At 39.6% G+C, this 71,111-nt stretch overlaps 4 protein-coding genes across 12 annotated transcripts in view; 2 read left to right on the forward strand and 2 right to left on the reverse strand.

Moving 5' to 3' along the window:
* Positions 1 to 14,268, forward strand: part of ATXN7L1 (ataxin 7 like 1) — a 116,204-nt gene extending 101,936 nt beyond the window's left edge. For 4 of the 6 annotated variants that reach the window (XM_027890083.1, XM_027890088.1, XM_027890087.1 and 1 more), the window contains 4 exons: positions 646 to 767; positions 3,391 to 4,345; positions 8,335 to 8,409; positions 11,603 to 14,268. In XM_027890083.1, the coding sequence (XP_027745884.1) occupies positions 646 to 767; positions 3,391 to 4,345; positions 8,335 to 8,409; positions 11,603 to 11,644 (1,194 nt within the window). In that variant the 3' untranslated portion in view covers positions 11,645 to 14,268. Of the gene's footprint in view, positions 1 to 645; positions 768 to 3,390; positions 4,346 to 8,334; positions 8,410 to 11,149 lie in introns of all 6 variants that reach the window. The other 2 variants (XM_027890084.1, XM_027890085.1) reach the window with 2 other exon arrangements.
* Positions 14,269 to 21,184: 6,916 nt separating this feature from the next.
* EFCAB10 (EF-hand calcium binding domain 10) lies at positions 21,185 to 22,787 on the forward strand. The gene is made up of 4 exons (XM_027890105.1): positions 21,185 to 21,438; positions 21,530 to 21,694; positions 21,931 to 22,015; positions 22,379 to 22,787. Exons 1-4 carry the CDS (start codon positions 21,339 to 21,341, stop codon positions 22,413 to 22,415), a joined length of 387 nt encoding a protein of 128 aa, XP_027745906.1. The 5' UTR covers positions 21,185 to 21,338; the 3' UTR covers positions 22,416 to 22,787.
* A 403-nt stretch (positions 22,788 to 23,190) lies between these two features.
* RINT1 (RAD50 interactor 1) lies at positions 23,191 to 32,474 on the reverse strand. The gene is made up of 14 exons (XM_027890104.1): positions 32,347 to 32,474; positions 31,090 to 31,285; positions 30,683 to 30,924; positions 30,339 to 30,512; positions 30,112 to 30,261; positions 28,945 to 29,101; positions 28,255 to 28,365; positions 27,846 to 28,071; positions 27,119 to 27,256; positions 26,251 to 26,450; positions 25,081 to 25,295; positions 24,250 to 24,430; positions 24,049 to 24,167; positions 23,191 to 23,426 (listed from the first exon to the last, which is right to left on the reverse strand). Exons 2-14 carry the CDS (start codon positions 31,264 to 31,266, stop codon positions 23,213 to 23,215), a joined length of 2,304 nt encoding a protein of 767 aa, XP_027745905.1. The 5' UTR covers positions 31,267 to 31,285; positions 32,347 to 32,474; the 3' UTR covers positions 23,191 to 23,212.
* A 269-nt stretch (positions 32,475 to 32,743) lies between these two features.
* On the reverse strand, positions 32,744 to 52,184 carry PUS7 (pseudouridine synthase 7). Of its 4 annotated transcripts, none has more exons than XM_027890107.1 (17): positions 52,102 to 52,184; positions 51,069 to 51,447; positions 49,134 to 49,218; positions 48,901 to 49,002; positions 47,884 to 48,028; positions 45,889 to 45,906; positions 43,476 to 43,587; positions 42,120 to 42,197; positions 40,331 to 40,459; positions 39,984 to 40,109; positions 39,622 to 39,683; positions 39,042 to 39,202; positions 38,065 to 38,191; positions 37,259 to 37,360; positions 35,298 to 35,427; positions 34,153 to 34,244; positions 32,744 to 33,484 (listed from the first exon to the last, which is right to left on the reverse strand). In XM_027890107.1, exons 2-17 carry the CDS (start codon positions 51,416 to 51,418, stop codon positions 33,348 to 33,350), a joined length of 1,956 nt encoding a protein of 651 aa, XP_027745908.1. In that variant the 5' UTR covers positions 51,419 to 51,447; positions 52,102 to 52,184; the 3' UTR covers positions 32,744 to 33,347. The 4 variants fall into 4 exon arrangements, with proteins under 4 accessions (XP_027745908.1, XP_027745907.1, XP_027745910.1 ...); XM_027890106.1 differs by having other exon boundaries at positions 49,122 to 49,218; XM_027890109.1 differs by lacking the exon at positions 45,889 to 45,906.
* Positions 52,185 to 71,111: the final 18,927 nt, after the last annotated feature.

The following is a 71,111-nucleotide window of genomic DNA, read 5'->3' on the forward strand; positions in this document are numbered from 1 at the left end:
AACTGAAGCAAGGGTAGATTCCTGATCATACCATTTCAGTGTGGTAGGACTTCACAGGAAGTTCTCCAAAGGGAGTTACTCCTGAGCTCTGCAGAATTCTCAAAATATTTACTACTCCTCTAGATGATTTTCATGCACTGTGAAGAGTGTATCCTGTGTTCTCTTGTGGCACAGATGCCATAGATGATAATTTACTGTTTTACTGAAATGTCTGTGGTTTGTTTATTAAATACACACTAAAGATGTTCCTGTTGCACCTTTTCCCTCTTCAGTTATATTCTTATTGCTGTTATGCAGTTATGAGATTTAGTATGCACAGAATAGCAATAACTTGTCTTTCTGGGGTAGTAAGAGTATTACTAACCAACATTGCCACCTTTAAAGTACTTCAGCAGTTACATTTTCTCTGACATTGACTCATTAGCAAAGTTTGAAATACACTTTACACTGAAACATTATGCACATATTTCATAATTTTTATTTATTTATACACATAGCATAAATACTATCTGTAGTATAACACCTTTATACAGATGTTTTAGATGCATGATACAAATTACAACGGCTTTCCTTGATCTATCAATAAATATTTTATAATGTAGAAATACATTTTTGTAAGCAACATTGAAATACCTTTTCTTTCAGTTCTGTTCCTATGGCAGTCGCTTAATGGGAAGAGGGTACTATGTCTTTGACAGAAGATGGGACCATTTTCGATTCGCACTGAACTCCATGGTAGAAAAACACTTGAACTCACAGATGTGGAAGTAAGTGGGATTTTTACACTTGGTGGGTACTTTAACATTTTTTAAACCTGTAGAACTTCTAAATTAAACGCTCCATAGGCAGCTTTTGTAAAATTACCTCTGTATTAAGGCATAGTGGTAATATATGTACAAATCTTTTCTTTTAAGGAATACACAGCCCAGCAGAACAATCTCCTATTCTAGTGTAAGTTTCTGATAGATTTAGGACTCTTTTTTGTCCATCTAAACCTGGATTTTGCCTAGATTTTTGTACCTTTATCATGCCCCCATATCATCCATTCATCATTTGCTCTGTTAGATTCATGTGTTGTAAGATAAGGAACTCTATACACATTTGTCTGTAAGATGGACTATAATAGTCTTTTAGTCCATAGTGTCCTTATTGCCTTTGGGATCTTAAAATTCTGATTATTCCTCACTGTTGAAGTATCTCTGTATCACACATGCAGGTTCCAAGCACTATGGGCTTTGACTACACAATACATTAAAACAGACTAGTCTTCTAACATAGGTGTTAATTCTTCTTTTAAAAAAAATTAAAACTCATGGCATCTGCAGATAGGATTGATTTTGGGTGGTATTCTGCTGCAGATATGCATTCTTCTTCCAATGTAATAACTCTAAAGTGCAGTGTTTCATGTCACTGTTTATTATCAGGACTGTGTTATATTTATTGGATGCCAGCCATTAGATAAACAAGGTTTGATTTTTATTTAAATGTATTTTTTAAACACTAAAGCTTGGTTTGTCTGACTGACCTGGTAACTTGATGGTAACAGTGCCACTGTGCTAGAAGACATAGTTTGGAAATGGTTGGATTTGCCATAAAAGGGCCGGTTTCTTGTCTGTTTAGATACTGATCACACTCAATCTGCAAGAGGTTCCTCTTTTCTACTTTGTCAGTTTGGCTGTTAGCTAGTGTCTGTTGCCTTCTGCAAATGAAAATATTTTTGTTTCCTTTAATAGGAAGATTAAAACTTATTATCTATTGGCTTTTTTTGTCAGGAGAAAAGATAGTCAGGCATCTGAGCAAACATGTTATTAGTACCACTCCGATCACAGAAAACAAAAATAACCTCTGCAGTAGTTGTTCGATACAAGAAATAAATAGGCCTTATCCTGCTTCCACTAAATCCAGTTGTAAATGTTTTCCCAAATTCTAGCTGTTTACATAATCTCTAATATTTTAATGAATTCCAGCAGTACTGACTTGTCTGTATAACACAGGAAGTTGACGGTGCTTTACCCCTGTTGTATTCCTCTCTTGTCCTCATCCCTCTGGACTGACCTTTTCCTGTGCTCCCCGAGCAGGTGTGTGTGTGACTCCGGTATTTTACAGCTGGTGCTAGTGCAGCTCTGCAGCTGTGGCTGGAGGTACAGGGAGGCCAAGGCTGTGTTTTGAGAACATTAACAAAGTACTTTTATCCCTAGTTCTCAAAGTACTTCACAAAGATGGGTAGGAATTGTTGGCCCTTCTCTAAAACTAACCTGAGGAACGGTCCTGATAAGCAGCTTTGTTTGCATTGTGGCGGGCAGTAGGACTTCCTCGTTTCTGGCAGCATGGACTGGATGTAATCCCTTATGTAACTGCACCATAAACGGTGTTCTGTCCAACAGTGTCCATAGGAGGAATACCAGGAGAGAACACTGGCAATTAGGATTTGATTTATGATGAAACAGCACACACAGCGCTGCTCTTTTATCCTACTTCTGTGAGGGCAAGAGTAAGCCTTTACAAACTGGAAAGGTTTCAGTAGCGAGGATAACAAGGGCAGAGTTATGGTGATGTATGGTTTCTTAGCAAAGGAAATAGGATTAAACTGTGAATTAAATTTTAGTCTAAATAATGGGAAAAGCTCACATGATAATTTTCCAAGAGACGTTATGAAGGTTTGGTTCTTTGATAACACCACACTAGATAAAATAATAGAAGATGATGGCTGAATGGAAAGGAATTTGAATACATTCTACTAATTTCACAGGTAATATTATTAGATTTTATTCTCAGAAGAGTGTTCAATTATTTATAAAGCTTATCAGGCATTGTTTAATATTTTGTCAATTTTTCAATATCAGTGAAAATTAATCAATAAATTCACTATTTAATCCTGTCCAACCAGCTCTCAAATGAGCTGTTGGAAATAGCACTGCATTTGGAAAGGGATGAGCTTTCCTCCTTAAGCTCAGTGATTAAGTGCTTCACAACCCCCCAGAATGGCTCATTTGCTACTTTGACCAAATCTAACCTGTGAGCTTAGATTGGTATTGAAACTGTTCCACAACTTGACCTTTCAAGCAAAACATATGCAATGAATGAAATGTAGTGACTAAGATGTTTACAGGTGCCACCATCAGGCATTTTATTCGCATTTTTTAATTGTTTGGTAAAATAGGAGAGGAAAAAAGGAAATTAAATTTGTAATAAAGTGAATAAATTGTAATAATGTGCACTTAATTGCTATACCTGATTAGTAAAATAGAAATAAAAATTTGAATTAACTCGGTTTACCTTTTTGAGTAAGTTAGTCCTTCACAGAAATTGTTTCCTTTCTGCATTGTTTGGATGGAATTTTTTTATGTATCTAAATATCTTTTTGTTGCTGTTGTTTCCTTTTCTGTTTAGGAAAATTCCTCCTGCAGCAGATAGTCCCATGCCTTCTCCAGCAGCACATGTCTCCACTCCTTTTCCAGCCTCAGTCTTACAGCCTTTCAGCAACCCCAGTGCGGTGTATATTCCTTCAACACCTATCAGTTCAAGAATCACTTCTTCTTACATAATGACATCAGCCATGTTATCAAATGCAGCCTTTGTGACAACGGCAGAGACGAATTCCATTATGTCACACACTACAGCTTTTCCTCATGTGGCTGCAAGCCTAAGTATCATGGACTCAACTTTCAAGGCGCCATCAGCTGTGTCACCAGTGCCAGCAGTCATCCCTTCCCCATCCCACAAGCCACCCAAAACAAAAACCAGCAAATCCTCAAAAGTGAAAGACCTGTCATCTCGGAGTGATGAGTCTTCAAGTAACAAAAAGAAAAAGCCGCAGTCGTCGTCATCGTCGTCGTCATCATCATCCTCGTTATCTTTGCAAACATCTTCCTCATCTTCATTTTCAGGGTCCCACAAAAAGAACTGTGTCCTGAACCCCAGTTCAACGTTGAACTCCTATCAGGCTGCATCCTCCTATAACAGTGTGTCTGTGCACAATACCAATAACGGAACAAGCCCACTCAGTGCCAAATCGGAGCCCTCAGGACGGACTTCATTATCAAGTAGTTCAACAGACTCAGTGAAACACATGAGCATGGTAGTGAGCAGTATTGACTCTTCTAATCTGTCTGTATCTTCTCTCGTGCACCACTCAGGGGACCACTCCCTGGGAGCACATAATGCAGTGTCTTCTCTACCCCTTTCTTTTGACAAATCAGAAGGAAAAAAACGTAAAAACTCTAGTTCTAGTAGCAAAGCCTGTAAAATCACTAAAATGCCTGGTATGAATAGTGTTCATAGAAAGAGCACTGCCAACCTTATTTCTGCGGTGCCAGATCCTACAAGCAGCTCCATCTCTCGGCAGGTAAGGGACTCTTCCAGTTATTTTTTCGCAGATCATGTCTGACTTCCTTGAAATGTTTCATGCCTTCTGAAATGAGAATCCTATGTTTGCTTCAGATTGGTTTTCATCACACAACTTACTTTCTAGGTTAATACAAAAACGTATTTGTATTTGTTTTGTACCAGTCGTAAATGTTCTGAAAGCTAAAAAAATTATATATATATACTTTCTCAAAATATTTTTATGAGATTTTTTATTCAATTAATAAAGTAGCCATTTGTATCTCTGAAAGTCAAATTGAGTGTCCAGAATGAATACTTTTTAGAAAATATTTCTTTTCTTAATTCTCATCTCTCTGAAATGAATTGTCATCATTAAAACAGGAAGATGAGAGTCAGAATTTCTGTTTGTTTCTTTTCCCAAACTTGTTGCTGATTCATTTCTTAATGTGATGCAAGTCTGCTCATTTCTCTTCTGTAAAACACTTACATCTACCTTTCTCCTGGGGAGAGTCTGAGGCACCTGACCTCAGATGCCATTTCCTGTTCAAAACTGGAAAAATGAAGAAACTAAGGTCTTAACCAGATGAGCTTAGTGGACACTTGATTATACCTTGTAGTGTACATATGTTCAGAATATTGAAGTCAGCACTATAGATGACGTTACACACGCGTGCTTCATTATGAATAGCAACAGGTCTTTGGCCTTTCTTTCAGTGGTGCTATAAAAGGACAAAAGTATGTGTAAAGTAAAATTTGATGGGAAAACTGCCAATACAATCTTTGTAATAATGTACTGCTAACCTGCCAGTGCTGTGCAGTGCACAGAAAACAACACTTGGCCCTGATGTCTGGAAGACAAAGCCATAGAAAATAGAATACCTCAGAGAGTCCAGAGAAGGCAGCTTAGGAATACTTTTTTTTTGGTTGTGAAACTCTCATTTTCTAAGGATATTGTGCATTAAATGGAATTTTGAAAAGGAGATGGTAAGAGCAAGGCAATCCCTAAGTACCAGCAGGCAGAAATGGGAGTGGAAAAAAGGAATAAATGAATCCTAAAGCTGGTATAGCAGACAGAATGAGTGTCTCAAAAAATGGCCTAGCAGGTATATTTTCTTTTTCCTGCTTCCAGCAGAGCTGCAACAGAGATGACTTGTTTGGCTTTTTAAAATGGGTAGTGGTGTTGTCTTTCTATTGAAAGCCTCTTAAATGTGTCCTTCATTCAGAACTGATCTTTAAGTAACTGAAGTCAGCAGAGGATGCTTTAAATTCTTCATTCTGTCACACATCTGATTTTTGAAATATGTGTGTGCCCAAAAAGATCAAATTGCCCGGAGGTATATGGTGTCAAATGAGAAGAAAAAGTAAGTAGAAATTGTTACTTCGATGCAAACATAGGTAGTAGGAAATGAATTGTATCATCCTTTCACAGGACATAGACTGTTATCTGTAGCTCCTGCAGACTGAGGAAGTCTTACAGCTACTTGTAGGAGGTTCTGAGTTCAAATTCTGACTCTCCTAGGGTTTAAATCTATTCCTGTGGGTCATTCCTGTTCCAATTTGTGATGTATTTCATCATGTTGCACAGTAATAGAAGTAAATAAACTGCAAAGAATCAATCGGAATGGATTTACTGAACTTTTGTAAAAATGTAATTCTGACTAATATTTTTTCTTTACATAAAAGCTTAAATATTTGTAATAAGTGTAGCAATATACAGATATTTAAACATAATGTTTTATATATATGTACAGGTGCCTACATACATATATATGTATGCATGCATATATGTGTATGTATATAAGTAATAGCTGGTCACACTTTCCTCTTATACTGCTGTTTTTTGGAGCTACAGTAGGAATCAAAAATAGGAGGAAAAATGGAGTTCATTGTATTGCAGAAGTCTAACTGGCTAATTGTCTTTGTGACAAGCATACTGTATGCAATACAAAATAAATGGACTTTGTACCCCCTTGTGCATATGGGTCAAATAGTATTACGTACTCTGCATGTGAATATTAAAGCTCTGGAGAATACAATATTTAAATTCCCTTTTAAGCTGTACTGTTTGACTTGCTGTATTCTAGAAATGCAATCACAGTAAAAGTCCCACCCAAAAAAAATGATATTGCGTAAAATATTGCTCCTGCTCCTTGATGTAATAGGGCAGATTAAAGACTAGAAACACATTTAAAAAGGGTGATAGGCTATGGTATAGTTTTTTTTCATTTAATTCAACTCTGAACTGGAAGATAGTAACTGGAAGTGTTGCCCATTTATTTTTAAATACTTTTATTTTTAAAAGAGAGAGAAAAAAAAAAAAAGGATTTGAGTTTTGGCCTCACACTAATCTTGAAATGATGTTCCCATCATTCAAGACCCAAGACATCTTGGAATCTGTGTTTATTTTCATGGAGTGCTGTAACTGTTCAGACTCTGTGAATGGCCCCTCTGTCCTGGAGCGCAGGCGAGATGGTGCCTGAGGCCAAACATGGTCCTGCAGAGCTGTGCTCCTTTGTCTGACCTAGAGAGTCAGTCTGTTGGTGGAAGGAGCACTGATTGCATGAAAGCCTAAAGAGGTACTAGAATATTCCCTCTCATGATTCTAGGATCTCAGCACGTCAGTGTCCTAGTGACTATTTGTCCATTTGAGAGGAGGACATTATGAAGGGTTTTATGAATGTTGTAAACGGTGTATTTAGAGATTTGCACGTGTGCCATGATGTTCTGAATGGCTGGGAAGGGTACAAGGTTGTGTATCTTTAGTCAAGATCTGCATATTGAATATTATTCCCTAGAGAACAGCTGTGGCAGGCAGTACAACAAGCTAAAGGCAACAGGATGGGCAGAGGCACACCCTGTTAATCTTTGTGCATCACGGGAGCGCCTTCAGAACTGGTTGTAAATAAAATCTTTAAACATTTCTTCTGGATAGAATGTGAACAGAGAAGACTGTTTTAAACAGTCACTGTTGAGAAAGGGCAGATGTGGGGAGGGAGACAGAGGCTACCTTTCATTCAGTATGTGAAGTGGCAAAGTAACAAACCATGCTGAGGAGGGGAAGGAGAAGGCTGGTCTTGTGAAGGCCCTGCCTCAGCCCCACCGAGTCAGTAAGAAACCAGCTACTGCATTTCTCACTATTAAGGAGACAGGTCCTTGCTGCCTCTCCATCAAATGATTTAAGCTGACATTACTTGAACTGCAGTGACCTTGTGAATAACTCTTCACACTCCAGTTATCTGCCATTTGCAGACAGGTGTCCATGGTTAATTTTTATCAGCCTTGTAACCCCCGAGGAACTGCTCCTCTGACTCAACAGCTGTCTCCCTTTTTGTATTGCAACAGAAATATCTACACCACGTTTATGGGTCACTGTAGAAAAACCTATTATAACTAAGTATTTTTAAAATGTATGTACGTGTACTACAATTAGCACACATTCCCAGGGAAATTCTCTGCCGCAGTAAATCGATACAACTGCAAAGGTGAATCTCTGGAGTTTGGTTCTTCAGTTAATGTTTGCTTTATTGAGCAATGATAAATGAAGATACAGTACAGAAGAAAGTGGAATAACTTAGGGCATGCTCTGGTGGTTGGCCACTTGCTTTAAACTGCCCAGGACTGGGGAAGGTCCCCTGGGGAGGAACCCGTGACCTCATGCACTCTGTGCTCTCTGACCAGTTGCTCCAAGTGACTCCAGGCACTAGAGAAACAAGTTTCATTCTAGAGAGGTGGGGGTTTACAGTCTATATTCCCTCAGCAACTGTCTTATATGTTGTTTTCTGAACTGTAATAGTATTTATGTTCTTTTTAAGACTTTATTCAAAGTATACAAGCTCTGAGAGATAATGATGATTCTATCTGAAGTGTATCTTTTGCAATAACAAAATACCAGTGTTCAAAATGCAAAGCAATTAGTGCCACATTACAGAGGAAAGGGAAGGCCATCACCAGCATCTGCATTCAGCTGACAAATATGCCTCTCAATACTGCTCAATTAATGTCTTTCAGATTGGAAAAAATAGCAGTGTAGCTTTGTCACAATCCAGTCCTTCGAGTACATCAAACCCAGTACACAACAGACAAGTAAGTTGCTTTATAAACAGTGTACTTAAGTAGTCCGTAAGAGGTTTTGAAATATGTTATACTGTAAAACCTTAAAATACAGTTTCTTTATGAATAGAGTTCTTTACAGAAGCTGTCTTTTGGTGAACTAATATTAGATTTCTCCTGTCATGTAATTTTTCTCTAGCTATTTTTCCCTCCAAGATTTATGAATTACAAATTTCTGCTTGTTTTTCACCACCTGCACTACACCTCAGGTTGGCTCATGTGCTGCTCCCTGGCTGTAGCTTTGCTGACACAAGCTCAGCAGCAGCAGCAGCAACAGCTCTCTGTGCAGGGTTCAGCTGAGCTGATGGGGTTTTCCTGTCCAACTTCTCCTGCTGAGCGAGGTGGCTCAGCAGAGTCCCCAGACTGGCATAGGAGAGACAACGTTTGAAAACAGGCCAGAAATGAAGCAGCAAAAGGAGGACAGAAACAGGACAGAGAAGACAGGGCACTTGACAATTCAGAGAAACTAATCTGAAAGCATAACCAACCCATGTGTAATCTTAGTCCTTCTTAGACTGTGAGAAATCCTAAGCACTCCCACCATACCTGTTTATCACACGGGCTGTGAGTTGGGTAATGATAATAAATGCTCTAATAGCTTTTTTGTGAGAACAGGTGCTTGACCCATGCTCCAACCCTCATCTGTCTGGGGAACTGATAACACTAGTTTATTTGTTTTAATAAAACTTGACGCTCCAAGTTGAGTACTTTATCAAGAATTCAGTATCAAGTTCCTTAATAGGAAAAGGTTTCCCACCTCAAAAAGGGGTAGTCACAAGTAATCCAGAAGATTTTTGTGTACAACCAGTCTGTTTTAGAATTCTGTTTCATATTTTGGCTAAATTATACAGGAGTAGTTATCCCAAATGGTTCTGCTGTTTAGTTTCTGCTGTGTAGACACGGCAGAAGAACGGCAATGATTGTAGTAATGATAACCCATCACTGTATCCCAATTAAAAATATTCTGAATCACTCTTCAGATGAACTGCCAAACAGTATTTTTTTTTCTCTCAGTCCTGAATGCAAAGCAGTATATGTATGGAAGAAATACTCTGAAGGGAGAAAAGTGGAAAGTTTCTTCGTATTTGTAGGGCCTGGCATTTTCCTGTGTGAGACACTGTCGTCCAACTGCCACTGACAAACTTGGGATAAAACTGTTTTTGCTTTAACCTCCTGCTGCTGTGTTAGTGTAACATACACACTGCCCGGGAGCAGAACTTGTTGGGATCTGTTGCCTAGATCCCATGGGGAAAACCTAAGAGTACAAAACATTAATTTTGTGGCAGCCTTATGTAAACTGAGGCTATTGCAGAGCTTTTCAGCTGCCAGTTTTCATAACTTTGTCAAAAATAGAAATGTTTTCTTGTTTTATGCCTCACAAACTCTTTATTTTTAAAAGCATGTTTCTGTCAGTTTGGTAGTTGAATGTGGAGCTTAGAGCACAAATACAAAAGAAAATCAAGTTTTTAAACTTTTATTTTTAACTAACACAGGATACTAATTTGGAACCATGAATAATGATTCCATATTTAATAAATGCTGGTCACTTTCAAATCTGAGCTGCTTTGTTGACAGCTTTTATCTTCAGTCTAGCAATGAAATAGTCTCTGTATAAAATTTCAGTCTTAAACTGTGCTATAATATTCCATTATAAGGGTGTTAATAATTAGGTAATAAGTGGATCTACAGTATATGCTGTACCAGTAAAGATATAACTGGGGAACATCAGCTGTCTTGTTTTTAATGTTACTGTTGTTATGACCGTGATAATCAGGGAGTCCAAGTGAAGCAAGGTCTGTAGGGAGAGACAATCTCTGCTATACACCAGAGGTTTACAGTTGGAAAAATCAGGCAAGTTTTCATGAATACGTCACAACAACAGACTTCTAACCATGCAGTTGGAAGCAGTTGCAGCTGACAAGCTAAAGGTGCATATGGAGCAGTTCCCTGGCCAGGCAACCTGCCGGGGCTGTCTGCTGGTGCCGAGGGGGAGCCAAAGGGAGGAGGAGGTGGTTGTTTCTCAAGAGAAGGGAGGGGGGTCCATAACTCATCACGAGGCTGAGTGGCCTGGTGAGAATGTGGCATTTGGGAAGTTGTGTTAGGCTGTAAACCCAATCATGTTTGCAGCTGTGACCGCCTGTGTGCAGTCCCACTGGGAAAGCTTCCCATCGCCTTCCAAAGATGGCCAGTCAGAGCCGAGAGGACACGAGGCAGTGCTGAGGGTCACCTGCCACCCATAACTGGCTGTGTCTCAATATTGAGTTGTGAGTCCAAGGTGGCTTGTCATTGTTTTGATGTCAAAGGAGTAGTTTCTCTCGGTCGTTTGCTCCACGTGTTGCAGTGCACTCAGGTGTTCCCGTGATAACTGTTGTGGGCTGGTCAGTTCTCTCCCATCTCATTAAACTCAGCCAGGTTAAACTAAGACGGATTGTTCTCAATTAATGTTTCATTTGAATGTTGCTGCATCTCTTTGAGACTTTAACAAGGGACTGTATTCATAAAAGCATGCCTGTTTTTCCAACTGTTGTTTCTTCAGTAGAAAAAATACTACTTTTCTCTACAAAAACTACTTGGTTTTTAAAAAGCATTAATGGAACGGTAGTTTTACAGTCTTTTATTTGTGCTAATATAAACTATGTATTGAAAGTTTGTTTTCTCCAGATTTTATCCTTGTTCCAGGTTTTTAACTAATCAAGTGTTTTTGTCTTCATAGTGCTTTTAGGTGCCTGAAAGTGTTAACACTTCAAGACCTCAGTATGCGGTGGTTTTTAAATACTGAGTAACTAGATCATTTTATTAAGGGAAGGTGACAACGTGTGTGCTGTGTGAGGATTCCTTGTGCATGAAAACATGCTGTGTAGAGGAAAAGATTCTTCAGAGTTGTCGTCTAATTGCTGCTCTTTATTTGTAATGATACACCAAGTTAATGAACGTGAGATTCACCAAAGCTTATAAAAATCAGACAGTCCCAAAAGGAAATATGCTGTTTATTCAAAGCAGTTCCTTTTCTTAAAGGTCTAATGTAGTCAGTAAACAGGGAGAAAACTGAGTTCAGGGACTTGAAAAAAGTTCCTGCTTTGCGTACTGTCAGACACAGACGTTATTGAAGTGTTTTATACCAAAAGACATTGTGTGATTTTGAACCTGGCTCTGGTTTCTCTTTTAGAAGACATCAAACCGGACTGGTAGAATAAGGACTCTTCCATAACAAGGAAAAGGAACCAGCCTATAATCTCTAGCTCTCAGCAGCCCTACTCCACAGGGTTTTTCTTTTCTATGTCCTGCAGATGGATTTAACCTTTTATGAATTTGTGGTTTTAAAGAGAATTAAATTTACAGAAAACTGTAATAGTGATTTGTTTAGTTTTTCCACTTGTATTTGCCACTGATCTGTGCGTTCTGCTTGGTTATGTTTCATGCCTTTTAAAGCTGTTAGCGTTGCAATGCTCCCTTTGTTTCCTTACCAGAACACAGTGGACATTCCAAAAAAAAAAAAAAAATCCAGATCATGATATGAATTTATTTAAAGGATCTCCAAATTTTTTCATTAAATAAAAATTACAGTAATTCTGTATTTAAGCTTGTCCTATGGATAAAAATTGAGTGCATTTCTTACTAATTTGCAAACAGCTGGGGCACTGCAACTTTAGGGACTAATCCTGATTGGTGCTCTGTACCTACAGCATTTAATAATTTCAGTGGGAATTCTGAGTGTTCAGCCTCTTCCAGGAACAGGCTCTTAAGGAACCTAAACTTCGATCAATGCATAGCAGAGTTTTGCACCAAACTGCAGTTACTGTTATCAGGGGCTCAACGTGTAAAATCCCCCATATCCCGTGGGATTTCCAGACCCTTAAGAACACAGCACTTGATAGCTCCAGTGAACAGTTTGGGTTTGCAAGGACAGGAGTTGAGCAGATTGGCTTGCATTAATAGAATTGCACTGACAGTGTTTCTTATAGGATTACTGAATAATTTTTTAATAAAATATAGATTTTATAATCAGGAAGCCAATACTAGGTACTGGAACAATAGTACAGAGGAGTTAATTTTTATTTCTACAGTGTTAAAAGTGCACTTATATGCTGGTTTATTTACATCTTGGGGAAAGGCGAGAGACTGCAAATAGGGAGATTATTACTACTTTCTTTTTTAAAAAAAGAAGGCTTAAGGCAAATTTTAAGACTAAAAATGTTTAAGCAATTATAAACAAGGCTAGACCCTTTGAAAAAAAGTTTAGAAATATTCTTAAAATAAATTTTTATAGTGTTAATTTTGTAATAATTTATGTTTTGCTATACTTCAGAGCTAACTGACCGGTATAGTTTCAGAAACAGTATGAAACTTAGGAAAGTTTAAGCAATGTTTATATTTTTAAAATGTTCTTTGAATTATGTTTTTATTGTACATTTCTTCAGACTGAAAAATGTGTACATATCTTTGTTATTTTTGCACAATTTTTGTCTTGTTCAGTTTTAGGAGCAGTACTATGTTGATTTTTTTAATTTATTTTGAGTTATAAAACTGCAGGATTTTAAAAATCTCAGTAACAAAGTCATCCTCTGTAATCAATGAACTGCTATTTCTAGTTGTTGAGGGAAAACAGTGGTTGTGAGATTCAGTGGTTGCTTCTGAGAATTAGTGCTAATCAGTGACTGAAGGAGCAATTTTGTAGTTTTAGGAAGCTTTAGCTGTTTCCATGCATCTTTTAATTGGAAAGCTGAATTATGGAGCCTGTCCTTTGAATGCTGCTTAAATTTTGTTTTCAACTGGCTTACACCTGACAGCATTTCGGGAAAGTTAAGCACGAAGTAAAAATCCCGTGGTGTTCTTTCATCATCAGAGAATCATTATTTAATTAAACGTATCGAAAATTTTAGCCTGCGAAGTGAAATGGAATAAACGTTTGGGAAAAAAAAAAAAATGGATACAAACTGGACCAGCCTATAATGCATTCTTAGTGTAGCATTCACTCAGTAGTTCTTTTTCTTCCCCATTTGCCTGAAAATCTTGTGATTTGTTTCCAGCAATAGAGGCTCAGAAGCTTTGGTTGTTACACATACGCAATGCATAGGCCCGTCAGCCATAAAAAGCGACTTGGATAACTTGTATGCCTTCTTTTGTATCGATGTAACAATTGTAAATAGTGCTGATCGACCTTTGTAGAGAATAGTTTATACAGCATATTCTATTATTGCTGATTCTCAGTGAACTATTGTTTTAAAAAAAAAAGAAGAAAAAAAGAAATTTTTCTATTTACACCTTATATTTTGTTATGCTGTTGACCCATGGCACTTTAACAAAACTCTGTGGGTTTTGCATAGCTGGTCAGTCATGGGATATATTAAATAACTGTTGTTGCACAGAAATGAATTTGCACCTGCTATATTGTGCTTTCCTACTACAGATTTTAGAACCTTTTCCAGAAGACTTTTGAAGAAAGCATGTCCAATCATTCTAAGAAAAAAAAAAAATGCCATACTTGTACAGCCAATTTCTTTTCTACAATCCATATTTTGTAACACTAAGTATTTTCATTCTTTGTCCTGCACCTTTATGTATTAGCAGTATCAAATAGAATTCATTCCATGCTTGTGATAATTGTAAGCAGAATAAATGTCTAAAGTAGGTGTAAATAGTAAATTCTATGGCTTACAGTTTAAAAAAGGAAAAACAGAACAAACATGTATCTGATTGATACTGCCATGGTTCAACACCGGGCCTGGAGATATTCTCTAGTGAGCGATTGTATTTTTTGTTTTTTTTGCTTTATTATTATTTTTTTTTGTAACATGGCTTTGTAAATAAAATAATTTATATGTTTGTAAGAAACAGATGGGGTTTGTCATTATTTCTCTTTGCAAAGCAAAAATGGTGTGTATTGCAAGACTGCCCTTTCTCTTCCCAGAGGCCGAAACACACTGTGCAGACACCCAGCTCTGGGAATTCCACGGGTAGTTCAAAAGATCTGCCCAGCTCTCTGCACAGGGCTGAATTGCTCTGGGATTATTCTTGGCATTCATGTCTAAAATGTTTCTGTATTTATGTGTCAGGACATGTGCAACGATCAGCTATTCAGGTTTTTTGCACTGATAAATCATTTTTAAATTCCTTTGCTTAGCTGAATGCATTTTCTCATTCCTTATCAGTGTAAGAATTAACTTCGTTACAGCTGCTAGATTTAGGAATTCTCACTTCAATGGGCAGTACAAATTTATAACCAGCCTTTTTATCGTTGTTAATACTAAAAATGCAGCTCTTATCTAGGCGTTAAGATTCTTGTTCTGTGTAAAGCCTGTTCCAATTACAGATCAAATGAGACTTAAATTGTTCATTGGCTCGACAGCTCTGCAGAGAGCATTGCAGTTCTTTTCTCCCGCAGCCACCCTCTTCTGCAAACCTGGGGAAGATGTACATTTTTATGCTCCTTTTATGAGGTATCTGGAAACTGTCTTGGAGATACTGTGGGGAAGATGCTCACATTTATGGTGTGATCTTTTTTAAAATCGAGCAATTTGGACTGAAACCTGCATTTTTGTGTGCACACACTCAGAACTGGCAGAGGAGTTGGAAGCTGGGCTGCATTACAGGAAAGAGGAATCGAAGGAGGGAAATTTTACCTTCTAGGCAAACAGCTTTTTGTGTAATGTCTTGCACCTTCTGATACCTGTTGCAAAAGCTACAATGAGCACAATTAGTGCCTTAGTCTGAGCTGCTTATGTTTTGAAAGTTTTTGTTCTTTTTTTCTCAGTCTTGAGTTTATCTTTTCCAGTATAGAAAAAATGAATATCATGAATAACAACAGGAAATGGTGAAGTTTAATCTGACACGAGTTGTCCCCGTGTATGGCTGAAGAGTGACTCTGTGTTTGTAAGGTGCTTTGCTGTTTCTGGCAGCCATTAGAAATTAAAACTACAGCCAAGGAAACAGAATATTGCTGCCATGAGTTATTAGCTGCTTGCCATCATTGCCCGTGGCCAGCAAAGGTTGAAGACCACTGCCTTTATTTCCCAAATATGAATCAGTAGGTTTTTAGCTCTTGCAGGTTTGTTGAAATGATCTATAAACTTTTATCTTATTGGGAGTGGGGTTTCCCCTCCTTTTTTTTGGTTATGCACCAAGTATTTTGCTGGTAGCACTACTCCCCTCCTCGTATTCTCAAACATGCTCTAAATACCCCCAGTTTCAGAGGGAGGCAGATCACACTGTAAGTTTTTTATTCATTGCACTCTAGTTTTTATGCTTCTGTTTTTACCATGGAACTATTTATTTTACAAGAAAGTCACTGCTGTGTGCAACCAGTATCTGTTTTATTCTTCCAAATCTGTCAGGATTCACAATTGGAAAAAATGCCAAATACTGATTCCAGAAATATTTGGAGGAGAGAGTCATACAACAGATTCAGACTTCAGAACACAAGAATGTTTATTTCATGCAAATTTTTATGCTGTTTGCTCCTTGAGGACTTGTAGTAGTTCTGAGTGACTACTCAAAACAAGTGCAGATCCCTTTTATATTTTCCTAAGTAGAAGAAACCTGAAGCTGATCATTCAGCAGCAGGTCTTTGCTCTTCAGCTGGAGGATCCGTGGCAGACAGGACATGTTCCCATGTTCTCATTTTGTAATGCACCACGAGTGACATGGGCTGGATTCTTTTTGGGGGGTTCTGTTGTTTATGGCTGACCCGGAAATATTTAGCAATATTTAGCACTGGTCTGTGATCTGCTCTCCCTACAGAGAGGAGAGGAGGAGCTTTCGGGGAAGTTTTCCAGCAATAATAATCAGGATCCAGGAGAACTTGATTTGCAGGTAAGGACACCAGTAGGGTATTTGGGATCACAGAGTCACAGAATATTTCGAGTTGGAAGGAACCCACAAGGATCATCAAGTCCAGCTCTTAAGTGAATGGCCCATACAGGGATCAAACCCACGACAGTGTTATTGGCACCATGCTCTGACCAACTGAGCTCATCTCAGGGGTGAGAAGGTGCACAACATTCAGCTGTGCCCTTTGCAGGTTTCCAAAATCTGACAGATTTAGCCCTGAAATTGAATCTGGGTTTGATTAACTTGGAGCTGTTGCCAACGTGGTTGATGGGATACCACAGGAGTAGTTTTTCAGAGAAGTTGTCTCACATGAACATCTACAAAATGCCACAGGTGTGAAGGCCTTTTGGTGTAAGTTCTACACCTACTGCTAGAATAAAAGCATCTGGGGTTTTAAGAGCTATGGGCTCAGAGCCACACTTAAACAGACAAATCTACTGTACTCAAAGAATGCAGGCTTCTGATAAAGTAACTTCTTTTTTCCCTTTGCCTTCAGCAGGAGTCCCACTGTAGTTCTAGGAAACTTCTTGGGTTTTCAGCCAGCTGGGAAGTGGACAGTTCTGTAAGACAGCAAAGTGTCCGGATACTAAAGTAGCCTTTTTGTGACGTATTTTTACTTTTTCTTGACTCAGAAACAAGAAGTATTTTTCTAATTCCTGATATTTATTTTTTCCCAGTACAATGATTTCTGATGACAGGTTTAGTCTTTATTTTGCAGTTGATCAAAATAAAATAAAATAAAAAAAAAACAAAGCCAACATTCACAGCTTAGCCTGACAACTGCAGGCTCTTGTTCTTGTGGAGGGGACTGGGGTGGCAACATGGTGGAGGCACAAGTGATCCAGCTCCTTCTGTAGTACATCAAGGACAATTTCCTGACAAGTGCTCAGCAAGCCAAGCGGGGCTATGCTAGACATGCTGCTCACACGTAAGGAAGGGCTGCTGGGAACAGTGACACTGGTGGCAGCCTTGGCAGCAGCGACTACAAGATAGCAAAGCTTAAGATTCTGAGGGAAGTGAGGAAGATAAATAGTTGAATTGCAGCCCTGGAATTCAGGAGAGCAGGCTTTGTCTCCTGCAGACATTTTGTTGGCAGAATCACACAGAAGACTACCCTGGAGGGCCCAGGAGAGCCAGCTGGAGCACAGGAACAGTCCATTCTGACCTGCCCGAAGTTGAGCAGACATGGGAGAAGGCAGCGTGGCTGAATGGGGAGCTCCTGACTGGAGGCAGATGCAAAAGGCAAGTACACAGACTGTGGAAGTGGGGTGGGCTACCCTAGAGGAATGCACTGCCTGGGCATCCTGGAACAGAACTAGGAAAGCCAAACTCAGCTGGAGTTAGAATCAGTGAGGGATGTGAGGGACATTTTCAGTACATTGACATGGAAGGAAGGGTAAGTAAAATATGGGCCCTACTACACAGGGCGGGTAACCTGGTGACAGAGGACAGGGAAATGACTGAGGTGCACTTGTTGCTTCAAGTGGACAGGTTTGTGGTCAGAGCTTTGGGCAGAGTCTGGGGGCCTAAGAGGAAGCCTGAGTTAAGGACTGGATCTGTAGCAGCCCACAGGGAAAGCTGGGCCTATTTCAAGGATGCAGGCTGGTACCATTACAAGGCTGCTCTCACCCCTGAAAGATGATGAACAGGGTACAGGGGTTCTAAGGACTGGAAAGAGGCAAATGCAATGTCTGTTTTCAAAAAAGACCCAGGCAACTGCAGGCTGCTCAGCCCAGGCAGATTATGGAGCAACTCTCCTAGAAGCCATGCCTGGACAACTTGGATTTACCAAGGTGTAACTTTGCCTGACCACCCTGCTTCCTCTCTGTGATGAAACAACTGCCCTCAGGTACTGAACAGGGAATGTTCTCTACTTTGACCTTGGCAAGGCTTTTGACACCACCTGCTTTTGTATTCTTACAATAAACTGGAGAGCTGGATTCAAGGTAGGAACTATGAGGTGGGTGGAAAATCAGCTCAACAGCTGGGCTCAGAGGGCTGAGGTGGGCTCTTAGGAGTCTGGTTGTTGGTTGGTATTAGTAACACACCTCAGGGGTTAGTAATGGGCCAGGTAATGCCGAGGGGCTTCACTACCATCCTAGGCATTGGGATGGGCTGTGGTTTCATGGGTAACAACAAACTGGGGGCAGGGAAGTGATTGACACAGCAGGGCCAGGGCTGTCCTTCAGAGGGAGCTCAACAGGCTAGAAAATTGGGCTGGCAGGAACCTCAAGGTTCACCTAAGATAAACACAGAGCTCCACACATGGGAGAGAGGCATAACCCCATGTCATGGAACAAGCTGGGCGCTGACTGGCAAGAAAGCAACTCTGCAGATAAAGGGGCTGATGGACAAGCTGACCATGAGTCAGTGAGGGAACTGAACACTACACAGCCTGAGCTTCAGCAGTCTGCTGTCTACATGTCTTATAAATGTAGGCGGCAGCCAGAGGGAATGGATTGTCACTTCTGTTTTGGCACTTGTGAGACTGAGTCTGCAGAACCGTGTCAGGTTTGGGCCTGCGCTGCACAGGACTCAGCTTGGGAACTGAAGTGAGTCCAAGTGGAGCGCTGACGGGAGGATCAGTAGCTGGAGCATATCAAGTAAAATGATATGCTTAAAAAGAGTGGTTTGCTCCATTTTACAAGAAGATTAAGGGGGGGGGGTGTGAGTGCTGTCTTCAGCTACAAGATGTGTGACTGTAGGAAGGATGGAGCCAGACACTTCTGATGGTACAAAACAAAATGGCAAGAAGCAACAGAGATAAGGCAGAGCAAGGGGAATTCTGATAATTGTCTTTGAAGACACAATTACTCTCGTCTCTTCCCACAGCCCCAGACATTACTCTTCCGACACTCTCATGTGGAAGAACATGTCCTTCTGCCTGTTTCCCCTGTAAGACAAATGCTTGTTCTGCAATCGGCTTCGTATCTGACCTGCAGTCCCTGTTCCTCTTCATTACAACCCATAAGACTCCAGGTAGTCTATTTAGTCCTATTAAATTAGATAAAATACTTAAATTACTAATGATATTCAGCAGAAAGCTCAGCTTCTGTCACAACAGGTATTAAGCCTTTCAAACAAATTCAATTTATATAACCACAACATTTTAAACACCTGCAAATAATTTGGTCACTTTTAGTTCTTTATTAAAACTCATTTAATACCATCTTTAGAATGGAGCCAGAATACTTTCAAATGTTTATCAAATCCTGTTTTTCTCAGTGACCAAAAGTTCAGTTTCTCTTAGAATAGTCCATCTGAGCCTCTCAAAAATTATCCTAAACTATCATACTTTTAGGATTCATATATATAGCTGATAACTATCATGATATGAACTGAGGATAATAATTTATTATTTAAATAATAAATACATGATTCATTTTCAGAGCATTTCTTTCAATGAATTGTGCTTCCTTAACAGTGAAACAGAATTTAAAATATATATCTTTCTAGTTGTAAATCAAATCAGGGTTTGCTCTGCTTAGTGATTTTTTTTTTTTTGAACCATTCCTCAGAAAAACACACTTAAATCCATAATTCCTGTGTTTATTCTTAAAATTTAAGCCTTCAGCATATGTATTTCATACTGGTTATCTTTGTTGACTACTAAAGGAGAAACATCCTTTGTGAAATGCTGTTTTTCCTGCCCCAAACACTGACCTACCTACCTACCAGCTAGCCTTTCACTTGCTTCTTTCTCTCCTGTCAATCTTTCCATCCTTGGGTTCTCATTTTAAGAAAATATTTTCCATGTTTTTATTTCTCCTCTGCTGACTTTGTACTTCTTCACACTTCAATCTACACTTCCTCTCTTGGCTCTTTTTCAGGAAAAAATTTTGCTAATGCTTTGCAAACTCTGCTGAAAGGCATCGAAAAATCAAATGCAGGAATGGATTCAGTAACTATGAAATGTATTCCTTAGGAAAAGGAGGTTTCCATCACTGCCAGGTAGTTGTTATAGGAGGTAGCTGTTAGAAACTTACACTCCCTCTAGCCCTAATTAAGACAAAGCAGGTAGCATAATCAGTTTAAAATAGTAGTGAATACAGACAGAGCATGGATGTACAATCTCCGCAGTTTTGGATCCTACCTTTCTCCAAGCTTAACTAAGAAAATAAAAAGTAAATTCTATAATGTCTTGTTTTAGTTTTGGCAAATAGTGATGTATTTATAGGGTTAGACTTTTCACAGGAATATCATTCTTTACTATACGCTCATTTCTCATCTGTTTTTATTTGATGGCAGATGCTTATACCATTGTAGATTTGCTTGACTATGGGCTCATGATTACCTTTTTCCTATTCACACTGGTTAGTACAATCAAAAGCTTCCTTGATGTCTCTTCTCTGTTTGCACGGGCTGTGCTGTAAGCCTCTATAGTGATTTTTAAATGTAACCTCTCTTACTTTTGAATTGTCAGGACTGGAAGGGACATCTGGGAGATCATCCCGTCCAACCCCTGCCAAAGCAGGGTCACCTGGAGCAGGCGACTCAAGAACGTGTCCAGGGGGGTTGGGAAAGTCTCCAGAGGGGGACAATCCACGACCTCCCTCGGCAGCCTGTTCAGTGCTCCGCCACCCTCAGTGAATGAAGTTCTCCCTCACGCTGGGGTGGAACTCCTCGTGTTTCAGTTTGCGGCCACTGCTGCTCGTCCCGTCGCTGGGCACCACCGAAAGGAGCCTGGCACCATCCTCTTGGCATCTGCCTTAACTATGTTGACGAGATCCCCCCCTCAGTCTTCTCCAGACTAAATAGACCCTGAGCGCCCGCGTACATGTTAAAAAACTACGGCGTGTAATTCGCTTTCCCCGCGACCGAACGCAGCCGCCCAGTCCTCCCCGCGCCGGGAGCGGGGAGTGTCTGTTCCGGTGGTGACGTGACGACATCCAGGAAAAACAGTGTTTGCTTCCCTTAGCGGAGCCTCCTCTCGCCCCGCGCCCGGAGCTGCCTGAGGGAGGGTCGGCCCCGCGCCCGGTTTTGTGGGTGCTCCTCTGCCCGTCCTCCCCCGCCCCGAGCCCGCACAGCCCCCGCCGAGCCCGCTGCCGCCTCACGCCGTGTCCCGGCCCCGCGGGATGGCGGCGGGCGAGGAGCAGAGCCGGGAGTACCTGCGGCGGCACCGGCTGCCCGAGCTGCTGCACCACCTCGGAGCGCTGCTGCTCTTCCACCGCCCCGGTGCGGCCCCGCCCGCGGGGAGGGAGCGGGGCGAGCGGGGCTGAGCGGCCTCGGCGCCCCGGCTGAGGGCCCCGCTCTGGCTTGGTTGCAGAAAGGCCACGCGAGTTCCTGATCCAGGTGCTGGAAAGGGTGAAGGCTGGCAGGCGGGCCGAGGGGGAGTACCCGGACCTGATGGACGAGGCCAACGTGGAGGCCATGTTCAGCCTGCTGGACGTGCTGGGCCAGGGCCACATCACGCCCGTGCAGTACAGGGAAGGTGCGTCCCCCCCCCGGAACCGCAGCTCACACCGCACAAGTAATACAAGAGTTTCAGAGTTACACATCTGTATACTTTACGATTATCCGCACACCTCCCCCTGCGCAACCTGGAACGTGAGAAGTTAAAAAAGAAAAAAAAATACACCTTTGCTTTTTATTCAGTTTAGGCCACTTGAAGATCTTAAATCCATCTTTCAAAAACTCACATAGGAAATTCTCTTTCCTTAACTTTAGCTCTTAAAACGCTGGGACTGAGCACTGAGGATCTGGAAGTGGGAGATGATGAAAATATCACACTGGAGGTATTCAAGGAAGGAGTGTAAGTTGCAGTTGTTTTTTTGGAGGGGTAGTTAGGAGATATCCAAGATTTTATAAGGCTGACCATGCTTGGCTTGCTCTAAGATCAACCAAATTCCATTTTCCTCTACCAGCTCAGTTTCAGGATCCTCTCACCTTACCCACCTCTGTCATCAGGCAGCCCAGGGGGTTCCAATACTGATTTAAAAATGTGAAAGGGTGACGCACTGTTGTCTTCATTGCCGGGGGTGGTACTACAGCTGTAGATTAAAGAAGATCAAAGTTTTAATAATTTCTCATAGTCAAGGTATGGTTCTAGGGACAATTTGCAGTAACTGATTATCCACACTGTTATCTAACTAGAGGTTTTCTTTTTCTGTCTTAGGAAGAAAAGGATGCTGGAGAGCTGGGCTGTGTATTAGTTTGAGCAGTGGTCTGCAATATATATGAGAAATAGGCATCTGCCTCAATTTTTCTTCTGGCTCGTCAGCTGTGGATAGCTGATTTTAAGCGGCATTCTTTTTTCTTGTCTCCCCCTGCTTCAGATGAGCAATCAGCTGAAAAATACAAGTGACAAGAACTTGTTCATGTCTATCAGGCATTGGAGGGATATTGTTTGAGAATTGCTTTTCTTAATACAGTTACATGGTTTAAATAAAAAAAAAAAAAAGAAAAAAATCTCTTATGCAACTAAAACAGTGTTTGGGAGTTTCCTCCTTCAAGTTGTAGCTTACGGTAAGGGATTGTTACCAGTTGGCTCATTATCATTGAATAAAATTAAGTTGGTTTTTGGGCTTGTGTTGTGTTTCGGGTTTATTTGTTTTTTCTTTTTAAGGAAAAGCAACTTCAACAAGTGACAATAGATGGTCACAGGTAAAGGTAGGCAGTGCCTCCAAGTAAAGTGCTGTTTTTAAACTTACCACACACTATTTATGCAATTTTTAAGAATTTTAAGGAGAAACTTTTCAAAAAATTAAGAGGGACTCTCAAACAGAAAAAAAGAAAAAAATTAGTATGAATGAAGAAAATAAAGTGTCTTCTTCCTTCTTTGGAATTTTTTTTTTTTTTTAAGTAGAGAATAAAGCATAAGATCAGATTAAACCATTTGTTTAGCATACAGGATTGAAAAAAATGACACAAGTATATTAAAAATATTTGCTTTGCTTTTGCTTGGAGTAAGTAATCTAGACCAAGATATTAACCATTGCTGAATAAATCTTTATTTTCCTGTATTTGGCCAACTAGCTCTCAAATTGAGAAGAATCTCGACATCCTTTTGAGCCAGTTTATAAACTCCAAGTTCATTTAGTGCTGCTGTTGCAGAGGGCTGGCTTGGATTAAAAGTTTCATTTTCTGAAGCTGACTGTAGGACATCCTTCAGTAGCAAGGCGGAGCCAACATTCAGATTCAGGATAATGCAGGCTTCTTTTATGCTAGAGGAAAAAGTTACATGGATTAATACAAGCAGCACTCATGAGATAATCACTGTGTGCACAAATCGAAGTGTAACAAAAAAAACTTCCATGCTCTGTGTTGGTTTAAAAATATTAAGGTTTCTGCCCCAGTTAGCCTAGGAGTTTGATGCTGGACTCTTCGGAAGACTGTGGGCTGTGTAAAAAGGACTCATCACAAATAAGGTAGCAGCTTCTCATCCATGACAGCAACAAGAGTGCTACACAAGGCAGTTCTGAGCAGGAACATATTTTAAAGTAGTCTGTCTTGAACAGTAAAGTTTATCGTGTTGTAACTGTATCTTTGATTAGGTTCTTTGGCCCCAGTTTCACTAGTCTGTGCTAGTTAATATTTCTTCCATAGGTTAATCTATCTGGGCATCCTCACTGCACAAAATAACCCAGGACACATCAGTCTGTCGCTGAGTACATGCTTCAGAGTAAAACCTTTCCTAGTTGAAAACAACAGAGGCATAAACAACCCACACATTTTAAGCATGGATCAAAACTAACTGTGAAAAAACTTTGGTCTTACGTAAAACACACATGTTCATCTGGACACTCACTTTTGACATACCAATAGATCAGAAGTTTGCCTACTTACTGCTTGAAGTAGTTTTCTGGCCTCTTGCAGTAGTGTGAAAATAAAGGGAACAAATTTCTGCTCATGTCAAACTGAAGTTGTGCTGCTCCTCCTTCATTGAAATGATTTGCCATAATTATCTACAAACACAAAGAGGAGCATCTGCTGTTTAAGCCAGTCACTGACACTACACGGCACTGCGCAGGTCACACTGATACCTACTTCCTGATAGATGTAGAGATCCACTTTCTCGGCAAGCATTTGCCAGAAGATTTTGAACAGTGAGTGGCAGAGCTGCTGTTCCAGTTGCAGCAAACGGTCCCGCAGGGTCTGCAACATGGGGCAGGCTGTGCTTGACAAAGACATCACTGCCTGCTCCGCCTGAGATGGTAAAGACAACCACCTGAAAGAAACCATTGCACTGAAGTCATTATAAAGAAATTATTCACACTACAACAACTGAAGTTAAAATTATCCTTTAAAAAAAAATCTTACCCATTTACAATGGTTCAGAGACAGTTCTCCTTTCCCGTTTCTAATCTACAAGTTATCAGTCTAATGCTGTGTTTGAATTTCATTTAATATTAAACTCATGCTTTAGTTATAAATCTCTGAACATGTCACTCCAGGAAACCCCATCTAATCTGGAAATCATTAAGTTCTAATCCTTTCATGAAGTACTTCAGAAATTCTGCTCTGGAGGAAATATTCAATAGGCCCTACGAGACTGTGAAGACAGAACAGTCATTACGGACCACTTTGCATTAAATCTTTACCACCGCAATGTATAAAATTATTCTCGTCCAAACCAGAGTGATCCAGAATTCTTCCTATGGTTTTTAAGATAATGCACCCACTAACTGTGGAACTAGTTTAGAAAACATAGCATGAAAATAGTTCTAAGGTAAGTATTAATAGAATTTTCCAAAACTTACTACCCTGCAGCATTCCTACTCAGGAAAAAAAAATCCTACCTATTATCTATTCCTGCCTTTATTTACCTCGGTACTTTTAACAGGAAATAATATGGGAAGAGATTAAACAGACAATCACCTCTCTTTTTTGTACAGCTTTGCAGCATCTTTGACCTCCCTGAAGACATGATCGACTTGGCGGGTCAGCATGTCGTGCTTCAGGCGCTCCAGGAGGTTGATCATCTCATCAAAGACAGAGCTCTCCATGGATGCCAACTGCCCCAGCTGGAGCTGACTGACAGTGTCACTCTCTGCACGAACCTCCAGCTCGGCCTGCTGGAGCTGCAGGAAGAACTAGGGAAACAAAACCGGGTATGAACACTACAAAAAAGTAATCTTGCCATTTGAACTTTTCATTGATACTTCGATAGGCACAGTTCTAGAGAACACTCTCCTGGCACATTTCTAAACTTAAAAATTTAGGATTTTAAAAACACTTTCTTATCTTTCCCGGTTTAGTGAAAAACAAACAACAGTGGTTTAATTCTAGCAATGGAACTGATACGGGTTCCAGATACAATAGCAGATAGGTAATGGGAACAGATCCAGAGAAAAACTAAAGAGATGTTTTAAGACTGATAGCAGAGTGCTTTAAAAAAACCCCGACCTTGACCTTTTAAACCTTTGCAAAAGTAAACACTAATTGTAATTTTTTAGAAATGAGCATTCATTAAATCGTAAGTTTGCTGTGCTGACAACAGCAAGAAAATGGACTGAGTCTATCGAGTTTAATGTGACATTGTGGTAACGAACTTGTTGGTTTTGCTTTTAAACAGATCAAGACACTGTAGTAGATGCACTTATACACATAAAGGCTGCTGTCCTATCAAGTCAAGATTACCCTCTGCTAGAGCCACAGCTTTCTGTGAAGACAAAAAGAATTTGGAGGCTGCTGCCTACGCTTCAACATCAGGGCTGCTAACACTGGTTCAGAGATCTCCAAACTCAATAGTTTTTTACAATAAAAAGGCATGTAAATGAGACTACTTTTTTTTTGTCTGTTCAGATTATTCCATTCCTCAGGCCTGCTTTGCATTTCCCTAGGAAGTTTATAATCAATGCAGCTTAGATCTCAAACAATAATCTGTCCTTATTTATACATCTTCTAATAAATCTGAATTTACATCTCATTCTATTTGTTCTGTAATTTGTTCTGAATACACTTAAACAATACTGAAATAAAAGTGTAATGAAACAAACCTCCAAAGTCTATTTTTAATTTTTTTTTTCTAGTAGAATAATTACTTACTACATTGTCAGCCCAGTCTGCCAACACTGTTGCTATATAGTTGACAGCATTAAGGATTGCACAGTATCGGAATCCTAAGGAAGCTCTGGTCTCTTCCTTCATCACTTGAGTTAATCGTATCCTGAAATCATCAACTAACTCCTTCTGTAGGCCCAGAAACTGCAGTTTTCTGGAAGCTGTTGGAAGATTCTTATACCTGTCTGGAAAGACATTATTAAAAAAATGCTTTTAGGTTTTCCAACAATGAAAAAAGAAATGTTATAGTCATCTTACTGCACCACCTTAGGCCTGTGAGAACATCATACAGTATTCAAAAAAAAAAATTTTTTTTTTCCAACAATTTCAGGGAAGTTACTCAAGCAAAAGCTAAACGGGCAAAGAAACGACATTCCCCCCCTCCTGATTACACCAGCAGTTTGTGTTCTAACACTTGGAGCAATGTGTGGCTGTACTGCACCCTCCAGCATGGCCCCTAAAGCCTCCTCACACAGAGGGAAGACAAAGCCACTGAATATATATATCCTGAAAACATACTTGATCTTATGTTCTGTTCCAAAAAAGCTGATGTTACTTAATAGCTTCTAAATTGTCACAGAATCAAAAGGAATAGTATGATTTATTACTGCATTCTAACAAATTATCTTCTGTCATGTAAATGTATGTGTATTTTAAGTTATTATTTTGTAAACATGTCACTAGCTCAAGATTGTTCATGTGTGTTAGTGTCCAAAATACAAAACAAACAGGAAGCTTTCATAAGCTGCAAACATCACAACATTATTGGGTGACTACTGCTGGCAATGAATAATTAGCAAAGAAATCTGTTAGGTGAATTACAAACAACAGCAATGCCCATAGATATAATTACCTGTTATAACTAACAAGAGAGTCATAAAAGTTTCAGCACAGTCTGGAACTTTCATTTCATCGACATCAGTGATATCTTTGTACTGTGATATCCATGCAGCCTCTGATGAAAGCATAGAGTCCATTTTCTGAAGAGCAACTGAGATGCACAAAACTTGTAAATTGCTTATGTTTTTAATTAAAAAAAAACTCTAACAAAAGCCCCTCTAAAATACATAAACATAAAAGTCTTATCTCTAATAAGTTAAATATTGCATTTTCAGGTTATAAAGAATACTGGCAACTGGCTTCATACAAAACCAGCTTCAGTGTATCTGTATTTACAATGCTGTTAACAGCAATGTCAGAGTTGACTGGGAGTTTGCTTTAGAATTTTAATAGTTGGCTTGCTCCTTTCTAATATATTTCTTATCATTCCTCAAAAACAATACCTTTCCCTTATTTCAGTTAAAAGTCCACCCTTGCCTGCACACACATAACATCTAAAAATAAGCCCACTTGATTCCATACAGCTTAAGGGAATCATTAAGAGTCCTACAAACTACAGAAGCACTGTTAGAGCCTAATCAATTTTTATTCAGAATAATCAGAGTATAAAAATACAAATGTTTTCTGTAGTAGCCCTGTCCAGGTGACTTATCCTATTTGAGAAGGCCAGTTGTGCAAGTTATACACATACTTTCTGACTGTGCAATATAAAGGCCAACAAAATCCATTGGAAGTCTTACATTTTTTTTCCACTGTTAGCCACCTTTGGAAGCAGGATTCTTCTGACAGAATATGCATGCAACTGGGAAAGCTGCTGAGATAACCATGAACGCTGTATAACTCTCTCTCAAACAGAAGTACCTCATCCACAAGGTGACAAAAGAGTGTATCATCATACAACAGGCAGGGAATATCAGCAGCCAACTTCTCCAAAATCAGCATTACTAGGGCACGAGAGAATTCAAGCTTTTGAAAGAAAGTGAATAAATGTCAGAGATAGGAAGTACTAAGCTGTGCAAACACGTACACAGCAAACTGCTACTAGACAAAGTCTCACCACATACTGAAATGAGTGGAAATGGGCTTACACAAATATCTATCAGAAGTTGACTTAGATATTCACATATACAAAGCCATGACAGTGCTTACCCCAGCATTCAGTGAAGATCCCACCTTGTCCAGTATTGGCTGGATTTTGTCATCAAGGAACTTTGCATGATTTCCAATCCACATAAGTACTTGTGTTAAATACCACTCAGGCTTATTTAAAAAAGAAAAGAAACTATTAAATGCATCCAAACAACATTTATTCAAGTGCTACTAAGTATCTTAGGACAAATTTCTAAAAATACCACTCTCTTCCCCTGCCTTCGCTTGATCTCAGGTCACACAAGTCTCTAATTATGTTTCACTTAGCTCTGATTTTTATAAAAGTATTATCAGAGAAATATTTCTGGATTTGCATTGTCTTAAATGTTCCAAATATTCTGTTTCTTCTCAAACAAAAGCTCCATTTTTTTTTTTTTGCCTTCTCACTGATGAGAGCCTCTTTTCCACTTCATGTGCTTCCTCCTGTTCTTCTGTGTGGTCTCTATTTCTCAGTACAACACAAAGGGCCTGGTCAAAGGAAAAATACTGCCTAGCCCAGAGAAAATGCCTGTGCCTCTGAAAGGACTCCAAGTCCTATCTCCATGTCTGTCCATACATTTAGGCCCTGCACAGTTTTGAAAAATCTTGATTTCAGAAAGAAAAGTGTGAAACCTATACAATGTAAATACAGCAATCTCTCTTGTTGTTCAAAAAAGCAATTTAGAAATATCAAACCACCTTCTCCCATACCTTGTTTAGAACATTGGTTTGTTTATTTCCAGTGAAATGATACTTGAATCTTTTCTGAAGAGGATTCAGCATGATCTGTATCGGAAGGGCAATGGGTGGTGAGGGGGGCAAAGAGTACTTTTCTGGCAATTGTTTAGGCTTGGTTAACAGTTCATCTCTAAGTTTGACAGTCAAGGATGAATTTAAGTGTGCAATTCTCCCAACATCATCATTTCAATAGAATGGGTTTATAAAAATCAACACTGCTTAGTTCTACCTCACTGGCTGAAGGCAGTATTATGAAATCAACACAATTCTTCAAATATAAAAGATACTGAAAATATTCCAATTTATATAATATTTAGCATAACTCAGGCCTCTAAGGATTATTTATTCAATGACAATACAAGTCCCTTAAATCAGTTTGATTTAGGAAACATGTAATTAAAAAAAAAAAGAACACAGCAAACCACCATTGTCAGAACCAAACACAGTGGCTGTCCAAGAGACATGCTTATTCATATTTGTTAAAGGAGGATAAAGACCCCTGGGATTAATAAATGCAACACACTGTTTTCCATTTTCATGTAACTGATTTAAGTGACCCAGTCTGCCAAGCCAGAATTGTTACCAACTCAGGGTTGTGTACAGTGCCTTGCAGCTTCTCACTCCATAATTACAAAAAAAAAAAAACCAACACAACAGCCACAGTCACAAAAAATGGTTAGCTGTGTTTTATTTAATCCCAAACCCCAGGAACAGAAGGAGCAGCAGTGCTTTCTGAGTAACAACAAAGGCAGACTACTATTGCTGCACAATGAAAATCCCCCTTGTTGCAAAGTCTCCTTCCAAGACACATATCTTTAGTTTTCCCTCTTTTCCTTCTGGGGTGGGACACATTAAAGTGACTAAAGCTGATTTCAAAAAAGGCTATAAAGGAAATGGACTAACTGTGTAAAATAAAACATGTATCACCATTTATTTTTACTAACGTGGGTGTGTAATGCCAGATTCTCATGAAACCTGAACTGTCACCTACCATGAGATCACTAGATTTGATGACTTGGAGTTAAAATGTTGCTACTGCAAAGAAGGACAACTTTGGCACCTGGAAATAACTACCCTTGGGAACGCACACCTCTAACGTTTATTCTTATTAAAATACACCACAACTGTTTAAAAGGATACGAGGTTTGCAGTTTGAGAAGCTGACAAAAGAGCATCTCCAGGTTGCTGTACACATCGGGAGAGTTGGCTGGAGCAGCCAGGCCAAAGGCCTGAGACTGGGGCGGCCCCACGAAGGGCCAGCGGAGCTGTGTGAGCACCTCCTCGAAGTCACTGCAACACACAGCAAGCACCTCAACACCAACTCCCAGCACCGGCCAAAGACCAGGGAGTCACAGCGCACCTCTTACCTCGTCAGTTTGTCCTTAAGAATTTTATGCCAGAATTTAACAGTGGATCTCACAAATTCAAGCAGATGAGAACAAGATGATTCCTGAAGCTTAATATCCAGTTCTGCCATGAATGCCAGAGTACTGGCTGCCTCTGGAACATTGTTGGTCATCAGATATTGCTGGATGCTATCACTGTATAACGCAAGAAAAGTCAAGGCCAAATATTCAATAAAAATAACAGAAAAGAATCTGTTGTATATTGAAAAAGAATGATAAAACTTTCTTGAACCCAAAATATTTTAATGATGGGATAAACTAGGTTACTATTCTTGGAACACATATACAGTACTCAGAAACTTTACCTTAACTCTTCTATTCGAGAAATCCATTTGAGATAGGCCAGGTGTCGCTCAATCTCTTCTACTTGACCGATCAGTACACCGAGATCCTCCATCCATGGCTGAGCTTTCAGTAAGTGGGCATTGATCGAGTCAGACAGAAGAGTTTCTTCCTCTAGAAGCCGACTCAGAGACTTTTTAGAATCTTCTGCATTCTTTAAGGCATTCTGAATTCTTTTAGGGACTTCTGATGAAACCGTAAGTACCTATATACACAGAGAAATATTAAGGCTGACGTAAAAACACGGCACTGTGTAGAGTAGTATCATTTGAGATACTAACCTATTTCATTTAGTTAAATATATGTAATCAGTTATGAGGAATCAGCATATTCAGAAGAAGAAAAAAAAATGCAAAAGAAAGATGCTTACCTGTTCTTCTAACTGCTTTTTGTTTTCAGAGAGCTTATCAATCAGGTTGTCTAGGTTCCTCAGGGAATCATAGTCATTTCCGACTTCTCTTTCCACAAATTCAGAAACATAGTACGGGATATCACAGTAATTTAGATCTCTAGTGGCTTCTTTCTTTCTAACAGCAACGCTTGCCATGTTTTCTTTCTCTGCAATACTGAGTATATAATTTCTAATTAGCCACCACTAAGCACAAACAAATGTTGATCTACTGAGGAGAGAAAATTCCATGGAAAGTTGGGCAGTTCAATATAAACTGAAACTTAAATAAGAAATTCACAAAATAAACTGCTTTAAGTCCTACAATTTGCTGGCTTAAGTCTTAGCTGAGATCTGATAAAACCTTGCTCACACATGCAGTCGGTGGGTTATTATACATCAATTACTGAAGAGAACTATGCCTGTTAATTTCTTTGTTCCCCAAGAGGGCAAAATGTACTAAAAATAATTCAATATACATGTAGTTCCTACATATATAGTATAGAAAACTTAATAAAAAGCACTGGGAAAATATTTTTGTAAAATGCCAAGGAAGATAACATTCTGCTTTACCCTTTCACACCGTTTAGGATGTCTCAGAGATATCAGCTGATGACTGACATATTATTAGCAAAGTGTCCATGTGGGTCTTACAGTGATTTGGAAAGTAAAAGCATAACAAATATCTATTAAAAAAACCCACACAGTATCACATAACAGGCACTTGCTGATCTACACATTTGGCACCATCCAGAAAAAAACCTGACATTGTGTCACTGTGCGTGATCATCCTCTCAAAACACTTAACAATGACGAATCCACTGGCTGGTCCAATTCTCTACTTTTTAGTATCACTTCCAAAACAGTATTTAAAAATAAATATGCATTTTTGCTATACATTTGCACTTTGTCTGCTACAGGCTTTAGTTAAGCTACACTCTCTATTAAACTGACAAGAGCAGCGTGAAAGTTGATGTGCAGTTGATGAGCCAGAGTTGGAGAGGCACCTGCAAGGACAAACTGGGAGACCAAGAGTGCTGCTGAGGAAGTGAATATATAAACACGAATAAAGAAAACAGAGCATTGTTTGCAGCAATAAAAAACAAAAAATACCGCAGAAAACAACTACACGAGTGGCGCTCTTTTCTTACTAGAGGAAAGGAGCGGAATACAGGAGACAGGAACAGGACGCCGGCAGCATCCCTCCCTCCCCGCTCAGGCCCGCGGCTCTGCACCCACCGTGGCCAGAAGGCCGGGCCCTTCCAAAGATCGGCCGAGGGCTCTGCGGGCTCCGGGCGACGAGCCCTTCCTCCCCCGCCGCGGGCGCCAGGCCCCGGGGCGCCGCTTCCCCTCGCCGGCCGGTGCCGAACGGACAAACCGGGGTGCCGCAGGGACAGCCGGGGGTGCGGCAGGCAGGGCAGGGCAGGGCAGGGCAGAACAGAGCCGGGGGTGCCGCGGGCAGAGCAGAGCCGGCACTGCCTCAGCCCGGAGCCCCCGCCCGGTCCCCGCGGCCGCAGCACCGCCCCTGCCGCGTCAGCGCCCCGCGGGGCCAGTGCGCAGGCGCGGCCGGGGACCGCGGCCGTGAGGGAAGCGGAGGGCACGGGCCGCAAAGGAGGCGCTCGCTGACACACGCTCAGGCTTTCAGGGTAATTTATTCTCTGTACCTGTTCTTCGGTACAGGCATCCGACGGAAAATACAAGTATTTTCTCGATGAAAAGTCCTAACTAATTTAAAACAGCTGTACACACCTCTGCAAGCACGCAAAAAGCCTCGCTAACAGAATCCTCTATCGCGCCAGCGCGAGTGCTACCAGCAAAGATTCCTGCGATACGTGTGTTCATCAGTACCTTCATTTTGTTGTAATTCATCTTCCTCGGCTGTAATTCGGTGTATTTGAAGAGACTTCAAGGTGTGCCGAACTGATTAAAACATTCGGTGCTCGCCAGAAAAAAAGCAAGCTAAACATTCTTCCAGGTCTGATGCTATTAAAAGCCCATTTCTGAAGATGCGCCCATGTTACAGCTCAAGCAACTTACTCATTCAGTAAAAAGCACCATTCACTAAGATCTCTATTATATTACAGCCACCATCTTGCAAATGACTACTGAAGTTAAACGCTAGCACCTAAAAAACTTTAAAAAATACAAATCTCTTACTGTCATTCTTTAAAGATTTGTACAGAATATGTAAATAAAAAATCACTTTATGTGTGTTAAAGTGAAGTCATTTTGCAGTTCATTCAGCGCAACCAGGTAGTATTCAGTTGTGTCTGGTTCTTTATGCTTGTGTCCATTTTCAAAACTTCCCGAATCGCCATGGTAGCGTAAGTTGATGGGGGAAGGGAGAACTCCATCTTTAGTGCCCTGAATTTACCATCTATCATAAGATGTAAGAGAAGACACAAAGCAAGAAAAAGTTGTTAAGGGCATATGCAATGCTTATTCTGGAACACAACCAAGCCCCCCAACCCATGAAGCAAAACAACCACCATCCTCACATTCCTATTTACAATCCAGAGTGAAATTTCATAAAGCAGCTTCTTTATAACGTAAGAGTTTTCTTCATTTTAAAAGAAAACATTTGTTCTTTCAAAACTGAATTCCTAGCCTCTCTTCACTTTCCTGGAAAGCAGTGTCAAAACACTTTGTGACTAGAGTTAAGTCTTTGAGTATCTCTTGTGTTCTGCACAAATAATACAAGCTCAGCTGTACAGATAACTTGTTGCTTAATTCCACCTTTGCTAGTTGCAAACATTCAGTGCTCAGCATTTCCTCAATTTTACAGACACCTGTAAGAAAATTTAACAGTCAATATAAACTGCTGGAAGAATGGCTCGCACCCTTGGGAAATAAGGGTCCGTATTTAGGCACCTGGCTTTGGAGATCGTTAATGCCACTCCTTAACAGTCTAGTTAAATGAAAGCTCTTCCTTAAAAGAGCTTTCAATATGTAGCAGTTGAAAGTAACAGCCAGATCAAACTCCTGTTTTGCAAACTTGTAAAAAACTTACAAGTTAGGGAGAACTGGTAATGGTTTTCAACTTACCTGTAGGGAGAACTGGTAATGGTTTTCCTTCCAGTTTATCCAAATCCGTAGTAAATAATGGGATTTTGGGATCATCATACGCAACAACCTCCCTTTATAATACACATAAGAGTTATTATTATTATTATTATTATTTTGGATAACATATATAAATGTATACTTATTATAATACTATTTATTATTATTCCAGTTTGGCAGTTAAAACTGAAATGGAGTTGGCATTTATGGCACCATAACTAGTAAAGCTTTATGTAGAAGACACCTCTGATGAAGATTATTAAAAAAAGAAAAATTAGTGAGAAGTTTCTTTGCATAACTCATCTGTTTTCCCTCGTGGGCTGTCAGGATTTCCAACTATACAACACAGGAAGAATGCTGCCAACACTGTGAGAACTTAAGAGAACTTAAGAGAAGTGAAGCCTTTAAATACAGTCATCTACACCTAAAAAGGGCTTAAACACATTCTGCCATTCATTTAACAGAAATTCCATAGGTACAGAATTTTTCCATATGTCCCTATTCCGTACGTAACGATGAGGCTCAAGATATGGCTGGGATGTAGAAAAGCTTTATTTTAATTGGCACTGATGTTTCAAGTGTATAAAAATTTGTATTGTTGATCTCCCTCCTAAACCCTCTATATATTTTTTCTATGCATCTGTGATCAAATCTTTCTGCATATTTGTACCTGTTTAAAAGGTATTTATTCAGTTGCCATGTGACAACTAGGTTGTATCTCTAACAAGAGTGATTTAAGTAAGTTTAAGTGATACAAGTCTTTCTGATTGATAGGTAATTGAAGACAAACTTTCTCACAGCAAGATTACAAATTGGAATATTATCTATCATCATTTTAACATAAATAATTATCTGTGAAGTGTTCGGGCAAGTCCTTGCAAGGAGTGAACAACTAGATAGACCTCTTGATATCTATCACAGAACCAAAGGACCAAGGAAGAAATAAGAGTATAGATCAACTTCAGCTGCATTAAAAACATGAGGGAAATGCAGAGAGATTCCTCCCTAGCTATGCTTCCTTTACACAAATGTCCCATGGAACAGTCTTAAGGTTTTCTGTACTTATTCATCTCACATGAACTCTATGCTGTCCATTCAAGTGTAATTTCCTTTACCCTCCTACTCACCAATTGACATTCTGAGGTCGAATGATAATCTTTCTGTATGCTCCAGAAAGTGAGTAATCTCTGATCTTATGCCTCATGTTGTTGATATCAAGATTGTCAGCTACGAGCATTTCCTTGTAGGCCTCGCCAACTGCAAGAGAGAAAAGTATTTAATAGGACAGAGCATAGTGTGGCCAGTTGAAACAGTCTGTTTTCATGGGTCATTCCTTACCTTGCATTTAGTAGTTTTCAGCATATATGGGATAAATGTTACACAGAAGTTTAAAATTAGTGCAAATCTTATTACCTACAATGTTTGCTTCTGCACTCTTATTAGCAGAGGCAGTAACGAAGAAAACACCTTATCAAATTAAAATTTCAGCTGAAAACAAAATTTACAAAGTATTTTATTGACACTTTATTGCCATCTCATGCAATAGTACCTAGACTTCAACAAGACTAATCTCAGGTATATGGGAAAAAAAGAAATAAATAAAGGGCCAGACTACCTGTTACTCTCCCTTTGAAAAAGCAGCAGAGTGCATTGAGTTGACAATCTGACAACCAAACACAAGAGCAGTTCAACCCAATATTGAGGAAAACATACTGGGAGACTGGTTTGGCTAAGCAGGGAACTCATGACCAACCTATATAAGGACATGAACAGTAGCTGAAACCTAGATCCAGCTACAAAGAAGGAATATACCAACGTTGTCCAGGCACATAGGGATTGGTGTTAGGAAAGCCAAAGCTCAGCTAGAGTTGAAATGAGCAATACACATCAAGAGCAACATGAGTTAAGCTGCAACACAAGGAATGAAAGAAGACAACAAGGAGAATGTTGTCCTGCTGCTAACAGGGGCAGCTGGTCTAGTGACATACATAAGGCTGATGGTCTCAGTGGTCCTTTTGCCTCAGCCTTGATCAGCAAGGTCTCCCAGGCCTTTCTTCCTAGAGGCAAGGTTCAAGAAAGAGAGGGACTATTGGTAGTGGGAGAAGGTGCAGGCTGAGAAAAGTGGCTCATGTCATGGTAAACCTTATCTCTAATATCTGTGAAAGACAATAGAGACACCTGGGGAGGTCCCAAGCAACTGCAGAAAACCAAGTGTTGCACCCAGCTTCAGAAAGAGCAGGGAGGATGATCTAGGGAATTACAGACCAGGCAGACTCGCTCTGGTCCCTGGCAAAAATAATGGAGCTAATTCCCTCTGGGCACACAATGATTGTGGTTTTAACAAAGGAAGAAAAACAAACAAAAAAAACCCCCAAAAAAACCCTCATCAAACTTACTGCCTTCTATGATGAAATGACTACACCTGTGAATAAGGGGAGAGCAGTGACTTCCCTTTAGCAAGGCTCTCAACATTTTCCCACAGCATCCTTGTGTCCAAGATTAGAATGTTACAGTGAATGGACTGCTGTGTGGGTAAGAACTGTCTGGCTCATCATGTTAAAAGATAGTCACTACTGGTGTAAGCTCTACTTACAAGCAGAGTTCCTCAAGGAACTGGAATATGGCCTGTTAAACACCGTTATCAGCATATGTGGAGAGGAGCTGGAATTCACCCCAACAAGTCTGTGGACAAAGCCAAGCTGGGATGGCATTTGATACATGCAAGGACAGGACTGCCCTTCAGAGGGACCTAGGCATGCTAGAAGAATGGGCCAGGAGGAACCTCATGAAATTCAGTAATGACAAAATCCTGTACCTGAGTCTGATTAACTCCTTGCAGTGGCACAGACTAGGGAGCAACTCTGATGACAGTCATCACTGATTCCCAGCCATTATTCCCACTGGGAAAGGAGACTAAACAGAGTGACCTGGAAGCAACAAAAGGCTGCCAGTAATGTATCAGAGATCTGAAATAGGATATTGTTTTAATGGTCACCGAGGTTGTTTTTTAGAGGAAGATTGTATATATCTAATCTTAAAGCAGACTTACATTTTCCGAGTAAATAAATCAGTTAACAGTCAGACTTACTTTTATGCTTTGGATAAATAACATCAAATCCAGGCAATGGCATCACTACATCGTGGATAGTGTAGTTATCAACATCTCCTTCTTCAATATGAACAGCTGTGGCTACTGGCAGGACAGAAAAACGAAGTTACCAGTATGGATGTCTGTGACAGTTAACACTGGCTAAATTTAAAACAAGCCTTTTGATTGAAATAAGCTTACTCTGAGAGGGATAACTACCATGTTTTATCTCCACTTAATAGACAAAATTCCAAGAAAAGAAGTAACAGCCTTCAAGGCTGTCACAGTTGTTGACAGAATCACAGCCTGGCTTCCAGTGACTTAAATCTGAATGAAGTTAAGGCCTGCAAGAGGAATAGACCCCTTACAGGCATCAGGCATACATAAAGGAGAAATACTGTGGGAAGTGTCAGAGCAAATCCAAGTGAAGAAAGTTTTGACTGAGTGGAGCTTCTGCTTTACAAGATACTAATGCAATCAAAAGGTTTTATGGTTAAAACATTCATAATATCCTTTCATAGTTCTTCATAGCTTAACTCGGTTTGAGGTCATTCTTGAGAATAATCAGTTCTCCATAGTCTCTCCTCCCTATCCGGTTATTTGGAAAAACGAGCAAACCAACAGTTCATGGAAGTGCAATACCTAACTTCCAATTCCTTGCAAAATTTGACTAAAAAAGGCCAGGTATTACTGGGCCAAAATGGGTGAGAGAGATATTATGCAAGCAGTATCAGATGAACAGCTATGTGCCTTGTTTTCCTAGGAAATCTGAACTACACAGCATCACTGGCTTTGTCTGATTTTACCTCCTTTAAGTATGAGATCTCCTGGTACAGCTCTAAGCCCATATTCTTCTATTCTCTTGCTCACCATATTATTCCACACATAACTTTGGTAGCTATGAATATACATTAAACGATTATTTCTTGGTATCTAGAAGCAAAGAAAAAAAAAGTGAAACACTAGAAAGATTTTTTTTCTCACTATCATAACCAAAAAGGTAAATATTTGAAATGTTAACCTTATCCAGCAACAAGACTAACATAATTTCTTTGTATACAGATTTGATTTTTGTTCATTATTTGGGAAAAGTGTATGTGAAGAAATAATGCTTTTATACATTTGAAATCAGTACAGAAAAGAATTGTGCTTAAATTTAGAATAAAAAACCTTTTTTTTAATTATTCAACATGGGCCTATTATAAAACACTGAATTCATACTCAGTCTCCTGAAATCTTAAGTGAACTTTACAGCTGTGAAAGCCCAGTGTTATTCTAACTATCTTCTTCATAAACAAGACATAATTCCTTGTCTCCTACAATGGGCCCAGTAGTTTGTGGTGATGGGGTATTTTCTCCAAAGACTTGATCTTGATTATAGCACTTGAAAATGTCAAGTGAATCCATCACCTCTATACCAGGCTGATTCATTAGCCCAGAATCAGTTTGATTTACACTTTTAAAGCAACAGAAAAACACTGAAACTGAATTTTTGCACGGTTCTCAGATCTGTATTATACATTTACTAAGTATAAGGTTACTAAGTATAACTGTATTGCTTCCAACATACCAGGAAGATTGTTATATATGTTAGAAAGCTTATTATGCATACATTAATTGCAGATGTCATCAGTTATCATGCAGCAGTACTGCAACCAAAAAGGCAGGATTTTAAACTTAACTTTGCATTCATCAAGCATCTATAAGTCTATTTCAGATTCATCATGAGACCATCAAAAGAATGTTTATTCAAGTAAATACCCCCCAGCACTTTTACACTCACTATGCCAAATGCAGAGATTATGTTCTTCATTCCATACTTTAAGAGTCCACGTAGAAGCTGCCCTTCCACGCACCTTTTTACAGGTAGTTTCTTGAGGGCAGCTGCTGGATCTTTAGTCTTTGCCCATTCCTCTCTGCATTTCACTAAGTATCCCTTTTCAGCTAGAATGAGGATGTAAAATAAAAATATTTTAACTACACAGCAAAAAAGCATCCATTTCACCTTTTGTTAAAGCAGTTGAGAAATTAAAGTTTCAGTCATAGTAATTACAGAAATGAACAGAATCATAGAACACTTGAGGTTGGAAGGCTTCACGTGGAGTCTGAGCAGACTCTAAGTATTCAGGTCCCTTTTCACCCCCACTGCAAGAAACTGCACAGCAAGGAAAGATAAGCACAAAGGCAAAGTCTGAAGATTGCTTCTCCATTGCTAAACTGCCTCAAGTTTAGCAGGTGCAAAGCTGTCCTCACAAATGTCCTTTCAAATTGTAGGATCAAAATCTAAAAGTGTTTTCCCTGAATATACAATTCTTGGAGGAGAAAAGGCAGAAATACTTGATGTATCATTTTCCAGTCCTTACCTCCTGGTCGTGGTTTTAATATCAAATCCATTACTTCACTCCAATTGTTCTGTAGGATAGCTCTAAGATTCAAACAGGAAAGTGTATTAAGATCAAACTAAACATATTTTAAAGGGATTTAGCCAACTTATCAAAAAAAAAAAGTATTAGTGTTTAGACTTATGCAATATTAAAAGTAGTGCTCTTATGCAAGATAACTGCTGAAGCATGTTCAGAAACCAGATCTTTCTTGAATCTAAAATTAAAACTGGTATGTGCAATATGCCAGAAAAATGTTCCCAAAAATACATTAAGTTACACAGGGATAAGGATAAGAATAAAATTTAAAAAAAATAGAAGGGGGAAATGAAAGCAACACATACCTGCCAATTTGGTAAGTAGGAACAGCTGTGGTTCCAAATCTTTGCATCCCATAATAATTAATAAATCCAATTTCCCTGAGAGAGTGCATTGCTTGCTCTATCTGGTCATCAGTTCCTGTTATGTTTCTAGTATTAAAAAAAGGTTAAAGACAGATTATTAAGAGCATATGCTGTTTTGTGATGCTCATAATATTAAGGCTTAACATCCATATTATATAGCATATATCAAATTCAACATACTTCTGCCAATAGGACTTCTGTTTTGTAACCCAAGTTGTACTGGTATCTCTTACTTATTTAAAGAAAAAAGATTTTAACAGAACTGTCTTAAAACATACTAACATTACCTGAGAACAACAGTGAAATGATTCCCTTGCAATTCTCCCAATTTCAGTGGATGGTTCTTGTAACTGAAATTTCCTAATTTGAAGTTCATCAAACATTTATTCAAATGAGCAAGTCTTTGAGCAGTGATTCTAAAAAGAAAAAGAAAACAGTGACGAACCTATGCCTAGAAAAGCAGATAAATATAGAAATGCCAGCATTACAAAACAAAAAGCAGTGAGCCTTGTTTCCCCAATTTTCTACTGCTGCCTTTTAAAAATATTTTAACAAAATAGCTGAAAGAAAATAGCGGGTAATTCTTAAGGCTACTCATACAAGAGAAAATTTATACCATTGCAAAGACTGTCATCACTGTCTTTTCACATCTATGTTACAACATGAACTCCAAAAAAAGTATGCTGCAGTATCAACATATAGTGCACTCCACAAGCTGAACTCTGCTTTATCTGATTACCTGCTCCATGAATAGTGTTAGCACAGTATCAGATCCAGTTAGCTCAGTCATCAACACAGAGTTAAGTAAAATTAGCCACTGTGTACACTTAATGCAGATGAAGGAACATGGAATCCAATCTGTCACCGATATCCGTTGCTTTCGTTGCTAGTATTTTTGGAAGCATATCCTGTTCTTTGCATCACTGAGCTGCTCTTGTACTCTTCTGCTAAAATTTATACCAGGATAGAGGAGTTTATGAACTAGCATGGCCAGCATACTCAGCTCAGAGGGGGCTGATTAGCAGGCAATGTCTCCTGTCCTGTTCGGGAGAGTCGGGTGCTGTGGCCCTACTGAACAGACACCACACATCACTCAGTCCACGCCTGCAACACGCTGGAGCTCTTGGGCACAACATTTAAAGTGATCATGTTAAAAAGTAAACAGAACAGCACCTGAGATGGCTACACCACAGGTTTGGTTATCTGTCATCACTTTGCAGACCTGCCTTGCAGCAACAAGAATCAGGGACTTCTCAGGATTCACAGATCAGTATTTCCTTTTACATGTACAAATGTATGCACGTACAAAACACTGGGAGGAAATATATCAACAGTTAAGTAGTGGACTCCCTCCTTTTAACAAGGATTTGATCAAACCTTTGGAGCTCAAACCATGGAATTCCTCACTTGAATGTGGTTTTCAAAACATTGTAAATAGTAGTGCAGGCAGAATACTCCAACTTGCTAAACTGATATTGTAATATACGACTGGGAGACACCAGTAACATTATGGATGTAACATTAATTTAAAGTGTCCAGAAATCATATAATTACCTTGGAATACGACAACATAAATTTTATTTTCTCTTAGTAGGTGACTTAAAGAAATAGGTTTAGGCAGGAAAAATTCCTCCTAATTTTCTGCCCTTCTGGCTACTCACAGATGAGCAAAGGCAGTGGTTTAGCCTTCTCTGGAGCTGTTCAGAGAGTTCAGTGAGAAAGAAAATAGGATTCCAGCTGGAGAAAGGGGGAAACAAAAGTCAGGAAGGAAATGGGACGTAATTTTCACCATGTCATTCTGCTTTTCTGCTGTTGCATGGGCTCCATGCAGCATGAGAGCACGTAGGCAATGTGTCCCATTGCTTCAGCAAATAAATGTATCCAGCCTGTGACTCAGAAAATACTGATGATCGCCATGGAACAAAAAAGAATTATGGCATCTTCATTAATACCTGTGCTTTAAAAGATCAGGACCTGAATCTGCCATTTGTTCACTGCCATTTGTTAAGGTATTTAGCAAGACATCCAAGCTGTCATGGCAGCAGTGCCCACACTGCAGAGTATACCTTTACTTACCTGAGAACAGCGATCTCTTGAACTGTTATAGCCCTTTTATCTTTAGTTCCCATGTAGGAAAATATGTTTGGCTTCACTCTTAAAAGCAACAGTAACAGATATTATGTATATTAAAACAGCAACAGATCAAACATATTTTTCAGCATAATTACCTTGAATTATTAATCTTCTATAATAAAAATATACCTACATTCCCCAGAACTAGGCTACAATTTGACAGATGTGTGACATTTTCTAGTCTCATCCATGAGTACATGAAACAAAGGGAAACTTCTGCTTTAATTGTATGTAGACAAAGTCACTTTTACCACAACAGTGCTTTCAAAATATGAGCTCTGAAGTACTTCTTTATATATATTCAATGTACAAATGCATAGCCGCCACCAACTTCACTAAAAAATATTCATGTCCACTTCTCCCCTAAACTTCAAACAACAGCTCTGTTTGATTACCATGCCTGCACATTATGTGAGAGTATGAGAAGCTAATTTAAAATTTGAGCCATTTCTTTCCTTGAGAGAAAAATTTCTTTTTCACTTTGGACTTTACAGCCTGTGTTACACAGGGAGTATCTCCAGTTATTCCTGCTATGGGCACCACGGGGTAGCAGGATTGCCATTACACATAGTATCCACTTAACTATGCTCCTGTCATTCTGTTCTCAAATACAAACACTAAGTATCGTAACGGTTATAATCTAGATTGCAAACACTTATTTTTGGACAGGAAGGGGCCAAGCGAAGAGAAGAAGAGAAGTGGAGAAGTTTCCCTACCAGTAGATCACTGAACTGACCCAATTTTAAAATTGCCCTTCCTCTGCAATTCTCTGTGTTCATGTCACGCCTTGGCCAATCTTTTTGTTTCTGCACTTGATGGGGTGAAAGGAACTAAGCCTGTGTTGCCATGGAGAAATTAATACACAGAACAACAGTTTATCAAGTGTAACTGCTTAGGAACTGATCAGCATATTATCACAACGATATCTGACAGGTTCATAACATATTTGCATATATTCACAAACTGGGAAAAAAATAGCTTTTAATTCAAGTTACACATATTGAGGTTTTGAGCTGCCAAGCCTCTCTCAGATCAGCCAACGTCAATTGTGGGCTTTTTCCACTGAAGCAGCCGAGTAGTCTTTTAAAATTCTTAGGCTCACTTTATTCCATTCTCACCTCCCTACAAAACCTTTCAGTTTCAAATTTGACATTCGAAAAATAACTTTTTATTTTAAACACTGTCTACAAATTAGGCAATAGCAATCACTTGTGTTGCTCTTACATAATTCTGAAGCATAACATTTACAGTAACATCAAACATACAGGGCTGCCAGGCTGGCAGAAACATCAGCCTTACCTTAAAAATTTGGATAGGACGTTAATGGCATCCATAGTGTCCTTGTTCTCCTTGTACAGTACAAAGTGGCAGTAGCTTCCCCTAGATTTTGGCCAAGAGTGTTTTCTTGGATCTTTAAAAGCAAAAAGGTTAGTGTAATTTTTAAAAAGAATTAATATATTTGCCACTGCAGCTACATTTTTAAAAAATATGCAAGAGTCAATTTCTGCTAATTTCCATCCGCTTAAAAAAAAAAATTAAAAGAGTTAATTACTGACAGCAAAAGCTGTAAAGCACAATGAAAAATACCTCCCCCTCCAGTGGGCTGTAAACTTCTCTTTAATCAGTTCTGTCACCTAGAAAATCCTGAATGAAATAGCAACACTTCCTTTGTCATGAAATTATCTAAAAATACACCCTAGTCATTTAACTGCCATATCACCTGATTAAATTTCTTAAAAACATTATCATTACACTGATTTTCAGCAGTAGCAGCCACTCCACATTTCATCTAATGCCTTCTATAATTATTAGTTGAGGACCACTGGAAGCCTGTTTGTAGGAAGACTACAATTATTATTTATAGTATGGACGTATTCTTTATTTCTGTAGGACTTTTTATGTGTGTCACACAGAAGCATGAATCGTACCTCTACAAAAGCCTAAAAAAATACTCAAAAAATTACTTTAGGGTGTTTTGTTTTTTTTTTTTTTTTTTTAAATCCTATGGGAGAGAGAGATCTGGTACAAGAGAGACATTAACAAGGCTGGTACTGTGCCGTGCCTAGAAAAGGCCGGAGGGTGAGATAACTTCAGCTCCCACAGACTGATGTGCAGTTCTGTACAATTATTTGGTGCTTTCTGGAGAAGAAAACTGTTGATGATTTGTCAAGCTTTTGTTGCACACAGAAGCCCCCAGAGATAAAACATTCCTTTTACAATAACCCACTGTTAATGGCATTACTGGGAAGGGGGACTGATTCTACACATGTTTAGCAACCAGTTTTGAGGTGCTTTATCAATTCTTTGCTTTGTAAGAACAAACTAAGAATCTGTTTTGTTTTAAATAAGAAGTCCCTTATCTCTTGGCAACCACAAGGCAGACTTTCCTGGTTTTGTACAAAAAGGTTACAAGCATCTTTCAAAACAGCAAAAGATAAATGAAAAAGCAAGCCCTATTTCAATACATAAACACCAATGCAGGAAGGAACTTCTTGAGAAATTTTGCTCTTTTTGTTCACATTAGTTTTATAAAGCCCAGATACTCCCCACAGACAGTAAATATGTTTAATTCTTCCTTTTCCTTTTTTTTTTTTTTTTAAAGCTGGCATCCATACACACACTTCAGCACAAATAATTTTGGATGCTATAGTGTAAAGTACTATTCGTAGAGTTTTCAATCAGTTAGAATTACTGCACCACTTGCCTCGCACCATCAGTTGCTAAGCAAAGCCCTCTTCCCATGGAGTTTCCTAGGTCCTAAACTGAGCAGTATGGTCCAAAGCCTGTTAAGAGACCTCACACCTCTGCTGGTCTCTCCTCCTAAGCCACCACTGCTCTTAAACACTATCAACAAAACCTGCATTCAGCTGGAAGAGGAAGGTCCTCCTCCATGAAGCTCTTGGCAATTAGAAGGGAAGAGAAGAAAGACTGAGCTCAATTCACAAGGAAAGCCCTCTCCAGCTGGAATCATTCTTTAAATTGAACTAATTCATCATCACAAGGTCATTTCAACACACTCATAAAAGTGAGCCCTAATCTGGTCTAGACTGCAAGATTCTATAGATACTGTGCATACCAATGGGCTCCTCATGTTTTGAGCATCACAGCCATGTGCCTATCCAACAGAGGCTGCAGCTACAGTCCTGATATGTAACCATTCCTTACCCAATACTTCAAAGTATTCAACTGGGTAGATGGACCAGCGGGACAGTTTGCAGTTCTTATTGCTGTGCTTCAGAGTCATGTTACATTTTTGACAGTAAAACTGTATTTCCAAGCCCTTTTTCCAAACCTTTTGCTGAAACTTGAGAGCTGGAAGCTCCTTTTTAATATCGGGATGTATGATATACACTTTTAAAGTTGTATAAAGGCAGATAGCAGTGTCTGAAATACAGGCTGAAGGGCAAAGGCCTGGCTTACTGAAATCTATGGAAAATTTACCACAGTTGTCAAACAGTACTGTCAAAATTGGTAATTCACATCCCTTATTACTGGCAGACTTTCTCTGCAACAAATGACTACTGCCTATTCTGCACTAGGAAAAAGAGGCAGAACAAGCCCAATGCTTGGCGCTTTCAGGGAATTTTAAGCATTATTTTTGTGTAGGGATTTTTAAGGAATTGTTACTAGTTTGGCCAGCCCTGTTGCTATTTAGGAGGTCATAATGGTTGGCATTTCATTTTTGTTAGCATGAAATGTCAACATCTCTTACCTGTTGCAGTTCTGACCTCTGTCCCAATGCAGAGCATAAAGAGCACAAAAGAGTAGCATTTAATTTTTAGACTGTCGAAGGGTTTTTAGAGGTGAACATGCAGGTTTATGGTTATGGGATTATTTATGCTTCAGGGAACATCCGATAGTTAGGTGGTGGATGGCAGCAATTTAGACAGTTATGCAATGGAATCGTGCAGAGGGAAACAGTGAACATATGGAAAGCTTCAATCGGAGATGCAACAAACTTAATTTGTGGACAATGATGAAACAACAGTTTACTGACAACTTAGACAGTATTTTAAGTATTTTGGGTGTAAACTTACTATAGACACCAAGCAGCTTCTGATTTTACATTTTAGGAAAGCATGGTTGGGAACCTTTCACATTATCAACAAAAGTAATCAGATATCTCAGCTAATATTAAAAAATTCTACACTTCTGAAATATTTCTTGCCTGGGGAGCCCACTCAGAACTAAGACATATTTGTGGCTATGTACACACAAAAGATAAATATAATCCTGGCTAAAAGGAGCTTGCACTCTTCAGTCTTAAATCCATAAACATTTACACACACTCACTGACTCTGCACACATCTCCACCAACATGCACAGGTGCCTGCAGCATCACAGCTCAGGAATCCAGGTTCAGATAGATGATGCTTCTGTGCATCACAAGATGGTGCTCCAGATAATATTTTAATCCTAGAGACACACCACTACGTTCTTTTCAGCATATTTCAAATACTTGAATTCCTTCATACAGTATCTCTTAAATCAGACTGGTCAGCTTAACAACAACCACTTGACTGTAATAATGGTTAAAGAATAGAAGCAACAGAAGGAAAAGGTGGAGGTAAAACCGTTACAAACCAACAGAACAAAACTGGCTTAGGAGAATTTTGTGCTGGTAAGTATACATACTCCATGCATAAAGCATGCAAACATACACATTTTCTAAACATGGTTAAATAAGACACAAACACATTATAAGTGGACCCATAAAAGTACAACATTCCCATATTTGCACAGAACAAGCCTTAAAAAAAATTAAATTAAATATGGAGATGATGTCGTTTCCAATTTTAATTTTTTTCTAGCTCTTTATCCTTTCTCTTTTATCTTTAAAATCAAAGGATTAGGTTTACATACTGTCATTTGTAATAGGTTGAAATGACACAGGAATGCAACCACTTTAAACCAAACCTTAATGCCTTTTGTTACATGTGCACCATTCTGCATGTAGATAATCCTTTAAACTTACAATAGCAACAAATTAGTAGTAACATTAAAAAATGTAGAACACATTAATTTATTCCCAGTAACCAAAACAGTATTTGTAAGATTAAGGTGGATAATACTTCATTTTGAAAATCCTTCGTTACTTTGACTATTCCAAAAGAGTAAATGTGATTTATAATGAATAAAGACGTATTTCTGCAAATGCAATTAGCCTTGAAAACAGAAGTAGTCTTAGAGATCATGGTAAATACACTGTGTCTATATAAAACTATAACTTTGGGAAAACAAACAGGTGCTTGTCTCTATTCAAGTCATTGAGAATTTTGTCATGAATTTTCAAGACAGACAAGATTACACTGTCAGTGTAATGTACACATTTCAACTACAACCTCGTACTCCCACACTGCAAACTTACCCATCCAGGTAAGTTCATGAAAGCTAAGATCAAAAAATACTGAAAATAAAGCCCCTGTTTTGCCTATTCCCACTGAAATAGCAGGAGATGTTCTCACTTCTGACATGGTTGTACTAGATTATTATTGGGAAAGAAAAACAAGTAGAAATTTAAATTTGAAGCATTTCTTGTGCTCCTAGTCATTTTAGATGCACAGCATCAGTTGCAACAAGGAAAAAGCAATGCCAGACTACATTAGAAGGTATGCTCCACTTGAAGTACTTACTAACAATTCTTAGTTTCAGGATAATTTTAGCATTTAGCATGTCTTTACCCAACTGCTGTGACACTGAAACTCACTTGCCAGTGCTTTTTTCCCAGCAGCATGATACGCAATAATGTATTTCTTTCCATCTCTGTCTTCTGTTTTAGTCTCCAGTCCTGGAAACAAGGACTTCACAGCCTGGTGGATGACTGTTCTTTTTTCTTTGGTGTCTTCAATTACCTGTGTTAACACAGATAAATGCAGAAACCAAACAAATTAATACAAAATAGGAGGGATTCTCTTGGAGTTAAATTTTGCATGCTTAAAGAAAACCTACCAAATAATAATAAATACTGAATAGGTATACTTTTAAAAGTCTGGCCTACTTAAAACTAGTTTGAAAAATAATAAATAACTCTGTTGCAAACTTCAGTCTCAACAACACTCACAAAAGAAAATTCTCAAGATTTATTCCCGTCTTCTGCACTTAATAAAATTCCCTCTTCTAAAGAAAACTCTGGCAAAACAATTTTTTCTATATGTTTTAAAGGAAAAAAAAATTAGCTAGATAAGATTATTTTGTGTATGAATGCTTATTTGAAACTACGAGATCTAATCCTACTCATCTTTGTGTCCCAAATTTAGCTCAACCGTTTTTCTTTAAGTACCAAGGTTTTAATTTCATTTTGTACCTTCTTATCTTTCTTGTTACAGAAGACCATATTTATCTTATTTTCTATTAAATCACTAAACACTGGCCTTGAAAATACTGTGTCATCAGGACGGATGTCTTATTTAAACCTTGTTATTCTATAAAACAACACTAGACAGAAAACTAAAATATTGCAAGCAGGAATTAAAACCTGCATTTAAATTCTGTGTTCAATACCACCAAAATCAAAATGACAATTCACATGTATGAATTTGAGTATATCTGTAAGACTTTACAGAATTAAACCCTAAACTGGAAAAAGTTTGGTATTGCCTCCTGCATCCTGTTCAAATTGCTCTTATAGATTACTTGCACTAGAAAGCACGGACCTTCCACTCACTCCCTCTCTCATACTACCTCTGCCTCCACCCCCAAACTTCATATAATTTATTAATTTTACCTCTATGGCAACACTAGTTTCCTTATTCTTAAAAAGCTGGAGCTCCTCTAAACGCTGCTTGTCTTCATCTGACAAAACTGCAAATGTTTCTTCTGATGGGTCCTAATGCATATTTGGGAGAAAAAAAACAAACATCCAATAACCCTCACGGAACAACTTTCCGTATTTTAATGTTCTTGCTCAAGGAGCTTTAAGAAGCATAACCATTACCAAATCTTTACCTCAAAATTTACCTCATCATCCACTGGAACAGAAAAGTCATCTAAATGGCTCACACGTCCATCCTTGCCTATTTCATGGACAACAAAGTCCGAGTATCTGATAGGAAGAAACATGCATTACATTTGTAATAAATATAAAAATCCCACATCACGTGAACTCCTTTCCCAAGAAGCTGTTTGTTAGCAGAATTCACTGAAGAATTCTGAATTCACAGAAGTCAATTCACATAAAAGAAACTTAAATCATGGGAAAGCAGTACCTATTCCCATCTCTCAGAAGACCCTGAGAACAAATATCTAAACACAGTAGACTTCTTTGCAGATCACCAAACACCTGCTGTAGTTATTCTGAGTCATTTTCTCACTAGCTTGCAGAGATCAGTAATGCATATCCTCAATACCAGTCATTACTGACAATTAAGACTCTACTGCATTGCCACAGTGTGAACATGAATGCATTAACTCCATTGCTTCAAATAACCTGCAGGATAAAGTGCCACTTTTTTGTCACTCTAAGGATGCAGGACAAATTCGTCTTTGTTCATATATTCAGTTATAGAGAATATCATTAAAATAAAGTTAGTCTGCATTCTCTATGACAGCAACAAAGAACTGGACATTTTTGATCGAGTCATTTATATCCTGTAATAAAAACATGATTTTTATGTAGCATTTGCTTGCAATTGGAAAAAAGAAAAAGAAAACAATTCTTATTCTTTGAATGTTGAAAGATGAATGGAACTTCATCATGGGAATGTTTCTACTGTACCTTCTCCAAGCACCCGTTTGCCATCCCTCTGTGCAGCCGTACATCATATTGGTAGAATTCTTTCCTGAGGAGTGTTATGTGTCCTCTCTCTTATTCTCTGTAGCTGTCTAGACATACTAGTGACTAGTACCATAAAAATGCCAGGACTGATTTAATAATAGGTGTTATAAACTAGGATCAAAAAATAACCACAAGCCCACGAATTTTCTACCATTCGGCTACCTTCGGCCAATCAAAATTGGCACATTTCCCAGAAGAAGATTCAGCATAGACTGTGTTCCCTAGTGAAGGATTATGCTAGCTGTTTAATGCTCCATACATAAAGATTAAATGTGTATATAATATGTACATAGCGTTTTATTATGTAAAATGATCTATATATTAAGCCAGTATTTAAAACTAGGGACTTTTCAGTGTGTAAACAAAGCATCCTTAAATGCTTTGCTAAGTCAGGGAAACAATGATTCCCACTTCAGTGAGTTTTTGTATTTGCATTCTGTTTTATTCAAAGATATTCTTTAATTTAAAAAACCTAGAAGCTTCATAAAAAAAAAAAAACTACTAAAACCCAATATCTCACTAAATATATAATCCATATATATAACAACTTCTGCATCCTAAATTACAGAATTCCCTTTTATGTTTTTCAAATTACATTAGAACTGATCAGACAATAATTTGAAGCCTAACGGACCATTTGGTAAAAAACATGTTTAAAGACATTAGCACAAAACAGTCAGGTCAAAGCAAATAAGAACCAAAGAGAGATGGTTTCGATGCTACTCTTCAGTGCATCTTGTATCAGCACTGAGGAGTGGTACAAAAGGTGGGTGTACTGCATAAGGATTTATGTATGCTGTATGCTGCTGCCAGAGCGCCAGGCAAACAGCAAAGGTCAGTGTAATCATGTATTTCTATTCATAACCAGCTTCCTTCTTCAGAGCTCCATTTGACAGGAAAATAAACAAAACCAACCCACAATCTAGAAAAGTCCCAAATTAAACCTTTCTTTCAGTTGCAGCACTAGACAAAAAGTAATGAACCTCTCTAGCGGTTCATAATACAGTAATAATCCATAACATATAATCCAGTTGCATCCTGCGAATCAGAAAAGGAAAATGGAGAACTACAGCTGCATTACACAGGGAATTAACACACATAACAAGACAAAGAGTTACCTCTCCTTTAAGATTCCAGAAAACCCTTTATGAGAGCTAACAAATTTAGTTATGCCAACATCTCTTTCTGTCAGGCCATGCTTCATCATGTCTGCAAAGCTCTCTGGATCTCCATCTTCATCGCTGTCCTCTAGTTCTTCTTCTTCCTGCTCCTCACTTTCCTCATTCGGAATTATTTCATTTTTCATGTCCTCAGGTTGTTGTGTTACAGTCTCAATACTCTGCCCAGAGTCATTCCCTGTCTTAGACTTCTCCAAGATCTTCTGTCTTTTGATTTCATCTGCATTAGCCACATCATCCTCAGAGCGAGGACGTTTCAAGGATACACTATTTGTTTCTACAGTTTCCATGTTTAAGGCACAGTGTACGATAGAAAGCCCTGAGGAGGAAGAACAACAGTTTATTTCTTGTCTGCCTAAAAGCAGTATCAATACATAATCCCTTCACTCCAAGGACTCTGCCCCCTGCAATGGTTCAGGAAAACTACATAACTTTATGAATTTTTAAGTTAAACATCAAGTAAATATTCTGAACAGCTAGAAGCAATATGTACTTGGGAAGAGAGAAGGGAGACGTTACAGGGTCTTAATACCCACCCAAGGCACCATGCATGCTGGGCTACAGCAGAGCCTGATTCAGCACTGACCATTTACCACCATTGTCACTCCTGCCAGCCCTTACCACAGCTGCATCCTGTCCTGTGCACACACAGGCTCTGCTGTCAAAGAAATGTAGTGCCCAAGAAACATTTTGTTACCAAGCCTTCTGTTAAACATTACTATTCTCAATTATTCTGTTTTCTATCAAGATTCCATCTTGCAAAGACTGAGAGAGGATGGCTCGATTCCCTGAAATCTGAAATCTCATCGCTTCCTTTTCTATGTTCTTCCAACACACATAATGCCACAGGGAACTCAAGGTGGCAGCAATTCAGCCCAAAAGATAAGAGAGATGAGATACCAAAATCATTTAATGAGTGGAACAAACAAAACAACAAGAAAGTGAAATGATCTCTAAGAACAAGACTACTCACGTTGGTGGAACAAAGTTCTGATTCTTCCCTGGCAACTTGAGCTGCCACCCTTGTATCAGCAGAACTAGCACCTTCAGATCTGAAAAACAGAGGAAAATTAACTCTGAGAATGTTTTAGTCAAAAAAATAAAATACACTATGAAAACATGCATGAATGTGATCATGACAGAAACCAGCTGTCCCTGACCCAGGTATCAGCAGTTGCACACAGCTACTCAGACGGACTCGTTAGTAACAAATAAAATGGTGAAGTGTTACCAGCCTAGTGACATAACACATTATTACTTTTTAGCAAGCTAGAGGAGAGAACTTCGGTTTTATTTCTATGTTTATGAAAGGAAGTTGGAGTTCCAACTAATCAGGCAAGGACAGGACCTTTCTTCAGCATCGCCCAACTGGCACACCAGTTGTACTGGGGATAAAGTGCAGGATTTGGTTATAGGGAAGGAGGCCACCAACTGCCCTGTGCTGATGTGCCAGTTCCATCTGGAGCCATAAACCCACCACTTGCCATCCTCCCACTCATCAGACGAGCACACGGTGCCTCTGCTCCAGCTTATTTAAGAAAGGGAGGATCTGCCAGTGGCAGAAATGCAAAAGAGAGCGCAGGAGAAGGCTCATGACAGTGTGCTAAAAAAGACACAGGGAAGCATGGGGAAGGGGACAACCCCTGGGGTTGGAGATGCACTCTGGGAAGGAGGTTCTCCACACCGGAGCCAGGACACCCCTGACGGGACTGTGACCTGTGGAGGTGCCCACACTGCAATAAGGACATGCTTATGGAGAAGCCCTCATGGGAAGAAATGGGAAAGGAATGAGCAGTAGAAAGAAACTTCCATGTACCAACTCCAACCTCTGGCACTACCACTGCCTTGTGCAAGGTTCAGAGCTTAACCTGAGGAAAGGAGTTCTCCCCAAGTGTTTAAGTGGTGGTTTTCTTTGTATCTCACTAGCCAATTGGTAATTAAAGTTTATGCTAACAAGCAATAAATTAAATTTTCCCTGTGTCAAGTCAGTTTTGCCCATAACAGCCATGTTCCTAAATTAATAGGATTCAGCTGTTACTGAGAAATTAATCTAGGCATAAAGCAGTATTTCAGAGCTACACAAATCATCTTGTATTATTTGTCCAGCCACTAGACAGCATATTCTATTTAGTTTTAAGCGGCATGTTCTTAAAGGAAGACCCACTACTAACTTGATAATCAGCATGCGCTGGGTTGGTAACTAATTGTTACCAGTAAGCTGTTGGCCACTGCTGACTTCATGGCCTGGACTTTCCATTGTAGAGATCACAAACTTAAGGTGAAGGGCGAGAAGCAACTGTTTCAGAAACACCTGAAATGTTTTGCTGAAATAAAGAACTGAAAATGGATGCTACACAAATAAATGAACAAAAGGGAAAGGAGACTTATAAAAGTTAGTGTATGTATGGCCTGATGAGTGACAAGACACACAGAAAAGAAAGCAGAACAATTAGAAAATCAGTGTACCTTCAAGCTGAAAGCACCAATTTTAGTGTATCCACAAATAAAACCAAAAGTGCATAAAATCATTCTTTAAAAAGAAACAAAAAATAAAGTCATAGCCAAGAGAAGCAATTCACCATCATTCCCAGATTCTTCTCCTATGTACTGAGACCTACAGAGCCCGGGTTAAAAAGCACTGAAGTAGAAAATGCTTCTAGATGGCTTGTGAATGTCTTCACATGGCGAACAAAACAGTGAAATCATTCGGCACAGTGAAATCCTCTGAGACACCTGCCAAATGTGGTAACAAGAGAAATCTCATGTTTCTAAAATAAAACTGCAATGTCTAGTTATTGAATTGTACAAACTGTTAGATGAATTCAATGTTGGGCACAAATATTCCACATAACTGTCACGTGCAGACTATTCTCACAGCAGAGCAATGACTCACATACTACAAAGTACTATCCTGTGCCAAGCGGCGGCCATCATCTGGGATAATTTCTGCAGGATAATTATTTGAAGGAGCAAGTTGAAGTGAGCGGGGCACACACTGCCTCGCTTGTGCAGATCGCTGCTGAGAGGCGCATATTATTTTCTGACAGCTGCTCAGCTGCCTCGGTCCTTTACCCAACAAACAGGTGTTTCCACAAAAGCCAAAATCTGCATAAACAGCAACTCCACAGCAATTTCAATGTTTTAGCAGAGGCTGAATTTACTACTACAAATAAAAGGCTTGATTCTCCTCCCCAGCCGGGAGTGGTGTGGTACCTGCCAGGCAGGCACGGCGGGCGGGGGAAACACACTAAATAGCAGAGCCGGAGCACGACAGCGCTGGGCACGGAGCTGGCTCCTCGTAAAATGAGGCACGTGGGATTAAAAGGCGACCGGAGAGAGGGCGCGATGATGCAGCAGGAGCAGCGCCCGAAGGCCAACCCTCGGGGGGGGGCAGCGGGCAGGGAGCAGGCAGGGAGAGGGCCGGGAGGGCAGTCGGAGCCCCGCGGGCCGGGCCGGGCCGCAGCAGCGCTCGGGGCGCCGCGCCGGAAGAGCCGCTGCCAGCGCCGGGGCAGGGCCGGGGCAGGCGGGGGTCGGAGCAGGAGCAAGCGCTGCCGCGGGGTCCCGGCACCCGCCCGGGGAAAGCCCGGCACAAGCCGGGGCGAAGTTGCCCCGGGGCCGGGAGCGGGCAGGCGGCCCCGCCGCGGAGCCCTGCGGGGCCGCGGCTGTCGGGGGAGGGCGCGGCTCCGCCCGCCGCCAGGCAGGAGCCGCGGAGGGGGAGCCACTTACCCGCACGCCGGCTCGGGAGGACGGGCCGGGCGTCAGCACGGCGGGGAGGGAGGGAGGGAGGGAGGGAAGGAGGGAGGTGGAGGCGGCGGGGACGAGCCCGCCCCGGCTCCGCGTGTGCGGAGGCGGCCCCAGCCGGAGCCCGCCCCGCCGCCCCGAGGGCTGCGCGGAGCCCGGGGCCGGAGGTGGTACGTGGCGAGGGGCTCCTTTTGCCCGGTCCTCCGTCCCCGGCTTCCTGTGGAGCGTCTGGGGAAGCAGGCGGGAATTTACAGGAGAACTGCAACTCTGCGGAAAAAAAAGAAGTTTAATTTCCAAAATGCAGCTGTAGGCAAACCAGGGAGTCGCGTACGCGAGATGGTGGCTTTCCTGAGCTCCCCTGGCGTCCGAAATACACTGCGCTGATTGAGCATTAGTCCCAGGACGAGGGCATGTTCGAGTACCATTTCAAAACCTACACAGGAGCTATGCAAATCACGCTACCATTTTAAAGCTAAACAAAACCAGGCCAGATCTGTGCTATGAGTCTTTTCTGACACAGTCAGAATGACATTTTCTACCCTCCTTTCTATTTTAAGCAGTGGTGCAAATAATGTATTTTCATTAACTTCAACACGTAGATTTGTCCTTATTTTTAAGAGCCTTTGTGTCATGTTCTAATCCTAGCCTGCCTCAGACTTCCTCTTTGCCAGGCTATTAACACCAGTATTTAGTGTCTCATACTTCTCATTCCTTAGTTGTATTCACACTCTTCTTACGTGATGAGACTTACAACTGCTATGCGTATATGGGTAACTTTTTTTCTCGTTCCTTGTACTTGCCTTCCCCCTTGGAGTAGAATAAAAAAGTAATGCAATGGAGTGCTTTGGGTTGGATTTAAAAAATCCCAGGTACACATGCACTGCTTTATGAGTAGCTTATAAAAGACCCCCATCAAGGAAAAAAGGAAGGAGTAAAGATTTGTGGCACTCCTTAGTTCTGAGCAGAGTTGGATCCATAGAGATTTACTTTATAAAGCACTATGGGATCAAAGCTTTGTCTTTATCACAGAGCTTTAGTTTATACCCTGTCCACCCTCCATACTTGGAATTTAAATAACCCATTAGATACCAGGAGGGGTATCAGGAATGGGTTTGGTGTGCTCCTGTAAACAGCTCAACGGTGGACTGGAAACAGCAATGGATGTTAGTGATAACATGGCAGATTATGGCATGTCGGGAGACTGTGGCATCACTAGGGAAGCCAGAACTAGGACTACTGTTGCCCAACTTGCAGGCCGTCAGGGTGGAGGGGCAGCACAGAGCGAGCTATGTGTCATTTGAAGATTGCTGTCATATGGCCAATTGCTATGGCTCTGGTAAGTTTAAAAGTAATTCCTTCATTTGTCCCAAGCAAAGACATCTCACTGAAAATGTCTGGCTGGGGGACACCTTCAGCAGGACTTGTACCATGCATCAGTCCAACTTTTTTTGTCATGTAACTTTTTGCTTCTTCTATCTTGTGTGGGAGGAAGTCCCTAAAATACTTATTTTTCCTCCTCCAAATTCCTACATTCAGTACCTCCCTGTCTACAAAACCCTTGTCAGTAATTGAGTAGCTTGTATGTTACAGCTGTGCTTGGTATGATAATTACCCTTCTGTTAGTTCTCTCTGTTGACTATGTTCATCTATCATCCATTACCATCAGCTCAGATAGAATTTGGAGTGGTATGAAGTACCTCATACACTGAAGAACCAGCATTTTAAAGGACCTGCAGGTGCTACCACAAGGTAAACAGCTAATATAGTCATTCCTCTGCATTTCCTGAATTTTCTAATATATTCAGCAAAGTTTATTACTCCTTTCTCAATATCAGTAAGCATTCTCTGACATATTAAAGAACTGTTTGCCTACATCTGAGAATCTACAGACAAAATCCTTGAGACTATCCTTCCTGTGGTTCAGGGACTGAAAGGAGGGAATCTTTGGTTTCTGAGACAAAACTGAGCCATTCTAGCAAGTAGAGATCATCAGTACTTAAAATATGGTTTGCTCGGTCACCTTCTGTTACAGTCTATCTGTACATGGTTTCCAAGTGTGAGCTGGCAAACGGGCATCACCACTTTCTCTTTCCATTAGTCAAGTGCTCCTTTTACGTATGGAACTATACTGTAAAATGTACTAAGAAAATAATTATATGACTGCAACTTTAGCTTGATTTTTTTTCCTATGGTTGGTTTAACAATTAAAAAAACCTCTATTATAAATGCTATAAAATACCCATTTTGTGGTATAATTTAAAAATTTTGTCAATATGAATTAAAAGGTATCAGTATGTTCCCCTAGAAACTTTCTTTAATATAACCTAAAGGAACTTTGTTGGGGGGAGGATATGACTGACCATAGTTATAGTCTGTAATAAGTTTATACTGTGTTCCTGCTCTCAGGCTCCCCAGAAGGGAAAATCAGGATAGCACAACTTGGCAGATGGAAGCATAAATCTGGCAAGGAAGTGAACACAAGTGAGAAGCATGTTGAGTCAGTCTCCTCCAAAGATGCTCATTGAAAACCCGAAGGTACAAAGTTGACCTGTTCCCAGTCTGTAGAAAAAGCCCTAATAAAATAGAGCAGCAATAACTGCACTCACTCTTCTTCAGTTTTATGCCTCCCAGGGGCACAGACAATCAGGCAGATAAATTATAATTTTACACCCCTTTGCCTCAGCTGCACTTAACTAGTCTGATTTTTACCTGTCACTAATAGCACCACAGAGAATTAAAATGAAAGAACTATTAAAAGCCTAATGTATTTTTCATATGTAGGTTGTTTGCATTTCCAGTGCTTGTTTTGAAGCCTTGCATGAAGCAAAAAGTGGAGGTGATAATTCATTACCATGCAAAATTTAAAAATACAATATTATGAAACAGAGAGTTTTTTTGAAAATGCATAATTTAATGCACAAGGTAATTTCAGTGAGAAGGTTCTTTGAAGAACGTTGAAAACAGTACCAAACCAAATCATAGAGATTTCCAAAATAACAACAAAGAAAGGTTTTCAGATAACATAAATTATCAAACTTTATAGCACTTCAATAGGCCATCACCTTTAAGTTGATTCTTCCCCTTTTCCCTTCACACATTCTTTTTTCAAATTATATGCTGCTTATTTTTCAAATTCATCTCTAAATCTCTTGGTTAATTAGTTGACAATAGAAGAAAGGTGGAAAAGCATCTTATCTAGACAGACAAGGAGAATTTTAGGGAGACGGGGTTTTTTGACCAAGTCTGTGTCTGGAAAAAATGAATGATACAAAGGCAATTGGAAACAAATCATCAGGTTCTGTGCTCTATAGGGCAGTTTTAAATCAATAATTTATGTGACTATAGAAGATTAAGTAAAACCTTAACCATAGGATTGGGAGGCAATTGAAACCTACTCACTTTTTTTACCTTTGTTTCACTGTTAAACATTTGATTCAGGGATGTTGTAAAGCTTTGCAGCAGTGTAGACAAAACAGGATGTTATCGCCCACAGATCAAGTATCTGAGTGGCAGCCTTCAATTTTTGCAAAGACAGTAAAGAGCAAGTGTGGCATGAAATAGGAATCTGAGCTGGGGGAATAATGTTATATTTCTGCCCCTATTCATAATTATCTCGTAAAGCCTTTAACCTCCAAGGGGTAAAAGACCTTTCTGTGTATTTGTGCATGGGAGGAGGAGAACAGCTGGGACAGGACAGAGCCTGGAGTGTGAGCTGGTTGCTCCCACTGCTTTCAGGGCCACAAGAGAGCCAAGATGGCAAGTGATGCCGAATCGGGCCTTCTCCTGCAGTAAAGCTGCTGCCTCACATTTGGGAGGAAAAGAGGAAGGCTGCAAAGGTGAAGGGAGAAGATGGGCTATCCTGATGGCTCATGCTGCTTGAGTGCTGGCCTGTGGGGTAGAAGAGTGTGCTCTTCGTTTGCCTCCTCATCTTGCCTGTGCCCTCTCTCACACTGGGTTTTCCAAGAATTATTTTGGCTGCATTTGATCACTGTTATTGGCATGAAATTTTGTCCCCTATTAAGCTCCTGGTAAAATGCCTGTTGTCCTCAGTACAACTGGATCTGGCCACTGAAAACACTTTAGAAATCTCAGCATTCATGTGAAAGGGTCACAGATATGAAACTGAAACGGATTATGGCAATACCTGGGGTATTTTTTACTCATAGCTGTTGAATGACTTTAAAATCTCATTCCCCATCATCCATACAGAAGATCCTGGTACCTGAGTTTGGTTAACATCTAGGATATAGCCACCTTGTAGTATTCCTTCTTTACATGCCTAATTCTGCATGTAGTTCACAGACAGTAAAATCCAGAATACAGATAATCCTCCACCTTTCTATCACCCATATCTTTCCTGCTGCCTGGAGATACTGCTGACCCTTCATTCAGACGGGGAGTTGTTCAAACTGATTCGCACTGGCAAAAGTAATCTCAGGGTTCTCCTGGCTACTTGACAAAAAGAGCACAACTGACTTCAGGCTACTGCCTGGAAGCAGTACAGGAAACATTCATAATTTCAAATAGGAAATAGGTAATAGGAATGTATTCCATCAGAGTGTCATTTCACAGCAGTTTAGCTGAGCATTCACTGGAGCAGGGCAACAGTACTGGAAGCATACAAATAAGTTTCTCCTATGCAGGTGAGGATGAGGAGCAGAATCCTGAATCCTCTCCAGTACGTGTTTGGTGGTCAGCTGGGAACATGGAGTATGTTCTGAGAGCAACCACCTTGAATGTATTTTTCAGTGTACGAAATTACCTTATCACTGTGAAATAAGTGCAGTGTTAGGGAGGATTCTGCTTTAAGTCCATGCTTGGCTGTGGGGCACAGTGAAAGCCATATAGTGGGCTGATACAGTGGTTTGCCTGATTCTGTTTCTTCTGTCAGACACTTGCCAATGTTGCTGATAAAAATTAGGGGGGGAAGTATTCTGAAAAAGCGCCAAACAAAGTGATAGAATAGAATATTAGGTCTGTATTTCTGCTGCCAGATTGTCAGACAATCCATGGAGTTACTACACAAGGTTTAAAATGTTGAGAGAGAATTCTAAATATAATTTTTAGTATCCAGATAGCCTCTGAATCTAATAAAGCTTTTCCCCAAAATGAGATGTTATATGCAGACTTTTGTTAAAAAAAAATTACTTCTCCAGAAAGGCACCCAAAACCTGTGCTATTTGTGCTACTCTGTTTCTGTGGAAACTGCATGTTGGAGTGGAATAGAAAAAACGAGGGGGGAGAGAATGAGAGGTGAAGTGTTTTTGGCTGAAGTCCCATTGGCCAGTCATGGTTTGAGCTGAGCTAAGTCAGACAAGCAAGCCCTCAATGCTGATGTCCAGATAGTTTTCTTTTCTCCTCTCAACTTGCTGTGAGGAAGGAATCTGGTTCAACAGACACCATTCCAAAAGTCACAGAATCAGAGAGTATTTTTGGTTGGAAGAGACCCACAAGGTGTGGTTTCTTAAGCAGTTAATCTGGTTTTCCCCCTGATTTTTACTCATATCAAAGAAGTGATATTTACGGATATTTTATGCAATAATAGTTTTAGTCAATCAGGAAGCAGCAGAGCAAGGTTTGCTCTGAACAGAGCCTTCCATTGACAGACATGTTGCACAGTCACTGCTCTTCTGAAAAGCACCATTGTGTCCTTCAAAGGACAGTCTCCTCTTCCAAGACTGAAAAGACACCTTTTCATCTTTCTAGGGCTTCCAACACATGCATGTTTTTGATCAATTGCTATGAAAGACAGACAGCCTTGACTAATAAACTCAGCTCCTTGTTTTCTATTCCCTGATAACTGTTTCACTGACAGTCATACTGCTTTTTCCTAGAGTAAAAACCTTTCTTTAATATCTAAATTAACACCTTAAAATATTGTGAATCTTTTCTGTTGTTGATCAGTATTTGCCTGCTGCCTGTGGGTGTGGTTCAGGGTAAAAATCCTAATATGATACAGTTGTGATTGATGGCCCTATTCTATAGAAACAGGAAGTGCAGGGGTGCTCTGTTTCTACCACAAACACACAAAAAAATGACCAGGTTGACATTGCAGTCTGAGGCTCCAGGTTGGAAAGCCTGGGCATTTTCCTGTTTATCCTCAGTATGTGCTGCTACAGAAGACCAGATGGAAATGTGTGGCACATCACATTATGTCCAAAGTTCAGCAGAGAATTCTGAACTATTGCTGGAACAGAAAAAGCAATTTGCAAGAATGGAGATTCTGGAAAAAAAAAGTTAACTAAGTTAACTAAGAAAATGACATTATCTTTTCAAATTTGGGTGTAAGTGTGTACAGACCCAAGAATTTCAGAATAATTCCTTACAAACAGAAGCTAAAGGAAAGGGCCAAACTCACATGGACAGTAGCTGTACATTTTGGACCTCTGCATGGAGCAATGAACACCTACTTCTTTCTTTGCTGCTGCTTCAGCTTCTTAGTAAGACATTAATATCTATTCAAGTCTCCCTCTAATTTCTATGCACGGGAGTTAGCAGTCCAACATGAAGAGAGTTGAGTCACACAATCCAGGGAACCCTGCAGCCCTTTCCTTTTGTATGCCTGTAGTGTGTTGCACTGTGCATGAAAGCAGCAGGAAGAGAAAAGAGCAGAAAAGCAAGTAGTCGGTACCAGGCACTGGTGCTGCCTTCGTTCTTTTGTGTATTAATGTTTTCATAAACTACAGCTGAGTCGCAGGTCAACCTAACTTTCCAGTTTTATTTTATTTGTAAGCCATTCTGCATTTTAGAACAGTGTTTGTTGTTTACAGTTGGCAGGTCTGACTGCACCCCTCTTTAGGTTACTCAGGCTTTGAGTTTGACAGCTTAAGAAATATCTGCTTGTTGAAGTGCTTACTGCTGTTCACCCATTTGTAATGAATAGGAAGTTCAGGCCACACAAAGACATTATGATACAGTCAGAACATGCCAGAAACACAATACATTGAAGCAACACTCCATTAACCCAAGTTAGGTAGTGCAGAAAAGTGATCACATTTATATCAATATATGCTTTAGGAGACAAATTAGCCTTTTATTCACTGTAATCCATAAAATTCTCCAGGCACAAAACAGAAGGCATTAATCAGCAGCTTTTTGGCTCTAAACACCTCCCTACAATAGGGTCTGGAACTGCCCTTTACAAACTGAGAAAGTGTGAAAAACTCTCTCCAGTGCAGTATGAAAGTCTCATTTTAAACTCATGAAAGCCAAGATAGGTGAACAGCATTCATGGAAACTCTCTGCCTCACTGCTGCACTGCAACATCACACAGCAGCCCTGTGTGGGCAGTTTCTGTACAGAGATTCTACTGTGGACAACACACTCCTCTGTAGACAGACTGTTCTTTCACAGGTCCATAAAGTTTTTGTGCCACTGTTAGCCATCACTGGTCTACAAATTCCACTCATTTTCTTGGTGTTAATTTTCATGTTACAGAAATAGGGTTGAGGATAGAGTGGCAACTACAATGTGGATAGTCTTGTATAAGTACGCTGTATTTTCAGTGCTTTCCCTCTTGCTGACAACCGTAAAGTCTAATAAATCACCAAAGCTTCGTAATGCATTTTGAAGCATCTCCCTGCACAGCTGTCCAATCACATACTCACTTAAGTACAATCAGAAGAGATCTCTTAAAAAAAATCCACAGTAAGTGTATATTTCTACAAAACACATTTACATAGTGTGTGAACAGCAGCTGCATCCTCTGGCAGCAAGTATTATTTATCATTGATCTGATACTGAGAAAAAAATGCCCTACAACACACCGCAGACAGATATTTAGAAGGGTTTTGCTCCAGCCAGATTGAGGAAATCTAAATCAGCTCCAGGTAGTTCAAGGTAACCAGCTCACAGTGCTGTACCCGAGTTCAAAGAATTTAGGTTCAGGATTTTTCATAACTTTTACAAAACCTTCAAAAATTACAAGGGTAAGTAGCTTGAATATGCCCCTGCTCAACAGCGTATTGATGAAGGCATGCTCAGTTTTGCTCAGCAAGGCTTGCTACATGAACACACTCAACAAGCACCTTGAGTCACTGCATGGCTCCAGTTGAAATGATGTGCATTAAGCAAAGTTGCAAGTCAGACTAACAAATCCATGATTTGCTTTAAAGAACAAGATGCCAAATTCTGATCCACCATTTTAAGGCTAGATGATTCACGTAAGTGACATAGAGACAGGTGTATTTTCCAAGCTAAGAATACTCACAAAAGATCTGTATTTATCTGACTTCAAATATATTTGGACACACTGGTAAAAATGTGAACAGACTTTGGACATTGGGAAGAATGCAGTTCAGCTAGTTCACAGGAGAATAAACTAGAAGATCTGCACTCAGTGCAGATGAGAGCATATCATCTTAAAATCATAACCTTGCAATTTTTCTTGCATCTCTCAATCAGAATCAAGGCATAAGATTCAACGTCCATTTAAAAATCCCTCTTACTTATAAATCACAATATGTTCATTAGCTGAAAATTATTTATCTGCAGATAGGTTCCATTAAAAACTACTAAGAAGGTGCTGACCTATGAAACCACTACTGTGTTTCTTGAGTAATAAAACCAATGTAGGTCATTTTTTGATAAATTAATGTTTGGTGTTCCCTACTCCTCTGCCCATGATGCCATAAAAACATTTTTTCACTTTGCTTTTTGTATTTCCTTCCAATACCCTCAGCTGCCTTCTCTATCTCAGATGCTTTTCTGCCACGATGTTCTTCCAGTATTTGTATGTTATTCCGGATGCCACCTTTGCCCTCTGTTTGCTCTTTTCCAGCTTGTTGCCTGGGCCATTGTAGGAGAACGGGCTGACTCACTGATAAGGATGCTGCAACTCCTGCCAAACAGAGAAGAAGCCTCCTGAGTTCTCCTTCCTTTGCTGTCAAGGGACACATTAGTAGTGTCCATCCCTAGTATCCTCATAGTAACTTTGAGACTTCATAACTGCAAGACTAACCTACTGCCAGCTTCATTTGAAATTGGACAATTAATTAAAAATATATCAGAGAGGGACCAACCCTTCATACGAATCTTGTTTTCTTAGAAAATATGCTAAGAAATATTAATAGAAATCCTGTTAAAATTAAAACGGGTAAAATATCAATTAAAGTAGCTTTAGGAATGTTTCACATAGATAATTTTATTAGTTTGGAGTATGAGATTTCTTGCACTCAGCACTCAGTGCAAATAAATAATTTTCCACTTCAGAAAAAAAAGAACTTAAAAAAGAGGTTAAATGAGTTATGATGTGAATAAGTTATTTAGAGTTAAAACTCTACGAACTTAACTAAAAATTTCTGACATTTGCAAATGTTCTGGTGTTAATGTTTCTTGGCATTTTAAAATGACTGTGTTGAGAGCTGTAGTACTTCTGCAGGGGAGAGCAATTTGACATATATCTCTGTTCAGATTCCATACTTCTAGCCCTGCAAAAGGATGACTTTCCAATTTAATTAAATACTACTTGAATAGAAAACTGTGTCTGTGGTTAACTGAGTGTCTGCTTTTCATTAATAGATGTCTTTGTTTTACTGCTTAGGAAACAAACATCAATGCAGCATGACAACAACATGAAAATGTTGAGATAGCTTTTTCGCAGCTTTCGGATATTGCAAACAGAAGTTGAGAGTTAGAGTACCATGACATCATTAATTAAATTAAACCTTCCTTAAAAGATTATTGTAGTAAAAACAGAGATGTTTTAAAGTCCAAGCACTTAAATATATGGGGTGAATTATTGCTATAAACAAACAGGAATTATTCCTTTATCCAGAGGTTAAGCCTAGAAAGCCCCCTCCCATATGTAACTCTTAGGAAACAGGAAATTAATTATATAATACTCTAAGAAAAATTGGGAAAGAATCTGAAATATTTATACACTTTTTTCTTTTTAATCTATGAACTGTCTGCCGGGGAAGCATGATTAATCAGTGATTAAATTCAGGGGGAATAAAAGGGTTTTGTATGCACAGTATGTACAAGAAACTAATCTAAAGTAGCCTAAATTTTCTCAAGTCCAGTGTAAACTGCAAAGTGTTGTGTTGCACAACATACCCAAACCCTGGTTCTTTAGTTTCTCCACAGAGCACAGTACAGCTGCTTTCTGGCCTCATGCCCAATTCTTATTCCTCCCATCAACACCAGGTGGTGGAGAAGGTCAAGCCTGGCTGGATTTCATGTCAGTATAAGCCTGAGAAATAGCTGGAGATTCTGGGTCCTCAATTTCAGATCGACTCAGTCATCTACTGGCCAACAAGACTGTAATGTATTGCTACAGGGCAGAGTGTAATTTAGGGTCTAAGATCACAGATATAGTTCTCAGCTCTGCAGATCCTGAGTAACTACAGATTGTATTAACAAATTTAAGCTAATAGAACTTGTTGGTTTGCATTTATCCAGCACTGTAGCCTGCTAATTTTCTAGGTTACTTATTCATTAATTCACTAATTTAGTGCAGAGTAACCACAGTTCACCAATAATGGGCTGCTCCTATAGTACCCAGACTAGCTCATTTAGAGCTAACACTGACCTGTTTATTCAAGTTGCACCTAGATCTTTTTCTGCAGTGAGCATTTAAAAAAATTTGAGAAAGCATGTCTGTTCCTGACAACAAAAAAGTAAAATCCCTGTGATGAAACTCTGAACCATTTCTTCTCAGAGAGAGGAAAAGTTAAGAGTTACACAAGGCCACTGATGTCCAAAAATAGGACAGGAGAGGAAGCTTGGCTTATACTTTTATACCTTGCAATCTGTTCCTGAAAAAATCATATTAGGAAATGTTCTTGAAGTCCCCTGCACAGTGAAGTGCATAAATTAAAGTAATTTGGTATCCATCTCACCTGTTTTGCTGTGTGAACCTGAATTACAGCATGTGCACTGTGATGCTATTTTGTGGCCCTGCACAATTCAGGACAACTTCTATTTTCATCTATCTACTTACTAATTTGCCATTTATCTCTTGAGTATGAGGGACCATGAGGCAGTTTAAGAACCTCTTTTCACATGGCTTTCTCCATTTCTGTAGAGCTATTTCATTTAAGCGATGCAAAAAAAGACTCTCTGGGACAGCTGTGTTCCAGCATGCTGTGACCTAGCTGGAGACTTGCACAACCTTCTAATGGTCCTCTGGGGTGAGCACAGCAGAAAAGAAAATTCTAGATGGCAAACTCTTACAGATAATCAGTTTTTGTAAGTTTGATAATGAAAGAATGAAGCAGGGAGTAAGTCAGTGCCAGAAAAAGAAAATAAAGTATATCTACTTGTTCATTCCCGTTGGACAACTTTTGAGGCAGAAGAGTTTGTCTCAGATTTGAAGTTGGGGCAAAAAGGGCTGTACTGTAAGAAATTCCTGCAGCAGAGGTAGAGAAGAGGTAACCAAGATATGGAACAGGCCTCAAGAACAACAAAATGGACAGAGACCATGAATTTACAGACTCACTTAGAAACAGAACTGATGACAAAGCCAGCGGGTAAAATGTTTGTTCTTTGTTATGGATAGAATTACAGTGTCATCAGAGTATTACCTGTGCAGGTATTAATTAGTGTGGAGGACAGCAGACGACATAGTATGACTCTTCCTTTGGTCAAGGACAGGAGCTGGATCATCTCCTGTCTCCTTTTCCTGCTCAGGACCCTTATTCTGTTGGGTATGTGCACATACAATCCAATAAAAATTCAAACTGTTGAAAATTTACCTATGCAATTAATGATTTTCTGTAGGCATGGTTTAACTGGTAACTTTTAAACTTACTCAAAGCTGATGCTTAGCAAGAACCAAGTGCCTATCTTTTTGTCTCTGCCTACTGAACTCTGTGTCACAGAGGTGCTAAGCATTAAAGCAGTGTTCCAGGGAGTGTTTGTGGTAAGACCCACTTGTACTAAGTGACGAAAAAATTTTGTGTTTGTAGTGTTTGGTCTCTTGTCATTTTTAGTTCACAGGATGCTTTCCAGCCAAAAAAAGTAAGAATCAGATTTATTTTTTAGCTAGCCTTAGCATCATAATTCAGGATCCTTTTAATGTTCAATTGTGTGTTTTCCCTGTTCCTGTTTGGAGAGTCTTACAAATGACAGAAATATGAGAAAATCACAGTAGTCAGTGAAAGTGTTGGAGAGAACTCCCTGAATCTGTTTTACAGCTTACTGTCTCTCTCCATTCAGTGCTTTGCTAATGGCCCACCAGGCTATAATAGTCTTCTACCAGATACCGGAGAAAGTTGTTTCTTCTTCCAATCTGGGACCTCCAACTGATTAATATATTCTCATGGCACTGCTGTTTGAAACCATAACTGGTAAACATCCCTTTTATCTGACAGCCCCAATCCCTCAGCAAGGGCCTCCCTAACCATCACAATCTCTGTGTAAGAATGCATTAATATGAAATACGAGAGGCTCCGTAGCCTGGCAGCATGGGATACAACTGTTTCTGTGCAGAAAAAAGAGATGAAAAGAAAGCACAGTAAGCCCATAAAATATTAATTTAAGGCTTAGAGTGATACAAAGTGTTACAGGGTGACCCTTTTTTTCTTCCTTCTCTCTGTGGGCCAAATCAGATACACATTTGGTAAAAAGGACCTTGGTCCAGTGACAATTAAAACAACAACGACAACAACAACAAAACAGCAAAGATTCAAGAATAATCTGCTGCAAATAAGCCTTGGACACCCCAGTGCCAAATGTGCCTCCTGAGTTCTACTGGACAAGAAGCTGGGAAGAAGTGGTTGCCAGTAATTTAAAGAACAACTGGAAAGTTAGATAACACATTACAAAATCAAGTGCAGTTTTGTGAGAAATAAAAGACAGGGATTTTCCCCACAGTTTCTTGAGTTGCTCTTTCCCCTGATGTCCAATAAGCTGCAGCAACCATGATTTTAGCAGATTATATGTGATATACAGGGGACACGTATTTCACATAATCAGGTTCTTCAGCTGTCCAAGCAATTCCAGATTTTAAAAGGTACCAACAAATCATTTTAACTCCTGAAATGGAAGGCCATCTGGACAGATGTAATTCTTTTACATGGAGACCAGGCTGGCTCTGCTATTCTGGCAATGCAGACTTCCATTACAACTGAGATTAATTTCACTGCAAATAAGATATTTGCACATTTTATTATTTGCAGCATTCCCAGTACCATTTCATACAGTACTTTAATTTGTAACAGAATTCTTGATTTTGAACTATGTATTATTTTGGGGGAAAGAAAGGACAGGGAGCCTCATTCAAAATTTTGAACAGGGCAGACAAGACCATGGAGTCCTAGAACTGGAAAAGACTTTTAAGATCATCAAGGCCAACCACTGATGTTATAACCAGAACAGTCTTAGATAAATCGGTGCATCATCACATTTCTATGTGGATTTCAACTGCAGTTCAAAGGAAGAGAGAGAAAAGGCACAGTATTCTCCTGGATTTTCAGTGATAAGAGGCATGCTGTGAGTGTGTTGAGTTCCCAGTATCATTTCTTGCTTCTGTCAACATGTAAAAAGGCCAGAGCATTGTTCCAGTGAATGCAAATAGTGCCAAGCATATTGTGATAAGCAAGTAGATTTGGATGTATCCTACCATCAACTAATCAGGTTCTTGTCATTCTGCTTTTTTTGCTGTTTTCTAAAAATTGTGTTCTTACTTTAGGAATAATGTATAATTTAGGACAGAGGAGGAGATTTTAGGAAATGGACTTACATGCCTATTGTAACTAGTGTTTGAAGGGAATAAAAGCCCTTATTTTTGAAACATGTTAAAGTCAGGTTTCTGAACAAAGAAGAAATCATTGTCCTACACTGGATTTCTTCCTCACTGGAAACTGAAATAGCCACAGCCCTTTAGTTTTTTGGTTAATCCCTCTCTGTACCAGGGCAGCCCAGCTAGTAAGGCACTGAGTATTCTGTAAAATGGGTAAAAATCTTGCTGGCTTAGAAGTTACTGTAAATAGATGGACATATCGTGTAAATGCGGTTTAACAGTGTAGAGATTTTAAAGGCCTGGCCTGAGTAAGTAGTATAGTGAAGACATACTCTTTGGTGACAGTATTTACATTCTTAATGTTTATGATAATAGTTTGCAGCTCTGAAGGCAAAAGCATGTGAATATTTCCTACCACAGTCATTTGTGTTACTACAATGAATGACAAAGTGGGCGTTAAACATGATTAAATCAAACCCCAAAAATCAAGCCCACGGAATTAATTTCTAAGAAACAATGCACAAGGCCAAATAGCAATAGACCAATCTCTGTGCTTTGAATGAACATAGCTGACTGCTTATACTATTTTTACTGTGATTTACGCATCTTATAGTAGGAGCACAGGGAATTTCCCATGCCTAGAGGTGGATAATCAGTCTTTATTCAGTTCTTTGAAAGAAACGAGGTTCATTTATGACTGTTCTTTGTGAAGGCTAACAAGGCTGGCTAACAAGTCAAGCCGTTTCTGCTTTTATTTTTAACAATTACCTTTAACATTTTCTGCTTTGAAAAATTCATGTTTCCCCAAATCCTGTCTCTTTTGTTTGCATAAACCTTCTCTCAACTAGTAGTAATTGTGTGGGGGGTGTGAAAGCAAATTGACCCAGAACTAAACCACGACACTGTTTTATGTGGTACAGGTGTGTTATATTCATATCCACATAGAATAAAACTGAATGGCTAGTTCACATCTGATGTGAACCAGGCTGGTAATGCCTATGACTATTGAAGCTGGCTGACATTTCACTTGGTAATATCCAGTTACTGTTAAGTTTGTAAAACTTTAATCATATGGGATGAAATACCCCGTGCTGAGTAATGAAATAATTAATACTTTTAAAAGAATGCTGTTTTGATAATAAAAAAGAATCCCATGCCACTTCTTGGAAATGTCACTCTAGCACAGTAGTTCCTTGGATCCAGCATGTAAAGACTAATTAAGCATAGCAGGCAAAGTTTTTAATGGCAAACAATAGAGTACTGATAACTGTAGCTGCTGAAGCATGTTGCCTGTGTAACTGAGCCATCCTTTACCAAATGGTTGCTTCCTACAAAATAGGACAAGCTTACTCTGCTGTCAAGAGGCAGCTCTAGAAATATACCCAGACAAACTTGTTTAGCCAGTGCCTCTTCACTGGCCATTCACCTCACAGAAGTTCGTTTCAGAATTCACTGTAATCTGAAAGTTTGTAAAGGAACCCTGGTCTTTACTGAGATGCAGTAGGGTAATGGCTGTTAATTTCCCAGGAAGGTATGGCGAGGGCGTTGTAGTGATGTCACACTGAAGAATGTGTGAAGAAAGGACATTTGGGGTACTACTGACATAACATGGCATCATCCTACTAGTCAGCTGGTGTCTGATTTTTCTGAAGGCTGTGAAAACATCTTGTATCAAGTAAAAGTACAGGGGAGGTTATGGAGAAGAAAGAAGCTTTATTCTTCTAGAGAAAATGAGTCCATTTCTTCCTCTTACATTGAGCATGAGCTCACAGTTCGTCCCTTGTTGTTTTCATTGTGATTACTGTTTGTGTAGTTCAAGTCAAGACAAAAGGAAACAGGGTAAGCCCTACATCTGATTTCTAATGTATTCTCATCTCACTGGTAGGCAATCCCTACCTTTGAGTAGGAGGCTGCGATTTCATAGAAAGAGGCCTTAATATCAAAGATGTGCTATTGAAATTCCTGTGATAATCTGCTAAAATTTGGCCAAATGATGAGACTTTGTGAAACAGCATTTTGCACATGTTGGAGACATGTGAGAGTTTAATACTTAAGTCTCGAAATATTCCATGCTTACTTAGCAGAAAAATCTCTCACATGCATGGCCCGACTGTATAGCTGTCATTCAGAAAGCAATAGTAGGACTGAGTCCAAAACACTGCTGTATCACTGATGAAAAACTATAATTGCTTGTCTTGAGTTTGATAAGGAAACTGAAAGCAGTTGCTAATCTCTCAGTGATCCTCTCTTCCCTTGCTGACCTTTAATCAGCACGAAGGAAGAAATCATTCAATTTAAACAGAATAAAAAAAGAAAAGCAATGGATTTGAAAAAGGAGATGATGGAGATAGAGATGAGAAGGGCAAGCTGGGTAAAGAGTTGGGAGCCAGAAGAGGGGGCTAATAAAGAAATTTGATGCAAGGACCTGGGAAACTGGAGGAAGATTAGTTGAAGGGGTGTCTGGGAGTCTGCTCGAATTAATGGGGGAAGCTAGAATGAGTCATTCTGAAATCTGAGTACTTCAACACTAGAAGAAATATTTTCATAAAAATATTGAC

This window comes from Empidonax traillii, unplaced genomic scaffold (assembly GCF_003031625.1).
Source record: "Empidonax traillii isolate 1590-97213 ecotype Southwest subspecies unplaced genomic scaffold, ASM303162v1 scaffold277:size2070623, whole genome shotgun sequence".
In the NCBI taxonomy this organism is placed as follows: domain Eukaryota; kingdom Metazoa; phylum Chordata; class Aves; order Passeriformes; family Tyrannidae; genus Empidonax; species Empidonax traillii.

Coding starts and splice junctions, on each gene's coding strand:
- EFCAB10 (XM_027890105.1), top strand. CDS start 21,339: ATGGCGGCGGGCGAGGAGCAGAGCCGGGAGTACCTGCGGCGGCACCGG. Junction 21,695..21,930: donor GCCCGTGCAGTACAGGGAAG/GTGCGTCCCCCC, acceptor CCTTAACTTTAG/CTCTTAAAACGCTGGGACTG. Junction 22,016..22,378: donor GAGGTATTCAAGGAAGGAGT/GTAAGTTGCAGT, acceptor TTTCTGTCTTAG/GAAGAAAAGGATGCTGGAGA.
- RINT1 (XM_027890104.1), bottom strand. CDS start 31,266: ATGGCAAGCGTTGCTGTTAGAAAGAAAGAAGCCACTAGAGATCTAAAT. Junction 30,262..30,338: donor CTTAAGGACAAACTGACGAG/GTAAGAGGTGCG, acceptor TGTGTGTTGCAG/TGACTTCGAGGAGGTGCTCA. Junction 24,431..25,080: donor AAGCTGTACAAAAAAGAGAG/GTGATTGTCTGT, acceptor GGTTTCTTTCAG/GTGGTTGTCTTTACCATCTC.
- PUS7 (XM_027890106.1), bottom strand. CDS start 51,418: ATGGAAACTGTAGAAACAAATAGTGTATCCTTGAAACGTCCTCGCTCT. Junction 39,684..39,983: donor CCTACTTACCAAATTGGCAG/GTATGTGTTGCT, acceptor TTTGAATCTTAG/AGCTATCCTACAGAACAATT. Junction 33,485..34,152: donor ATTACCAGTTCTCCCTACAG/GTAAGTTGAAAA, acceptor ATCTTATGATAG/ATGGTAAATTCAGGGCACTA.